The sequence below is a fragment of the Carettochelys insculpta genome, chromosome 10 (genome assembly GCF_033958435.1).
Source record: "Carettochelys insculpta isolate YL-2023 chromosome 10, ASM3395843v1, whole genome shotgun sequence".
NCBI classification, from domain to species: Eukaryota; Metazoa; Chordata; order Testudines; family Carettochelyidae; genus Carettochelys; species Carettochelys insculpta.
In genome coordinates this window covers 50,810,356-50,882,019 of record NC_134146.1, presented here as the reverse complement: position 1 = coordinate 50,882,019, position 71,664 = coordinate 50,810,356, and the positions used below count along the sequence as shown (strand labels likewise).

General features: G+C 48.2%; 1 protein-coding gene across 2 annotated transcripts; it reads left to right on the top strand.

The window, feature by feature from the left end:
* The first annotated feature begins 27,213 nt into the window (after positions 1-27,213).
* On the top strand, positions 27,214-40,214 carry GMNC (geminin coiled-coil domain containing). 2 transcript variants are annotated; one of them, XM_075004481.1, is made up of 6 exons: positions 27,214-27,892; positions 28,412-28,640; positions 29,844-29,973; positions 31,391-31,476; positions 33,758-33,874; positions 35,237-40,214. In XM_075004481.1, exons 2-6 carry the CDS (start codon positions 28,638-28,640, stop codon positions 35,882-35,884), a joined length of 984 nt encoding a protein of 327 aa, XP_074860582.1. In that variant the 5' UTR covers positions 27,214-27,892; positions 28,412-28,637; the 3' UTR covers positions 35,885-40,214. The 2 variants fall into 2 exon arrangements, with proteins under 2 accessions (XP_074860582.1, XP_074860581.1); XM_075004480.1 differs by having other exon boundaries at positions 27,214-28,640.
* Positions 40,215-71,664: the final 31,450 nt, after the last annotated feature.

Sequence of the window (71,664 nt, the reverse complement as noted above, 5' to 3'; positions counted from 1 at the left end):
ATTATACATTTCAGGGCTGGGACTGTCTTTTATGATAAATTTGCACAGCATCTGCCTTGCAGAGGTTATCTTCTAAACTGAGTCAACGGACAGGGACTATAAGGAAAAGTGGAGCTGAGATCACCCGCTGGATCAAATTCTCATCTGTGCAGAGATCTGCTTGCCTCAAGAAAGCATGTGACACAAGCAGAAATTGCCCACAGAATTGCTGACCACTCCCTGATTTTGTGGTGCAATCTGTGCCCACCCCAACATCAGAAAGAGTAACGGAGAGTGGGGATGGAGGCTGGCACAGGAGCAAGGAAAGTTCCCCTGCATCCTGAACTAGTTCAGGGAGAGAATCTGGCACTACATCCTTGTAAGAGAAAGTAAGGTATACTGCATCTTTACTGACCAAGCTATTGTAATGCCACACAAAATGTGCATGCGGCTGCAGCCCAGTGAGGACTGACGCGCCAATCTGCTCTTAAAAAGTGAAATGGGGAACTGTCAAATTAACAGTAGTGACTTTTTGCGTGTGTGCTAATTATAGAACACAAACGCCTGTTGTCTGTGCCCAAGGCTGGGTCAAACTCTGTTGTTACAAAGCTTTTGTAACTCTGCTAATGCCTTTAATATAAGCCCCTATTAATTGTACATGCAACTTAATTCCAGAGCTCAATGCCGCTGGCTTGCACTAATCAGACGGCTGACTGTAATTACAATGCGCTTAACCTGCATTTATAAAGCACATTACTTTGTAGGATTCTTTTTTAATTTAGTACAGGATTGACAGCCCTTGGTTCTATCCGGGGAAAAGGTACAGCCTGGACACCATACCACCAATGTGATTTAACGCTGGGATCCAACACTTCCCCATTGACACTGGCAGACCAGGTGCCAGCTCGTGGCAAGGCCCAGATCAACTCAGTGGTGTATTAGCATAGACGAAAAAAACTGTTAAATGTGGAAGTGTGTATTTGGTGTTTAAATGCCATGAAAGCTAATGGGACGTTCCATGTGTTGATTTTACTTCTGTAATAGCAAACATTTACAGTACCAGTTTTGTTACCCAGCATCTTGCGGGGGGTGGTGGTGCTGGTTAGACAAACATGCCAATTAACTAAGAGGGAGGGAGTTTGGGTGCAGGAGGTCTGGGGTGCGGGAAAGTGTGCAGGTCCAAATGGTGGTTACCTAAGGCAGCTCCCCAGAAGCAGTGACATGTCCCTGCTGCTTTTAGGTGGAGAAGCAATCCGGTGACTGTGTGCTGCCTCCCCCTGTAGGCACCGCCTCCACGGTGCCCACTGCCTGCAATTCCCAACTCGGTAAGAGTTTTGTTATCCAGCATGTCAGGGGCCTTTCTTTCTGCCCAGCACTTGAGGCCTCTCATTGGTACGGGCATATTTAATTTCCCAGGCATTTGTCAGGTTTTATTTATTTTTTTAAAGGGAGAAAATGATTAAAAACAGAAAATGACGGACAATGAGTGCAGGTGGCGGCAGGGGGAGGGATGCTCAGTATTCAGTGGAGATGCGGGTCTGCCTGGTACTCACAGGGGTGGAAGGATGTCTGATACTCATGGGAGGAGGACTCCATATGGAGCAGCTGAGGAAGCGTTTGGCTCCTTGCAGTGGTCGAGTAGTCTCAGCTGCTAGGGTCTGGCTCCCTGCCCCTTCTCACCTCCGCTCACCACACCCCCAGCACAGCTGGGCTGACGGCTACCACAGGCCCTGTGACAAGGTGTGAGGGGGGCAATTCTGCACCCCCAGAAGGGGTGGAGCCTTAGGCAGCAGGGGTGGGGCTGAGGGTAGTCAGCATTTAGTGCCACCAAGGGCAGGGCATGTCCCTCCCAGCCCTGAGAACCATGCAGAATGGTGCCCTGGCAGCAATGCAAAGGGGTCTGGGGCTCCAGCCATCACCACCACAGTAGCATCAGCTGTGTCCTAGAGCTCTGGCCCCTTTGAATCCCCAGGGCCTTGGGGAAATTGCCCACTTTATCCACACACCCCGCCCCCCCGTGACAGGCCTGCCCTCAGCACAGCAGAAGCTAACTGGGCTGCACTGAGGGGCTGCGGATCAGAAGTGGAGCCAAAGGCTTCACTCCATTTGTCCCGCCTCCCCGCCAGAGGGCCAATCGCCTGACCCCTCACCAGCCCTTCAGCTTGGCTCTGTCTGGTTTCTCTGCAAGAAATTCCAGCTCCCCTTTAACAAAGACCAGCTTGAATAAAAATGTATCAAACCCAAACACAGGCTGTTTCCAAACCCTGGGAATCTTGTAGGGAAAATCAAGTAAATACCAATAACAAAGGGCCTTAATAATGTTTCTTAATAATTAGATACACTCTTCTTGCAAGACCTATCACCGTGTTTAATCTTTCTTTTTATGTCTCTCTATCTCCCTCTTCGTATATGCTTACAGTATGTAGAAACATTGGATATGGCCAAGCTTTAACATCATAAAGTTTTCTGACACAAAATGACTTTTCTACCAAATGGAAATTTTCAACAAAAAGGTTTTTCAGCTTAAGCCTGAAAAATTTCAAAGAAAAATGTCAAGAAAAATGGACAAGAATGACTTTTTGTCTACATTTTCCCAGAGGGAAAAGTAGGTTTCCAACTGGCTCTGAGAAGCACAGAATAGGGTAGAGAGAGACCATGCACTGGAAATCACTGAATATTCTTTTTATTCACTTCTTGCAACTGAACTTTGCATACGTGTCTCACAGAACTGGAAGGGACTTTGGGAGGTCATCAAGTCCAGGAGCAAGCACCCTCCCTGACAGTTGTATTTTTAAATCTATTCGCCTCAAGACCCCTAAATGGTCTCCTTATGGATTGAACTCACAATCCCAGGTTTCTGTCAAGAAATAGTTTTTGGGTTTTTAAGGGTACACATTTTCCAGGAAAATGCAACGATGAGCAATATGCACTTCAACCAAAAAAGAAATATGCAACCTGGTTTATTATGAAGCCCATGCATGTGCAAACACACACACAGAGATTGTTCCTTGCCTTTATAGATTCATAACCTCAGTTTAATCTCTGTTTAACTAAATGCAAACAGGGAAACCCTCTGTCCCCAAATGCTGCACTCCCTTTCTCCTGACAGGCGGGCTCCGGGCTTTTCTATACACATGGTTATTGCTGTGCAAATCGTTGCCTTTCTCTCCAAGCCATTCTCTTTATAGGGGATGGCTCATTAGGGCTGTATTCTCAGCAGGGAGCTGACATCCAATTAACTAGCTGACAGTCTTCTTGTGGCTCCCGCTAGTCCAATAAGGCTCTGTTTACAAACACAGGCTGTTGCGCCCATAAGGGAGGGGAGGTGAAAGTGTCCCTGCTGGGCCAGTTTGTTCCAAATCATAAGAGGCCTTTAAACAATGTCTTTGTATGTTAACGAGCAGACATATTGCTTGCAGTAGGGTGCAATTCATCCTAATGGTTGGGGGTCATGGATGTGTGGCAGGAAGGGGACCAGTGAGTCTTGCACTGCTTGGTACAAACCCCAGAGAGTCAGATGCAGGGGCCGCTCTGATTTCACTGGGGATTGGAACCGGTGACTGAAAGAAAGTGAGAACAGAGGGTTGCTCACGAGAAACTCAGCTTCTCAGATGCTTTATCCCAAAGCGAGCTGAGCTTCTTTGGCCGAAAGCAATGCCCCAAGTTTTAGGAGTGTCAGATCACGGGATCAGGATCCCTGTGTTGCCTGCCTGGAACACATCATTTTCAGTGCCGGAGGCTCTGTGAGGCTTTTGGCTTTCATTTGTGTGTGTTCGCCCCATCCTTTCACTCCCATCCCCAGCCTGACTTTTGCTTTGATTTTTTTGTTCAACTGACTCCAAAAACTCGAAGTGAAGCTCAGTCCAATCAAATTATGGATGTTGCCAGAGGAGAGAGTGCCAGACTAGAGAGGTCAGAAATCAGATAAACCCAACAATTGTTTAGGATTTCAATTAAAGATGGAGCTAAACTGTAATATCAGACCCAAACCACAGCCTCAAATATTAGCAAGAACAATTGAATTAACCTTAGCAGTGGTTTGCCTCCTGTGGGGGGGCGGGGAGAAGGGGGCGGCCGAACCACACCCCTGATTTGGCCTTGACATTTCAGACTGGAACCTGAAATGCTTCAGTTCAAGCTCCTTGATGAATCACTAACCAGTATCAAAGATGAGGAAGGTGTCTTTGTAATACATAAGGTAAGTGCTGTCTCTATTAGGACCAAGCTGCAAAGTGTCAAATTTGAGAATAAACTCCAGTTTAGACGTATCCCTTTGTAATCTGGTGTTAAAATCTCTTTGTTTTAGGATGTAGATTTTTCAGGTCTTTAATACTATGGCCAGCTCTATTGGAAAAGCTCACTGATAGGGAGATGCAGTGGACATGGTATGCCTAGACTTTAGTAAGGCATTTGATATGGTCTCGCACAATCTTCTTATCAATAAACTAAGCCGATACAATATAGATAATGCTACTATAAGGTGGGTGCACAGCTGGCTGGATAACCATTCCCAGAGAGTAGTTATTAATGGTTTGCAGTCATGTTGGAAGGGCATAACAAGTAAGGTTCCATGGGGCTCTGTTTTGGGACTGGTTCTATTCAATATCTTCATCATGATTTAGATATTGGCATAGACAGAATGTTTATTAAGTTTGCAGATGATACCAAGCTGGGAGGGGTTGCAAGTGCTTGGGAGGATAGGGTCAGAATTCAAAATGATCCGGACAACCTGGAGAAATGGTCTGAGGTAAACAAGATGAAGTTTAATAAGGGCAAATGCAAAGTGCTCCACTTAGGAAGGAACAATCAGCTTCATATATACAAAATGGGAAACGACTGTCTAGGAAGGAGCTCTGCAGAAAGGGGTTTAGGGGTCATAGTGGACCACAAGCTAAATAAGAGTGAACAGTGTGATGCTGTTGCAAAAAAAGCAAACATGATTCTGGGATGCGTTAACAGGAGTGTAACAGCAATGAAGGGTCCTGTGGCACCTTATAGACTAACAGAAAAGTTTTGAGCATGAGCTTTCGTGAGCACAGACTCACTTCATCAGATGCTGGTCTTGGAAATCTGCAGGGAAACCTGGCCCTGCAGATTTCCAAGACCAGCATTTGATGAAGTGAGTCTGTGCGCACAAAAGCTCATGCTCAAAACTTTTCTGTTAGTCTATAAGGTGCCACAGGACCCTTCGTTGCTGTTACAGATCCAGACTAACACAGCTACCCCTCTGATACTTAACAGTAGTGTTGAGAGCAAGACACAGGAAGTCATTCTTCTGCTCTGCTCAGTGCTCATTAAGCCTCAGTTAGAGTATTGGGTCCAGTTCTAGAAAGATGTGGAGAAATTGGAGAAGGTCCAGAGAAGAGCAACAGAAGGATTAAAGGTCCAGAGTACATGAGCTAAAAGGGAAGACTGAAAGAACTGGGCTTGTTTAGTTTAGAAAAGACAAGACTTAGAGGGAACATGATAGCAGTTTTCAAGTACCTAAAAGATGGTTACAAGGCAGAGAGCTAAAAATTGTTCTGGGCCTCTGAGGATAGGAGAAGGAGCAATGGGCTTGAACTGCACCAAGAGAGGTTTAGGCTGAATGTTGGGAAAAAATTCCAAACTGTCAGGGTTGTTAAACACTGGAATAAATTGCCCAGGGAGGTTGCACAATTTCCATCACTGGAGATATTTAAGAGCAGGTTAGACAGACATCTATTGGGGATGGTCTAGATGGTGCGTGGTGCCCTGCCATGAGGGTGGAGGACTGGACTTGATAACCTCTCAAGGTCCCTTCCAATTCCAGTGTTCTATGGTTCTATGACAGATTTATGTGTATTCAGAGTCCTAATGTCTGATTTGTGTCCATTCGTTTTTTGGTGAAGTGATTATCCAGTCTGTCCAATATACATAACAGAGGGGCATTGCTGGCACATGATGACATACAAAGGGAGACACCTGAGCTGGAGTTTAGTCTCAGGTTTGACACTCTGTGGCTTTGTCTTAATAGGGATAGCAATTACCTTACTCATTACAAAGACAGCTTCCCCTTTGTAGATATTCTTAGTGATCTCGGGCAGGTCATTTAGCTTAATAGACACTTGCAGTAAATAATTTTCTTCCCCATCTTCCCCACTCTTTGCCCCTCTCCTTCTGTCCTATGCAGGTGATTTGTCAGTTTTCATTTCATTTTTTTTCTCTTTCTGTTATATTTTCATCATGCCAGTTTACTTTCATCAGATTTTCCAGATTTGAAGAAGTGGGTCTGTCCCACAAAAGCTCACCACCTAATAAATTATTCTGTTAGTCTTTAAGTTTTACAGGACTGCTATTTTGTTTTGTGAAGATACAGACTAACACAGCTATTCTCTGTGACTTGCAGATCAGATCAGAATGAAGCACAGAGACCCTTCCCAGGCACAGGTGACTGACTATATATACTGGTGCAAATTATAGAAAAGGGCTCAGTCCGTTCCCTCAGCAGCCTTCACATCTGCAGCACCTAGGAAGAAGGGAATTACACATTTAAATGTGCTGCACTAGGCAGGGGCTTTCCCATCCAGAATCAATCAGAGCACTCCTTCGCCTAACTGCACATCCAGCCTCTGACAACAACCAGGGCTAAATAACAGAAGTGCCACTCTAACAATTGTCCCATTCTGTAGGTGAGGAAAGAAACTTCCCTTCAGGTCTTTTCAGAAATCAGCTCACCGGCTGACATCCACATCCCAGCCAGGTGCTGGGCTGGGATTTTCCATTACAGGCAGGAGGTGCGCTGCAGAACCTCAGCGATTGGTACCATGCTGAGTGGTCCATGGTAGCAACATACAAACAACCCCTTTTTTCCCCTGGATCTCTCCACTGGAACGAATTCCTGAAGAGGCTCATGCAAAATCAAGCTCCTTGCACAAGGCTCTGGTCAGCTGCTTTGCTCTGATTTCCTGCCAGTTCCCCTGCTGAAACTGACATCATCACGCTGGGCAAAGAAGAGTCTTTCCAGACTACGACAATGGATTTATTTCCCTCTGCATGTCTCTTGCATATAACACTGGAGAGTAGCTCTTTCATAGCTAGCATTCCCTAGCTAGCATTTCATGCTAGAGTGATTAAAACAAATGGTAATGAGACCCCTACTGGGCTCTGGATAGTTCTGAAGCCACCTATAGTTAGTATCCAGATCCATTTCTTCTGCTACAAACCACAGCAGTGGAAGATAATTGAGAATTCTGGTTCCGTAGAACAGATGAACAAGAATGTGACTAAACCAGAATTTTGGATATCTTTCCCTATCTGTTCTGGTCTGGCTATGATCTGGAAGAGAAGTGGGTCTGTCCCATGAAAGCTCATCAGCTAATAAACTATTTTGTTAGTCTTTAAAGTGCTACATGACTGCTGTTTTGTTTTGATAGCATACAGACTAACATGGCCATCTGTCACTATTCTCTATCTTAATTTTTCTAAAGCTCTGTATTACCCAAGCACAGCTAGATCAACCATTTTTGAATTTTACTCTGTCCTCACACAGGGCATAGGTCCACGTCCATCCGTCCTTGGCCCATGTGATTATTATGTTAATTATAGGGCAAAGGGAACTCCCCTGAAAGATTCTGTTTATATAATTACCTACATAATGAGATTCCAGGATTGTCACTATGTACCACTCTAGAGCCCGGATTAGGCTGAGTCAATGTGAAACAATGGAAACAGCTACAGGTTGGATCTCTCTTGTCCAGCATTCTCTCCTCTGGCAACATCCGTAATCCGGCATGATTTTAATTAGCTGGACAACCATTTATCATATGTGAGGATAAGTTTCTTGTGGTCCCATAAAGTTTGTTTCCAGCCTCAGTCCTGGATCTCAGTGTTCTGTGCTGTAATTTATCCCTATTTTACCCCCTAAACATCATCTAAGAGCCCAGTAAGCAGTGGAAGTGCTGGTAATGCTGCTAGACAATATTGACCTCCCATGATTTGGAAAATTTTCTCATTTGGCGCTACTCAGGTCTCAAGGGTGCCAGACTAGAGAGGTTCAAGTTGTACAATCATGAGTAACAAGCTGCTTTTCTTTAGAATATCGCCAGATTCAGTCATCACTGGGTAAGTCTGTCACCTTCCAGTTTTTAAGTTCTCAGCCATTTTTACTTTGTAATTACCCCTGTGCAGTGTACAGCTTCAGTAAGGCAAATATGTGTGCCATACCAAGAGTCCTCCACCCTTGTGATATCACTGGTAACTCAACCAATCATCACACTTATTTAACAGCTAATTTGCAATTTCAGTGGTGGTATGAGGGAAGCAGCATGAATGGTGGATTACTCGTCCCAGTCGTTCCACCCAGGTGACAGCACAGGCTTTCGGTTACTAGTAATTTGACAATGGGTCAGCAAAGGACAGACGTATGATGACATCAGCAAATCAACAGCAAGAAATACAAATATAGAAATAAATATTCCTCTTGCCTCTGTCTGATTTTTACCCCTAAATGTTGAGAGAAATTTTATAGTCAAGCTGGCTTTGCCCATTGATAATCTGCTCCAAGGTATGTACGCAGTGCTGTTGGTCCCAGGACATCGGTGAGGCAAGATGGATGAGGTGATGTCTTTCATTGGACCAGCTTCTGCTGGTGAGAGAGAGAGAGATGAGCTTTCAAGCTACACAGAGCTCTGCTTCAGCTCACCCACTTTGTCTCTCTCATATTGCAATGTAATATGATTGGTGCAGATATGCTCATTGTGTGTGTTGAAGTTGCACCTATAGGCTCCTCTCCTGAATCAGGCCCCACTATGTGAAAGGTGCTGTACAAATGTGCGATAAAGCTATGGTTATTATTTTGTCTCCCCTGCTCCTTCAGCTCCAACTGCAGTTCAGCGGCACCCAATAATCTAGCCCCTATTCTAAACAGCAGGTCAGGCCTGGGTCAGGATGTGCACTTATGAATACACCCGGGCGTAGACCACAGCAACCCCAACTCAAGTTTGAAAAAATCCGGAGTTAGGCCTTCCAAAAGCCATGACCTTGGCTTAACCTCAGGGGATTTTTAAAATGACGCTGGTGATGGGGTTTGTGTTGGCTTTCTGGTCTTCCAGATTTTACATTTCACATTGTCAAACTTTCCCCCACACACATTCAGATGAGAAATGAGACACACATCTTTGGCACATCCAACCACTGGAACAAACTTCCCAGGGAAGCGATGCATTCTCCACCTCTTGAGGTCTGCCAGTTCAGACCGGCTATCTTTCTGAAGGAGATGCTGAGTCCAACCCCACTGAGTGGGCTTAATGCAGGAGTAACTCAGTGAAATTATGCAGCGTGTGCTACACGGGAGGTCAAACTAGATGATCCAGACGTCCCCTCTGGGTTTAAATTCTGTGAGTCTGTGACTAAAATCATGAGACACTGTCGCACAGACAAGGTTGTGGTGGGCCTAGGTGGTGTGGATATGCTCAAAACAATTAGTGTGGGGTGGGGAGAGGTTGAATGAGACAGCGTAATGCTTTCCAATTACCCTCCTCAGAGTATATAACACTGACCACCCTACCTTACAGGGGAGTGGGTGTAGGCGTGTCTATACATTTCTTTATGTCTTCAAGATACAAAGCTGCTAGCCATGGTATGGGAAGGCACCAGGCAGTAAGGTGGTCTATCGCTATTTGGACTTCTTCATCCCATCCTTCAAAGACCAGCACGAAGTGTCAGATGCTGCTTTATCTCTGCCAGGGCTCCCCAGGTGCCTTGTGCCTATGGGGCTGAGAGCGCCCCGCCACTGATACAGCCATACTATTTCTCCCTAATGTTCACTGTCTCCCATTAAAACCCAGCTGGCAGCCCTACTCCGAGAGGTAGCAGCATTACCGACATAGTGAAACCAAGGGCACGAGTTCTCAAAGTGTGTTTCAAAACTAATTACATTCCAGGCTCTGACAGACCCAGGCTTCTTCGAGATCACCGATGGTCAGACTGAAATCAGGATCGAAACAGAGCCAGTTTGCAATAACACAGCACGCCGACTACCCCAGCCATTTGTGCATGATTGCTAGACAGACAGACAGACACAGCAGACGAGCGCCCCACTAGCTGACACCCCCCACAAAAGGCGTTCCTATGTCCATTCGAGCAGGCCAGCTCCTCAGGGCAGACACAGCTGCACTCTGGCCTGACAGGTTTCCCAATAAATTCTGTGTGTATCTCTAAATTTCCCTCTAATTAATTCTACATTAAGCCGGGAAAATCCACAGATCCCCTCCAAGGTCCCCTGCCCCTTTCCCTACGGACATTTCGGCTCCCCTCGCGGAAAGCATGACATCTGTGCTACAGCTTGCAGGGTGCAATTTCAGGTAGGCCATGTGTTGCACCTTGAACTACCGTCTCCTTTCAGTTGAGACCAATTAAGCACGGAGCAGGCGAGGCGCTGGCAGAGTGTCGCGTGCTGGCCGTAACCACAAGGACTTACAGGCCGCAAATCTCTGTTATTACCAAGCTGTTCCTGCCAGCAGCATGCTGCCTCCTAACAAAAAGGATAGATTAGGATCAATCCAGTCTCCCTTAGGCTTGTCGGTGGGACTTCAAACCACACCTTCTACCCAAAATTTTCCCCTTTGCTCCTTCAGAACACCTAGTCGGCTCCTAGCTAGACTTGAGTGCTGCAGAACCATATGGTCGTAATTAGTTAACTTCTTGCTTTGTCGTTAGAGGCACCGCCAGTGAATCAGCAGCAGCCCTTAAGGGTGTTAGGGGATCCAATAAGCATCCCCAGTCAGGTCCGGCCCCTCCCCTCCACACAGGCGACCGGCCATATTTAATTCCAGCTGTGGCATTGTTAGGTGAATTAACTTTATCCTCAATTTAAAAAGCCAGCGTGAAATCAAAAGAGACCCGAGGGGGAAAATAAATAAAGAAAATAAAGAGGAAGGAGAGGGGGAGGGGGAAATGCTAGCAGCTCAACTCAGGAAGTCTAGTGAATGAAAGTGCTGGGATGGCCCTCCTTAACCAATTGCAGCAAGACCAGCTGGGGGCAGAGCGCTCACGTCTAACATAATTCTGCCTTTGATTCTCCGGTTCTGTGCCTTCAGGTCTCTGATTACACCCTAACGGGGACCTGATTATTTCACTCATTACGAGACTATCAAACACAAAGTAATAGTACAGTTACTCAGCAATGAGAAACAGGCACTTAAAGCAACAGCGTGTTACACAGAGCGGAGAGCATCTGTGCAAGGTAAACGCACCGAAAATAATACTGATCTGTTTTACGTTGACACTGCAGATTATGTCCTCGCAGGCATGGGGCAAGTGAGTTAAACCACGCAAAGAGCCCAACTTCTAGGAGGTCATAGACGGAGAAAAGCAAAGCTCCCTTCTTCAGCTTCAAAACATAGGCCCTTCTGTCAGCATATTTCTGCCTGTTCAGGAACCCAAGAAGCAGTTTTACCCAATGTTTTCTCTCAGGCTGTGTCTACACGTGCCACTTCTTCTGGAAGCAGGGTGGTAATGAGCTATCCAGAAGCTGCTAATGAGGCACGGGATGCAAATTTTCTGCACGTTATTAGCATATTGGCACGTGATTCAGAGTCCAGAAGAAGCCATTCCAGACTCCAAAGTACACATGCAGACGTGTGGCCCACAAGGATCTTCCGGAAGGAAACCCCTTCTTCCTGAAAATGTTGGGGAAGAAGAGGCCTCTGGAAGGAAGGTTTCCTTCCGGAAGATCCCTGCGGGCCACTCGTCTGCACGTATACTTGGGAGTCCAGAAGAGCATCTCCTGGGCTCTGAACCACGTGACAATATGCTAATGAGGCACGGAAAATTTGCATCCACGCCTCATTAGCATCTTCTGGATAGCTCAGTACAAAGCAGCACGTGCAGACACAGCCTATAGGAAAAATATCTCTTCATCTCTTTTAACTAAATCCCATCTGATTTACACCAAGGTAATGAAGATCAGACTCTGGCCCATTGCGGCCATAAACTCTTGTTCAACCGGCAACACTTTTTGTTTGTTTGGGGATTTTTGTTTTATTCGGGGTCATTTTTGAGTGTTTTTCAACTTTTTATTTACTTTGTTTCAACTTTTCATTCAAAAATATTTTTTCAAAATTTAACAAACTGTTCTAACTTTTTTCAAAAAAATAGCTTCCAGCCAGAACTATTCACTAAACTCAGCCTGAATCTGCAAATACAGAAGTTTTGATGCCTCCCCAAAATGCAATTTCTGGGGGCAAATTTGTGAGTGACTGAAAAACTCATGCACAGACCTAGCTGAATTCCCTTCCTGCTGTGAATGGTAAAGAGAAAATGGTGTAATACGTATAATCAATAACGACCAGTGTAGTTACTGCTGGCTTGTCAACAAGGCTGCATTTTTAAAACTCCCAATGTCTGCTACTTACTTTCGGTGAAAGCTAAATAGAATTTTCCAAATTTAGATTATCTGATCAATATTTTCATTGAAACATCAAATTTCAACAACAACAAAATATGGGAGGAAACTGTCAACAAAATACAATGTTTTTTTGTCCTGTTTTTCTTTCTTCTCACTAGTCTTAACCACGTGAATAGTCTCACTGACTTTAGGGGAACTGCTCAGATATTAAAAGTTATAAAAAGTTCTGGGCATTGGGATTTAAACCAGAACAATACGATGTTGGATTTTGCCCAGGCCACATCTAATATTTTTTTATTTGTGCTCAAAATGGATATTTTTTGGGCAAAACATTTCAATTTTTCAAAAAAGTATCAGCGGAGATTTTTAACAACAGCAAAATTGTTTTAGTTATTCTTTGAGTTCCTTCCTTATTTATTTATTGCTTTGCCTATTTTGATTGGGCACATGAGTCACAGAGCTAATCCTCTCCTTAAAAGAGTGAATGATTTAATTTCCAAACACTTTCAAATTCAAAAAATTAAAAAATCCATTCTTGGAAATGTCCAGTTTCAAAAATATTTTTACATTAAAACACATGGAAAATTCAGAAAATGAATAATCAGACAGTTAAAACCACAGAAGCGTGGAACATTATTTAGATTTTGCTGAAGTTCCTTTGATTTCTTTCTACACTGTGACTCACAGGAGCAGATGTAACAGCAATGAAGGGTCCTGTGGCACCTTATAGACTAACAGAAGAGTTTTGAGCATGAGCTTTCATGAGTACTGGATCTGTACAGGAGCACATAGTAACTTTCCATCAGTTGCCCTTCTTTCTCATACAAAAGCAAAGTTCTGATCACGTTATCACTGTGACAAAGCAAGGTGCTAGCACTGGAGTCACAGCCAAATTCTGCAGCTCAAGTAATTACATTCTGCCTCCTCGAATTCCCCTTCGGAGAGTCAGTAGAATATTATATTCTGCTGCACTTCTTGTCCCACACTGTTGTATTGTGCTATTATGCACTGTAGAATGACTGCTTTGTCACTCTCCAGAGGCAGCTGCATTTCTAGTGGCAGGTGTAATGATGCACGTTCTCTAGAGATTGGAAAACTCTCTGGCATGAAAAGATGATATGCAAATGGTATATTGGTATCTTAACAAATATATGCCAAAGTATAATATCAGACAAATACTTACTAATTTATGTCCTTATAGAACTGATGCCTTAACATCCTCCCCCTGACAGACCTGGAGCAAAGCTCAGTGTGTATCTGCAAGCACAACTAAGGGAAACTATAATATAAGAAATGTTTGAGTGGGAACTGAGATCCTGCAATGAAACCACAGAAGTCTAACAGGGAAGTTTTTCTGCTCACGCTTTTAAATACAATGTCAGACTGATACCTCTCCTAGCAACTGTTGGGAATTAAGGAAAGAGAGTCAAAGGAAATGCAAAATCACACTAAGGTCACAATTTTCCAGAATGGGTGCTTAAAATGAGGAGCCAATTTCATTAATTTGCTGTTTAAATAAGGATTAGGAGCCTAACTTTGGGCATTCATTTTGGAAAATCTGTTGGGAAAACTGCTACAGCAGCGTTATACTGGAGAGATTTGTTGGGAGTAAATGTATATTAATAAGTGTGAATTGCCAGAGTTGCTGATTCTTGCAACTGAATCACAACCCTTGCGATACCAGGTGCTTTTCTTGAAGCTTTAACTCCTGTAGTTATGAGAGTACATAAGAAGCACAGCTTTCATTTTTTAATTAAAGTAAGTTTCTAGGATGTACAGTTGCAGAGAAAAGCTTGAACACACGATCCCTTAAAGGCTCAGTATTAAAAGGCAGATAAATAAAGCTCTTTTTTTTTAAAAAAATCATTGTTTAACTCACGGAGCTCAGCTGGCAATACTGGTTTTCACACCAGCAATCAGACTCTAGAATTACATTGTTCCAGTTGGGGAATGGGTCTATAGCATGTGATCATGTGATTTCTCCCCTATCACCACTTCCCACCTTCTGGCAAACAGAGGCCAGGGACATCATCCCTGCCCATCCTGGCTAATATCCAGTGATGGGCTTACAGATCAAGAGTTATTCACAGACATGATTGGATCAGTCGTTCTGAATAAATTGAAGACAATGGTCCACTGCTCCCAGGCAATCCTCAAATAGAGAAAGAGGCAGAAATCATCACAGAAGTTCTTCTCCCAGCTCTAACACTCAGTGATGTTCAGGCCCCCTCTCCCTGCTGAACTGAAGCTTAACCTTGTCATAAGCTGTCTTGGTATGATTGGCTGTCCTGCTCTCTGTCTCTAGTCACCTCTCCCATCCAATTTAATGCTGATTTAAAAACCTGAGGGCGAAAGCTCGCTGATATATCGGACTAGCTGCTTTCTCCACTTGTGTGTTTGAGGCAGTTGGGAGTTCTTTCAGAAAGCCCTCTAGTGTTCAAACATTTCACGAGCCTAGTACACATGCTGACATCTAGAAAAGTCCTGGAAGCCGCCACAAAATTTCAATATCTAGTTGCTCCTCCAGTACACATCACCAGCCATACAAAAGGAATATTCATACTCAGTGTTATTTAGTAGAGGTAAGTTGATCTGAAAAAGACATCAGAAGAGAAAGAACACTGGCTTTTTTCATATAATAAATAAATCTGCAACAATCTCTGCTTTAAAATTTGCTTCTTTAAGCACACACATTTCCACTGAATATAAAATCTAACGAGTTTACCATCATTCCTCTACACACACACTGTACACAATCACCCTTGAACTCTGAGAATATTTGGATTAAAATCTGGATCCAGTTTTTGCAGACCAGGTTTATCTAAGATCCAGGCCAGAATTTCAAACACAGACATCCTCACACCACTGGGATCCAAATCCAATCTATGCAATATATCTCCTACTCCCATTGTGATCCCCTGCAGATGCGAAGGCTCTGAAAGGACCCAACAAAACAGAGATTAGACAGGCTGCAGGTGAACAGGCTGCTGCTGGTGAAAGTGCTTTGAGAACCGGAATATAGCTAAGCGACTAAACAGCTAGTGACCTTCACAAACCACTCTGGAGTCGGCTCAGTATGTGGGTGTTAACTATCGCTGGGGCTGGGGTTTACGTGCATCTGATTTTTCTAAAAAGGGGAAGATGAAACAGAGGTCACTGGAGAATGTGCCTCAGTTGCTTGAACCAGGGATATGTATATACCGAGGGGTGAGATGGTGGGGTGCAGAGACTTTCCAGGGGGTACATCAATGCATCTAGATATTTGTCTAGTTCAACAACAAGGTACATAAAAAAACAGGACAAAACAAAAATTTCATTCAAACAATGACTGGTTTGTGCAGCTCTATGTGTCATACACTGACATGTGAGTGCAATATTTAATTCCAGTTGATTTATTTTGTAATTATATGGTAAAAATGAGAAGAAGCCATTTTTCAGTAATGGTGTGCTGTGACACTTTTCATTTTCATTTTTGTAAACAAGTAGGCCGTGGCTACACTAGGAAGCTCCTTCAAAAACCCTTTCCAAAGCAGGGCCTATTTCGAAATATCCCAGGAGCGGCTACACACAAACAGCGCTTCTTCAAAAGCACTTTCAAAAGAACGCGGTTGGCCTTTCAAAATCGCTGTTCCCTTCCCGTGTTAAGACGAGCGCCTTCTTCTGAAAATACTTTCAAAAGAAAATGTGGGTGGCTGCTCCGCAGGACCCTCTTTCAAAAGAGAGGGTCCTCCATGGCGCCAGCCCAACCAGAGTGCAGAGACGCCCTGACCAGCCTCAGAGGAGCTCTGTGCTCCCTGCGTCCGGCTGTATTTAAAGTCCCAGGAACCCAGAAAGCCCAGGGCAGGAAGCTGAGAGCGTGCCGTCAGCAAGGACAGCACAAGCCTGCAGCTGCACGCCCTGCAGTGCAGCATCGAGGGGCCAAACACAGCCAAGCCAGCCATGGCCAGCAGCCAGGAGCCCCTTGTCCCCCAGGGAGCCAATATTACCCCGGGGATGGGCTCCCAGGGCTCCAGCCAAGGCGGTAGGAAAAGGGCCCCATCCTGGTTAGAGTTGGAGCTGTGGGACCTCCTCAGCTGGTGGGGAGACAAGGATGTCCTGCTGCAGAGCACAGGGCACTGACGGAACGCTGCCGCCTTCATCTGCCAGTCTGCCAGGCTCACCTCCCGAGGAAACCGCCCTGTAATCTGGAGCAAGTGTGGCTGAAGATAAGGGAGATGCATCAGGACTACTGCAAGGCCAGGGATGCAGCAGGCCGTGCGGGGACAGTGCCTGCAAGCTGCCCCTATTATGATGAGCTCAACCATCTCGTTGGGGCGAAGGAGGCAGCTGCCCCGGAAAAGCCCCTCGCCACCATGGCACCGGGGAAGGAACCCCAAGAGGCCGAGAAGGAAGATCCAGGATGCTGCAGAGTGCCCCCGCCATGACCTGGAGCACGAGCTGGAGCCGGACAGTGATGTAGAGAGGTCAAGCAATGGGACCCTGGTGATCACCATTCTGTGCAGGTCCTCCAGCCAGGCTATCTCCACCTGGGCCTCTCCTGAGCTCCTCAAGGCACCCGCAGGGGGATTCTGGGAGTTTCAGGGGTGGAGGGTTCCCCAGCCCAGGGGAGGTCCACATGCAGCCATCAGCATGCGATCCTATGGACAGAACCATGGGGCACATGGCGTGAGTGGGAAAGGGGGAGGGGTGGACCACGGCCATCATATGCCTTGTCCATGCTGGGATCCCTCTTCATGGGGATGCCCCAGGACCCCTAGGCCAATGGATGGAGGGCCGGGTACTGGGGATGGGGGGGCACATCCCCCCAGGGCCGAGTCACAGGAATGACAGGTTGCTTCTCTCTTCCCTTCTGTCTCCACAGCTTCAGCACCTGGCAGCCAGCCCAGCCCCGCTGATGCTCCGGGGAGCCCTGCAGCAGTCAGTGAGAGGGCCGGGGCACCCCGCATGCCTAGGCATGTGTGCCATAATGGGAGGACACACCACTGCCCCCAGGAGGAGGCAGCTGCCACAGCCCAGACAGCTGCCTGGTGGGAACAAAACCAGATCCTGCACGAGTGGCTGACAATGGAGCAGGCAGCCTGGGATTGGGTTGTAGGCTCCCTTGAAGCCCTCATCCAGGCCACCCAGGCCATCCAGGCCACCTCATCCAGCCCTCACCACCCACTTGGCCCAGGCACCCACTCTAGTGACAGACCCCCCTGCACTCCCCCTGCAGCACCCCACCCCACCAAGCCCCTGCCCTTTCCCCACCTCTCCCCAGCCACCCAGCTGGAACTTGGGCAGTGGCTGATGGCCAGTGCAGCGCTCCCTGAGACAACCCTTCCTGACCCCCTTCCCCCCCACCCACAGCCTACTGAGGCCGAGGTCAACGCACCCACACCATGCTGCTATCTTCCCAGGGTCCTGGCCCCATCCCAGCCCCACAGGGGACCCCACACCCAGGGCGGTAGGGGCACCCAAGGCTGCTGCAGCTCATGGCCCCTCACCCCAGCAGAAGAATGAGGCCCCCAACCTCATCCCCGGGCCCCACTGCATATAGTTCAAACCCTGTCCCCAGTCTAGTTACTTACTTTGGAAAATTATGTTGTCAGCTCTTTATTGTTTCAGTAAAGTTTATTGTTCACCAGCCCAGTGTCCCTTGAGAATGGTGGAAGAGCAGTGAGGGTTGGGTGTGCGGCAGCGGGTGGCGGTGGGAGGTTGGAGACGGGTGGGTGTGCAGGAGAGGGTAGCAGTGGAGGATGCCTGGGGAAGGGTCGCTGGGGCCCCAGGCAAAGGCCTCCCTGAGGGCCTTCCTCACGTGCACCCCGTCCTGGTCCATCTGGTGGCATGGGGCAGTGGCCAGCTTTTCAAAGAGGGGTATGGCCTCAGCCACCCACTGCTGGACAAATACCTGCTGCTTACTCTCCAAAATATTGTGGAGAGTGCAACATGCCGTTATGACAGTGAGTGTGTTCTGGAGGCTGACCTCCAGTCATGTCAGGAGGCACTGGAAGTGCCAATTCAGGCAGCCAAACACCTGCTCAATGGTGTTGCGGGCCAGGTTAAGGCAGTCATCGAACAGGTCCTGACTGGGGTTCATGTGGCCTGTGTATGACTGCATGAGCCATGGGTGCAGGAGGCAGGCAGTATCAGCCACTATGCATGGGGGCATGGTTATATCCCTGACCAGGAGCTCTCATGGGAGGATGTAGGTCCCCACCTCCATTCTGTGCCCCAGCCACAAGTGTCTGAAGATCCAAGCATCATGGGCCTGACCTGACCAACCCATGAATACATCCATGAACTACCTGTTAGCACTGATGAGGGCCTGGAGCACCATCAAGTGGTACCCCTTGCAGTTAATGCAGCTGCCTGCACTGTGTTGCGGGGACTGGATCGCTCTGTGTCCCCCATCCAGCATGCCAAAGCAGTTGGCGAACCCCAGCTCAGCAAATCCCATGATGGCAGCATCAAGGTCCCTGACACAGTCGACTTAGCACAGGAGGAGGTGGTTTATTGCCCTGACTACCTGCATGGGATGGAGGGCAAACACATCCCTGAGCATGTGGCAGGGTGCTCTGGGACCCCCTGTCCAGTCCCAAGGTCCCCTCCCCTGTTCCTTCCCTGTGGCGGGTGAGTGACCCAGGCTGGCTTACTTCCATGAGGATGACCCTGACAGTGGCCTTGCCCAACCTAAACTGGTGCCAGACTGACTGATTGCTGTCTGGAGTGGCCGGTTGCTCAGTACAATCACAGCCCCTTTCTCCAGGGGGAGAGTGGGCCACCTCCGAGTGTTCTGGTGCTGGAGGGCAGGGGCCAGGCAGTGACATAGCTCCAGGAATGTGCCCTTCGTCATCCAGAAATTCTGGAGCCAGCAGCTGTAGCCCCAGTCCCCCATGACAAGCCAGTCCCACCACTTGGCGCTGGTGGGGTAACTCCACAGGCGCTGTCTGACCTGGGGAGGGGGCTTGCAGGAAGGCGGCTAGGCAACTGGTCATGTGGCGCTGCTGCAGGACGCCATGAGCAGTGCAGCCAGCAGGCTGGCCATGGCACCTAGGAGTTCCCCAGCTGGGAGTTGGTGCGGATTCATGCTGGTCTCCGCAGGGGCTCTGCTGCGCTCCACTCCCTGCACATGGTGGGCTGTGCTGCAGACAGCCTGGCAGCCCTCAGCGTGTGTCCAGTGAGGGTGCTGGGGAGGGGCCGCTTAAGGGAGTGGCTGGCTGTGGCTCCCAGCAGGGCTTGTCAGCCATGCGACCTTGTACATGGGATTTCCTGCTTTGTTCTTTCATAAGACAGCCCAGGGCTGTGTAGCCACTTTCCTTTGAAAGGATGGTGGGCGCTTTCAAAAGGGCGGATCGATGTCTTGCTCTGCTTTTTGTGTGTAGACAATCTCTTTCGAAAGGCGAGCTTCTGGGTGGCGGCTTTCGAAAGTTTGCCTTTCAAAATTGAGTTGGAGTGTGGCCACAGCTGTAGTTTTTAAGTGTGGGGAAACTTGGGCTATGCAGGATGAATCAGAAATGTGAAAGGGGTACAGTAATCTGGAAAGGTTGACAGCCACTGGCCTGAATAACATATCCCTGGCAATACCAGAATATTATTTTTTTGTCACATTGACTGGTGTCAAGAAGTCAAGTCAAGTCTCTTCCCATCACTCATCAAAATGCAATTCCAGCGAAATCGAAATATTTTGTGAAATCAAGACAATTTTGCTAAAATTTCACTTTGGAATGAAAAGCATCTAACAATGTCAAAACATCCCAATTCAATATTTTTGGAACAAAACTTCAGAAAAAAATCTTTTCTTTTTGACTTTCTAAATTCTGTAGAATAGAATAGAATAGAATAGAATAGAATAGAATGGCAAAATTCAAATGAAACATTTCAATGACTCCAAAATGATTATTTTTTCAAAATTTTGCTTTGTGGAGAATTTCTAAGATTTCAGGTTTCACTACAATTAAGAGCAAAACCAGACTTTGAAATCTCAAAATCATTTGCAATCGGAACAGCCATTTGCTATCTGGCTTTACTCTGAAGGCTGAAATCAGTTGCCATGCTTTCATTTGAATGACTGGCAAGTTGTTCTTTCTCATCCCAAGTCCCTCCAGTGCTAGCTCCAGGAACCAAAAGAATATGGTCAGAGTTGTTTTCCAGCATGCTTCCTGAGGGACATTTGAATGGCATATATAAAACCCCTCATACATTTCTCTGCTCCAGACAACACTGTCTTTCACTTACTACCCTCGACACACTCTTAACCCATCTTGGGACTCATCCATTCTTCAGTGATTAGTGAAGGCAACTGCCACGTCGTTTTGCAAAAAAGCGCTGCCCTCAAAAGTATTTACTCAGCGCTGCAAAGTCTGCCAAGTATCCGGACTGCTGGCTAAGAATGGAAGTACTCAGCTCCTAGGCCCAAGGCAAGGTGGAGAAGTGCCAGTCAAACTGCCAGCTCCTGAGAGCCAGCCGAAAGGGAGAGCAGTATTAAGAAGACGCAGCCAGGATTGCAAAGCTCCCAGGCAGGCTCTATGTTCAGAATGGCTTGGATTTAGTGGGAAACAATGTAGGGGAAAATATGGATTTCAGGGCAATCTTCTCATTCCACTGATGTGCAGAAGAGGCTGCTATGATCATTTCATCTGACCTCCTCCAAAACATGGGCCAGAGAATTTTGCCTTTGATCAACACACACTATCCAAATCCTAGACCACTTTAAACAGCTAGCACAAAGGCTGCTTATATCACACTGCCCAGGCTGCAGAGCCAGTGTACTGTATGGGCGGTTGCAACCTCTCTGCTGCAGCACAGTCACTCATTTAAGCAGCTTTAAGAGCACAGACTTAGGACTGGAAGAGACATCAGGAGTTCATCTAGACAAACTCCCTGCTCAAAACAGCACCAACTCCAACTAAATCATCCGAGCCAGAGCTTTGTCAATCTTCACCTTTAAAACCTGTAAGGATGGAGGTTCCACCACCTCCCTAGGTAACGCATTCCAGTGCTTCACCTCCCTCCTAGTGAAAGAGTTCTTCCCAATACCTAGACCTCCCCCACCACAACTTGAGACGATCGCTCCTTATTCTGTCCTCTGCCATCACTGAGGACAGCTTGGCTCCATCCTTTTTGGAACCCACCCATCAGGTAGTTGAAGGCTGATATCAAATCACCGTTCAATCTTCTCCTCTGTAGACTAAATAAGCCCAGTTTCCTCAGCCTCCCCTCACAAGTCATGTGTTCCAGACCCTTTATTATTTTTGTGGCCTCCACTGGACTGTCTCCAATTTGTGCACATCTTTTCTGTAGTGAAGCAGGAGATGGTCCCAAAGCTGGATGCAGTGCTCTGGATATGGCCTCACCCATGGAATACTCCTACTCAAGGGGAGAATGTCTTTAAAATGGGCTGAGGCATTGCTGGGTCTTGCTCTGGATTAGGACTAGGGTTGTGGTTTTAAAGCTGAACCAAGGTTAGAGCTCAACCTCAGACTCAACAGTGCCAACATCATGCCAAGGGAGATTTCTGCCCACATTTAGTATTGTAGAGACCAGAGGCCACCACCAGGATTGGGGCCCAGCTTTGCTAGGTGCTGTACATGCACATAATAAGCAAAAATGTCTGCCCCCAAAGAAGACAACATCCGCACAGACAAGATAGACTGAAGATGGGACACGTGAAGCATTATTCCGAATTACAGAATGGGAACTGATAAACAGGGCCGTGCCCACAGTCACACTACGAGTCAGTGACAGAGCTGCTAAATGATGACAGATCTCCTGGATGCCAGTCCAGCACCCTAACTGCAAAGCCACAGTCAAAACATTGGGAGGCCAGCTGCTCTCTTGAGCACTCCAGCAGTTTGGGTGGCAATCTCACCACAACCATTCTCACAAATATGCCTGCCAGTCCCCAGTCAAACCTGGAACCAGAGAGGCAGTGTGATGGGGTGCACCAACCACACAGTGACTAGGGTGGGGGCCAGGCTTATTAGGTGGAGAAGGTCCCACCCCTGATCCCTGCTGGGCACGCTGCAGCTGCAGCCCAGCTATAAAGGCCAGGGAAGCCGGCCAGTTGGGGCTGGCCACTCTGCGAGCAGGAGCTCTTGCCATAGTGTGGGGGCAACACTCACCGGAGGGGGAGCCACGACTGCCTGAGCAGCAGCAGCCTGGGGAGACATGGACAGAGGCAGGATGGCCTGGTGAATCCAGAGCAGGGTAGGAAGCAGCCCAGGGGAGGGAACCGGGAGGGCCCAGGCTGTGAGCTCAGCATGTTGTGGTGGGGATCCCGGCTGAGCTGGTGCCTGGGGTCCCATGCCCACCACCAACAGGGCCCTGGGCTGCAGCATGGTGGAGCGAGAGGGCCTGAGCTCCCCTACCACCACCTCCCCGCAGCCCTCAGGCAGGGAGAACTGGGACTCGGCTGTTAAGTGGGCAAAGCGGGATGAGGCTGTAGAGGCGTCGTCTAGGCGGCTGGGGCCTAAGAACTGCGACTCGGCTGTTCAGCCAGTGAACTGGGGAAAGGGATTAGGCCACGGGGCCTGTGAAGAGTGACTAGGCTGCTGAGGCCTGATGTCGGCTGTTCGGTCGCACTGCCCCGACTGCAGGGGCGACTCGTGCTGATGTCGGCTGTTCGGTCGCACTGCCCCGACTGCAGGGGCGACTCGTGCTGATGTCGGCTGTTTGGTCGCACTGCCCGACTGCAGGGACGGCTTGTACTGACGTCGGCTGTTCGGTCGCACTGCCCCGACTGCAGGGGCGACTCATGCTGATGTCGGCTGTTTGGTCGCACTGCCCGACTGCAGGGACAACTTGTACTGACGTCGGCTGTTAGGTCCCACTGCCCCGACTGCAGGGACAACTTGTACTGACGTCAGCTGTTAGGTCCCACTGCCCCGACTGCAGGGACGACTCGTGCTGATGTCGGCTGTTTGGTCGCACTGCCCCAACTGCAGGGGCGACTCGTGCTGATCTCGGCTGTTCGGTCGCACTGCCCCAACTGCAGGGGCGACTCATGCTGATGTCGGCTGTTAGGTCGCACTACCCCTACCACAGGGACGACTTGTACTGACGTCAGCTGTTAGGTCGCACTGCCCCAACTGCAGGGATGACTCGTGCTGATGCTGGCTGTGCAGTCGCACTGCCCCGACTGCAGGGACGACTTGTGCTGACATCGGCTGTTTGGTTGCACTGCCCCAACTGCAGGGGTGACTCGTTCTGATGCTGGCTGTTAAGCCTGTCAACCTTGACTAAGCCACTGAGGCTTGACTAGGCTATTAGCAGCTCATAAGGGTAACAGTCCAGAATTTTCAAAGGAGTAGCTGTGTTAGTCTGTAACTTCACAAATAACAAGCAGTCCTGTTGCACCTTAGAGGCTAACCTATTTGTTAGGCCATAAGTTTTCATGGTTAAGACTCACTGAAATCTTCCAAGCCTGGTTTCAGACTTTAGCCATCTCTGTATTTCTCCTACGGTCACACAAAGGACACCAATCATCTGAAGAAAGTGGATCTCACCCATGAAAGTTAATCACCTAGTAAATAAAAGTGTTAGTTCTTGAGGTGCTACAGGACTGTCCCCCCCTTTTTTGTGAAACTGCAGACTAACACAGCCACCATATCTGGGGCACAATACCTTGTGGGGAACCAGTGTAAAAGTACCCATTCAATCACCACAGGAATACAAGCACAGCAGAGGAGGAACTTGGCTGATTAACAGCAGTACTAAAGCGCAGTTTAGGAGGGATTGTGAAGAGGAGAATTTTAGGAATGTCAGGATGCAGTAACCTACACCCAAATATGTCCCGGAAAGTAATTAATTTATATCGGTGTCAAAGCAGCTGATGAATTTGGCCCCTTCTGTTTATCTCCATTTTGTGCACAGTTGTGTCCTTTCAATGTGATCTGCATTGTGCTGCTATGTCAGTGTTTTCTCCCTGGGATATCATCACCATTGATATTCCTTCTAGAAGTCAGCTCACAACAGAGTGCAGCTCTGGGGTGGCTTACACACAAATATGAAGTAAATCAAAAAGACTCAAGCAGAATTACATCTACAGCGATCATATGACAATAATGCATAGCTCTTATCTAGTGCTTTTCATCAGTAGATCGCAAAGAACTTTACAAACATGTCACTTTTGCTATCCCCATTTTACAGAGAGGAAAACTGAGGCACAGCCATTAAGTCATTTGCTCAAAGCCACACAGCAGGTCATCAACAGACTAGAGCTAAGCTCTAAGGAATCTTAGTCCACTGACCTTGCCACCCATTTACTGGAGAATAATAGAACAGTAGGAACAATGCATAGGAATTTTGCAAATAAGCATGTGCAAGAATTGTTCTTAACATCCTGGAGTTCAGCACATATGAAATTTCAAGTGAAATCCTGGTCCCAGTGAAGTTAGTGGGAGTTTGGTTGTTGAATTCATTGGGGTCAGAATTTCACCTTTGAGCTTTAATTCTAATAAGAAAAGGACTTAGTATTGACTTTACTGGTTAACAAAAGTTCTGCCAATCAAGCATTTTGGTATTTTTATTTCCTTACATCATCAATAAAATAATTTGTTACAAGGGATGATTTTTCTTTTCTTTCATTTTTGCCCTCCCACCCCATACAATTTTGCCAAGGAGCTGCTAATGGAACCTGAAGCTTTTCAGACAACTTTATTCATAAACTCAGTGCATCACTTTGTGAGATTAACTTTCCTCTCTGAGGCTCAAATCAAGAACCAAACAACACTTGTTTTTAGGTGATCTAAAACCCCTTGGCTGACATCTCAGAAAACAATGTGCAACTTGTAATACTACTGAGTTCTTATGTAGGGCTTTTCACCCTTGGAACTCAAAACCCTTTATAATGAACATTATTCTCAATGTATAAGTGTGGAAATGGTGACCCGGAGAGGTTAAGTGAATTGGCTCCAGACATTCTGTGACAAGATTGCAGGAGCCCTGTCACCCAGATCTGTGCTCTACCGACCAGGCCACACCATGAGACTGTTGTGGAATTTGTCTTTACTTTGTTACATGAGGATAAAACCCCAAAAGCAAAAGGGAAAAAAGCTGCCTACAGCCTGAAGTCAGAAACATAAATATTTTCACTAATTATTATTACTATTGCCCACTGTTCTGAATCCTGTGCTGCTCCTTTTTCCAGATATTTGCACAAAGAATTAAATTCTAACACACACACACACACACCTGCCTTTGCTTGCATTGCATAGGATGTGGAAGCACTTTCCCAGTCTCACTCTTCAGTGTCAAGATGTAAGGCGGAGCATGAAGCTCAGATAGGGCAGTATAAGTTAGGTCCTTCATCTCCTTCTTTGTAGTCTCTGTTTTCCTACTTCAACCTGCTCCTTGAACAGCATCCTCATAGCCCTTGCTCTTTGGAAGGGATGGGCCAGGGATTGAAAAATCCACCACCATGAGGATGGTGCTTTTGACTATATGGAGATACACATCTCATAGAGCTGGAAGGGACCTCAGGAGGTGATCAAGTCCAGTCCCCTGTCCTCTTGGCAGGACCAAGCACCTTTTTTTTTTTTTAAATTAATCTACTGGCTCCAGATCCCTAAATGGCCTCTCAAGGATTGAGCTCAGTGCTGGATTTAGCAGGCCAATGCACAAACCACTGAGCTATCTCTCCCACCTGAAAAAGGGCCCCAGGAGCGTCTACATATGCTTCTTTTCAAAAGACGCTTTCAAAAGCAGGTGCTCTTCCTGTTCCGGGAATGGAAGGCAGCTTTCAGAAGAGCCAAGTTCTTTCAATTTCAGATTGAAAGAGCGCATTTTGTGTGGACGCTGTGTGCTCTTTTGAGAAAGAGGTTGATGTTCTGAAAGAACTTGCTCATGGAGATGTGGCCAGTGTGAATAGAAACATGGAGCAGTTCTCATATCATAATACGTAATTTCCCATTCAGGTACTCTCACGTTCTCCTCGCTAATAATAGGAAGTCACTGTGCATCATAAAAACTAACACATTTATTAGGTCATGAGATGTCCTGGTCAAGACCCATTTCTTCAGCTCATTAGCTGTCTTCTGTTCACTGTACACCTATTCTGCTTTAAATAGCGCTGATCTCCCGCTCCCATCTTTGCAAATTCCAGCAGCTGAGGAAGTGAGTTGTAGCTCACAAAAAAGCTTATGTCCTAACACCCTAATGCATTTGCTAATCTTTAAAGCGCCACTGGACTTGTTCGTATCAATAACCAACTCTCAAAACGGGTTCCCAGGGGATATTTCTGACCCAGCTGCCCAGCAGGTACACCCTGCGGGCTGTTCTTCCAGCCCACCTTTGCCGCAGGTATGAATGGATAGGAGCGCTGCATAGGCTGCGCACTGTGCACAGCAGGGATCAATGAGCGGTGCTCCCACGAAGCTGAGCGCTTGGACGGCCACCCAGGAGAGATTCAGGTGCCCCCCCGCAGTGATTACCAGAGCGCCCCCAGCCATCCCCAGCTGGCAGCGTGTTTCCATCGGCAACGCCCATTGCTACACGCACACGAAATTTATTCCACCCAGGGACGGGAAAAAATTACAGGGAACCCTGCCGGGGAGCCAACAGCGCCATCCAGGGCGCTCCTCTGGGGCAGGTGCTGCAGCCTAAGCGCCACCTGCCTGGTGCCGGGGCTGACCAGAGCCCTGCAGTCCCCAGACCGGCCCCACACAAGGGCTTTGGCTTCTCCACGCAAGTGCCCCGCGTGCTGCACCACCCCGCGCAGGGCAGGGGGCGGGGCCTATAACCGCGGCCGCCGGCGGGGGGAGGGGCGGCTCCGGAACTCCTCCCTCCCCTCCCCCGCCCCCGCCCCCTCCCGCCGGGCGCGCGGTGATGACGACGCGCTGACCTTTCAACTCCCCGTGTGTCTGCTCTGCGGGCCGAACATGGCGGTGGTGTGGAGCCGCTCGGCGCCTGCCTCGGCTCTGCTGGGCGCCGGCGCCGCGCAGCTGCAGGGCCCCGGCTGTGAGCAGCGCCGAGCACACGCCGGCGCTGGGCCCGGGCCCCGCGTGCAGCCCCGGGGCAGCTGCGTGGGGCGCCTGGGATTAGCCCGGGACAGTTTAGTTCTGCCCCTCCCCCCGGGCCGTGCTCCGCTCTCCCCCTCCCCTCAGTGAGCCCCGGAGCGGAACCGGGGGGGCTCGAACGGGTCATTCCGCCGGTGACTTCCTAGCGGCGCCCGGGGGCAGCCGGGCCGGGCTCTCCTGAGGAGCCGCCTGCGGAGCGGTTGTTTAACGCACGGGCCGCTCAGCTGCTGCCGCGGTCCGGGGACCCGCCGGGGTCACACGCGGTCCCCCTGGTTTTCAGTGCCGCCGAGCCCCCTCGGGGGGAGGAGAGCCCGGTCCATATGCCAGCCTGCGCCTGCCTTCCCTTCGCTGGTGCGGCGTGTGCGCCGGCGGGTCAGGTTACCTGCTGCAGGCGCCTGGCCGTGGCAGGAGGCAAGGTCTTGATCGAGCAACTGCTCTGCCGTTCGCCTCCTTTCGCGCCAGCCCCTGAGCCTGTGCAGAGGCAGACCCCGCGTGCAGGTTCTGTGTTCCAGAAGACACGCCTGGTTAGGGACTGGGATCGCCATGCAAAGTGGGTGTCACTAATGTTTGCTCATGCACACACCTGTGGCTTCCCCCGGGATCCCTGTCTATGGTGCAAACCTTCCTTATGCGCTGCTAGCCCTGCAAGCCCCCCTTTCTATAAGAGCGCTATTTGTGAAAGCGGGGAATCCCGTAGCGGACCAATTCCCAGACATCCAGCCTCCTCTGTTCTGCAAGCCACGCTTTGCCCCTTGGAGATGAGGCTAAAACTGCCTCCAGTCGCTTTTGCTTTCCCCTCATCCCACATCAATGATTAAATCCAGTGGACGTTCCCAACCCTGACAGGTTGCCTGAGTTGCCATTGGGTCTTTCTGCTGGGCTTTAGGGTTGCTTAATAAGGGTTAAGGAATGAGACACCCCACCAGCAGCCTCACCTCTGCTCGGTGTGGTGCCTTGAGAAATCTGTAGTTTTCTTGGAATGAGCCTCAGACCCAGCAGCTCTGTGCAGCCTGTAAATATATTTTCTCCTTTCTCTTTCCTTCTCCCTGGTGATGATTTGTGAGGCCAGAATGACTTTGATTTCAGCAAGTTTGCTGTTGATTCACGTCACAAGTTTGACAGCTTTACACCAAATCAGATTGCTGGGATTCAAGAAAGCTCTGAGGCGTCACTGGAAGCTCCTTTAGATTAGAACTCGCCTCCCCTGTCTTTTCCCCCTTCAGAGCCAATTAAAGCTCGCTGGGGCTTTAAGAGGAAACGTGCTCCCAAGCCCTGCATCTCTTTCTGCCACTAAAATGGTAAGTACTCCTTGGCTCTCTCTCGACCTGGAGCCAGGAAAAAAGTGGGTGTTTTCTCCTGAGGGGCTGCACTGTATTTTGTGCCCTGCTTGCTTAAGATTGGGGGCGAGGAAGCTTGTTCTGCACCTGGAAACCCAAACTGTGCTTCTTTGCTTTGGCATTGCTGGGGGCGGGGGGGACGACTCATCCCTAAGGATCTCCGCTTTGCCATTGCCTTGCAAAGACTTTGGGCTTGGTGGAGGTGTTGCTTATTGGGGGGCCGGGGAGAAAGCCACACACTTCCAGCAAGGAGCCCCGGCTTCTCCTATTCAGGGGGCACTCAGGCACCACTGCAGGTGCGCTGAGATCGGATGTGACTCTCCGCAGCGAGCAGGCGGCTGGGTGGTTTGAACAGCCAATGGCTCGCAGGTCAGGTCTGGCTCGCTTGTTCTTCTTCACTGAAGATTTGCAAGCCAAAGGCAAGGAATGCAGGCGGCTCCCCCGCGTGCCTTTGCTAGTGCCTGGCTGCTGAGCTGAGGTGCGTGCTGGAACGGCAGGGAGTGGCTCACAGCGAAGGGCTTGGAGGTGGCTGGTCAAGCCCAGGAGGAGGTGTGCTCGCTCTGCCGCTGGCTCGTTCAGCTCTGCCACCCTGCGTGTGCCGATGCCGGAGGAAGGGGGCGAGGGCTGCCCCGGCCAGGCTCTGAGCGCAGCATCTAGCAAAGGTGGCTTAGGCAACAGGGCTGGGTCGCGTCCCCCTGCGTGTGCGACCGACTGCCTGGTGGCTGTGGGCAGCTGCCTGGCGCTTCCCAAGTCTCCGTGGCCGGGCCCTGGAGCCTCGGGCATTTGCGGGAAAGGCTTCCTGGAGGACGAGCAGCTTGGGTGGGAGGAGAGAGCAGAGGGCTCCGCTGCAGCGTGCGGGCGGCGGGCTGTGAGCGAGCCCCGGCGCGCAGCACGAGCTGGGGGAAGCGGGGGAAGGATGCTGGCAGCCCGAGGCTTTGCCGCCTCCCAGCACCTCTCTCCCATCCGGCCCCGGCGCCTGCCGGGCTCTTTGACCCGATCCCCTGCCCCGTCACACCGCGGGAAGACCCGGCCGGGGCGCTGCCCCCTCTGCCCGGCCGCACTGCGGGCCGCAGCCCCTGGCCGGAGGGAGCTGCTCGGCCCGGCTTGTACCCGCCTCTCCCGCCTCTGCCTCTCCCCGCCCCGCGCCCTTTGTCAATTTCACAGAGCAGCAGCCTGGCTTGCCAGGAGCCGGCCGCGGCAGCCAGCGGGGACGTTTCCAGGGAGACCTGGGTTTCTTGCTGGGCTTCTGGTCTCCCGGACGACAGCCGCGAGAGCCGCCGAGGACAGGCCCCGGGTAAGTGCTGCTGCTCGCCGGGGGCTGCACCGAAACCCGGGCGCGGCGGGGCGGGACTGGCCGCGCCCTCCTCCGTCTGCACCTGCACCGGGCGGCGGAGGGAGGGCCAGCTCCGCAGGCTGGCTCTGGAAGGAGCGGGCCGGTCCTGCCCGGTAGCACCCTGGAGAGAGGCGCCTGGGCCCCGCTCTCGGCGCTCGCTCGGGTGAGCGATCCCCCTGCACAGGGTCCGGGGCGCGCACTGGCGCGGAGCTGCCGCGGGCTGCGCTGGAACCCGCCCGCGCGCCCCAGCCGCTTCTGCGCTGTGTCTGCACCGCAGCTTCCCCCGGGGATCGGCGCCGGCGGGGCAGCAGCCCCGGAGCTGGCTCTGGGCTGAGCTGGAAGGGACACGGCAGCCCCGGGAGAGGTTCCAAGGTCTCCCCGCAGGGTCTCCTGAGGGTAAGGCACAGGACGGGGACTCGGAGGTTGCAGTTCCTTCCCCAGGTTAGACATAGACTCTATGACTTGGGACAATTCACTTAGTGCCCCTGGCCCACATCCTCCTAGGTCCTTCAGTGCCTAACTCCCATGGGAATGCAAGGAGGTGGGCATCTGTGCCTCAGTTTATGCATCTGTAAAATGGGTGTTGCAATCCTTCCTTTCTCCCACCCTCTGTTTGCAAACTCTTTGAGACAGACTGTCTCTCAGTCTGTTTTTTGGTACAGCACCTAACAATAATTACACACTGTGGGCCACAGTTTTGCTTTAGCATTGGTCTATAACAAAGGCATGACCCTGCTTCCTGCAGGCCGGCTTGGCTCCTGTGCTGCACACACCATTTCCCCAGGGGAGGAGGTGAGACACAGAACAAACCGCAGGCGACATTCTGATAGTGGTGTGGCTTACTGCATCACTGGAAAGTTCTCAGATTCTGTGGTGTTTGGGCAGTATCTGAACCCCTAGAGCACCTGCATTTCCTATATTGGTGGGAAAGTTAGTTTGTTTCATCTCTAGCTTCCATAATTGTCCATGATTTGAAATGCTGATGGAACCTCACCTCTTGCACCAGCACTTTCTAGCCATAGGTATCAAAACATTTACAAAGGAAGGTCAGTTAGCCTCTTTTGAAGATTGAGGAAACTGAGGTGGAGAGTGTAGTGACTCACCAGTGACTGCGGTAAAGAAGAACAATTTTAAACATAAAGAGTAAAGAGCATAAGGAAATATCTTCCAGACATGAAAGGTGTCTTATAACAAGCTCAGAGGTTTTACTACTTTATTAGCCTTTTTAAAAGGCCCAGTCTTGGCTGCTGGTCAAGCAGCTCAAATTTGCCTTGATTCAAATGACACACACAAGAGGGATTAAAATAAACATGATTGTACACTTGGTTTGGAAAATGTGGTTTTTGGTTTAATCACTTTGGTGTCTGTTCTTGTCCAGACCAGTTCTGGGATTTGGACTTTACTATTCCAGACGATGTGTGGCAAGAAGATCAGCTGTCCTCCCAGCTCTATAGAAACAAGCAGGTAACATTGCAAACAACAGAACCTTTAATCACTGTTTGTGCTAATCTTGTGCATCCACATGCAAATCTTATCCATCCATGTCCAGACTAAATTTTTTTCTCTGCACTCATGAATGTGTCAATGTGCCCACCAGTAGAAACAAAAAACTAGTTGCTGGCACTCTGCTAATCAGCTGGGCAGGTGGCATTTGAATCTCTCCCAAGTGGCCACACAAGCACAGAGCTTAGAGGAACCACTGCCTTTAGTTACAGTTTTAAAATGTTCTTCCACCCCCCACTCTATGCTGACCTAAAACTTCATGATACAGTTGCCTAAAGCAGGCTCTGTTTCAGTAGAAAGTTTTTGTAGTTCTGTGCTTCTCTGAGCCATGAGCATGCAAAACATTGACTGCCTGAAATTGTTTATTTTCTCTCCTTTCTTATAGTAATCTGTGAAAATAGAGTGACTTCCATTAGCAGCAGCATTGGTGTCTGTCCATGTCACAAGTCTGGCAGCTTCCCACCTGAGTAGATTGCTGGCTTCCACAAAAAAGAGGAGGTGGCCCTGGGAATGGCTTTAGGGTCTGAGGCTGCAAAGACTTACACACTTGCAGCATAAGGTTGCTCACATGGTTAGTTGTGCTGACTGCAGTGGGGTACCCCCTTAAGCAAAGTTAATCACATGCATGAATCTTCAAAAGATCAACCACCAAGGTTAGAATTCACCTCTGTAACTCTATTTTTCCAAGAGTGCTAATAAGCAGCAAGAGAACAAGTGAGCACCCCAAACTGTTAGTCTTTAAGGTGCTACGGGACTGCTTACTTTATTCTGTGAAGCTACAGACTAACATGGCTACCTCTCTGAGACTACCCCCAGTTAAGTCATTCTCATTGTATCTGACTTTTATCCAGCTTTAAGTGTCCCAGAACCAAAACAGTTAGGGTGAAATCTTGCCCCACTGAAGTCAATGGGACCAGGACTTCAAAATATCTTCAAACTTCCTTTCTCTTGCCCATTAACTACCATGTCTGTTTAGATGATGATGTCTTTGGGGGGATGTCTATCACTCTATGCACATACTGTACTTGGCACAGTAGAGCTCCAGCTTCATTCGAGAGTTGTAGGGTGTGTTTGCCTTGCAGCAGGAGGGAGCCTTCAGCCTGAGGGGAGACACTCATGCTAGCTGTCCCTGGCCTCACACACTAAAATTGACAGTGCTACTCTCTGGGGATTCAGAGGGAAAGAACAGAACAGGTGATCACCAAGTGGTCCATCTATTATTGTCCATTCCCAGCTTCTGACAAACAAAGGCTAGGGACGCCATCCCTGCCCATCGTGGCTCATAGCCATCAATGGTCCTATCCTTCATGCATTTATATAGTTCTGTCTTGAGGCTTAGTATTGTCTTGGTCTTCACAACATCCTCTGGCAGGGAGTTCTGCAGGCTGACTGTGCATGGGGTGAAGAAGTACTTCCTTTTGTTTGTTTGAAACCTGCTACCTATTAATTTCATTTGGTGACCTCTAGTTCTTGTGTTATGAGAAGGAGTAAATAACACTTCCTTATTTACTTTCTCTGCACTTACCATGATTTTATAGACCTCTATTATATCCCACCTCAGTCATCTCTTGTCCAAGCTGACAAGTCCCAGGCTAATTAATTCCTCTGCATGCAGGAGCTATTCCATACCCCTAATCATTTGTATTTCCCTTTTCTGAACTTTTTCTGATTCCAATATGTCCCTTTTGAAATAGAGCAACCAAATCTGCACATGGTGTTCAAGATGTGGATGTACCATGGATTTACTTAGCACTCAAGCCCGTAATATAAATAATGACACCTACATTTGAATTTTGCAGCACCCGTGTCTGCTTTATAATCTATTCTCTCACCCCCTCTTTTTCTCTCTAGCCAGGAAGCGCTTAGTGAGCAAAAGACTCAGAGTGAAGCTTAAATACTCTTTGAAATCGTGAAGGAAGAAAACTGGCAGCTTTATAATCTCTGTGTATTTAAAGAGCTGTTTGCAGTTCATTTCCCTGCACACCTCTATTATTCCTCTGCGGTTACAGTTTTTGAAAATAATCTCTTCAAACATTTGCTAAAGAATAGGAGAAGTCAAAAGTGAGACGTGAACAGTCATGCCACTTAGCTTGACAGGGACAAGGGGTTCTTGGGAATTGCCTTCACAAAGCAAACACCAAAGCATCGAACCCAAGCAGGCCACGTAGCAGACAATTCATTATTAGGTTACAGAGTCAAGAGAGCTAGGAGATGTCTATTCATTGGTATCTGTATTTCACAGCTTCAAGACACCTTGCTACAGAAGGAAGAGGAACTTGCTAGGTTACATGAAGAAAACAACAACCTCCGACAATACCTGAATTCTGCTGTGGTGAAGTGTTTGGAAGAGAAAGCCAAGGTACTGTGTTCAAACCTGCTGCAGAAGAGTGTGTCCATAAGAGAGCAAGAAAGAAATCGTTTAGGTGAAATGCCTAATATTCAAATGTAAATAAACATAGGTGTAAAAGGCCAGATTGTAGGCAGATAGCATCCACGTGGAAAGGCCTCTGTAATGCTCACCATGCACTGAAGGGTATTGTGCGTCATCCTGGCCAGCCTTACAGTGTTGAGCAGGTTAAGCCATGTGACAGCCCTGAACTTAGCAATTATCACTGAGTTGGGTTTATGATGCACTGGGAGACTTATAAGTGAGGGACTAACCCTAATCCCCTGAAACCTCTCACCAATTATCAGAACTCATTGCACTGAAAGGACACCAGAGAGCAAGGCATTTGCCATTTATCAGCTTCAGAGGCAATGGAGCAAGAATAGAAGCACAAACCTGGGAATGGGCAAAAGGAAGCATTTTGTTCCAAGCTCTGCCACTAGCTTGTCCTTGGGCAACTCACTTAGCCCGTGGCGCAGCAGCCCCACCAGTTGTAGACTGCAAATGCTAATAGCTTTGTTGGCCCCCCGTGGCCATTCCAGGGCTGAGTTAATAAGCAGATCAAGCACTTTGAGATGCTGGGATTGACGTGCTATTGAGGGGCTGAGAACTGTCACTAGTGATGGGGGACATCCTGAGGCCCATACTCATGCCTTACTTGGGCAGAATAAATGGGTACATGGCAGGAGTGAAAACTGAGATCCTGGATGTGCTGTGGGGTACAAGGGGTGAGGGCAGAGGAAGTCTCTGAAATGCTCTTCTTGCTTGAATTGTCCTAAGGGTGGAAGAGTTTGCCCCTTCAACCACTCCCCTCCCCACTGAGACATCCCACACACCCTGTGGCTTCTGGGGCTGCCTGGGCCCAAGCTCTGTGTTCCTTCTTGCTCTTTCCCTTCCCAATCACCAGGGACATGGGGAGCCAGATGCACGTGCCCCTCTCATCCAACTCAGGATCAAGGAAGTGAGTGCATCAGGGCAGGTGACTGAACCCTCCACCCTTCTGTGCCAGATCAGATCCCCTAACAGGGTTGGCAGTGAGGACTGCTGAAAAGTGCAGTGTTTTTATTTCATGGCTTACTGAGTGACAAAGCTCACAGTGCTCAGGCTGTGTTGACACTGTTGCATTCTTACCTCACAGGGGTTTGGACTCTTTCCAGACACTGTATGGCACAAAATAATTAGTGGCATCCTTGTTTGAACTGCGGGTAAAGTGTGTGCTTTATGAGAACAACGTGAGGCACCTGTTCAGCTAAAGCCTGTGGCCAGAAACATTGCGTCTCGGGCTTTGGACGATCCACTTTTAATCTGCTCTGTCTTCCCTGTTCTCTTGTGTAGAAACTGCTGCTGCACAGTGGCCAGAGGAAATGTGCCATTCTGAAAACCAGCAAAAGGAAATGTAAAGAGGTCGGTTCTCTGCCCCCTCAAGAGACTCCTCACCCCTCAAAAGCCAGGAGGAACCTGCTCAGTGATTTCACTGCCTGTGAAGAACAAGTGGCTCCAGCTGTGGATACCTGGGTGCTGCAAACCCTAGGACTGAAAGATATCAACACGATCGATGAGTCTTTATCAGCTAACTACAGTGCCCTGTCCTCTGAGCTTGGAATTAACTCATACTGCCAGAGCCATGAGGAGGTAATGGACTACTGCATCAATGAGGACCCAAGAGCTGTTTATGGATGTACTCAGCTGACTCCTATAAACAGCGCTGTCAGTCCCGAGGAGCAGCATTTACCTTATATCCAGCCACTTTCTCCAGCTCCCTGCACTTCCTCAGCCCCGCCCAGGGGGGCCCCTTTCGTACCTTGTGGATTGCCTTACTTCGCCTGCAACGTGTCACCCAACAAAACCGACGTGGCCTTCACGACCTCCCTGAGCCCCCACTGCAATGTCAAAACCCACACCTTCCACCAGGGGCAGGCCTTCGTGTGCCGAGAGGAGGACGGAGGCTGGAAATTCACCTGGGTCCCCAAGCAGTCTGAGTGACTTCCCCACCCCCACCCCCACTTCTGAGCACTGCCATAAGTGACATGTTTACAAGCACAACTGCAGAAGCCTTTATTGCCCCAGAGATTTATGTTGAGACCAGAAGCAACCTGGCTTAATGGTTGTTCTCTCATGGTGTCTGCACTGCTACATGCTGCCACCCACCCACACATTCCTTGTTCTTGCGGGAGCGACTCCAGAGTGCATTTGGAAAAGGATCCCTGCACACCCAGATATACGCACTAGCCTTCTGTTTGGTTCAGTTCTCGCCACATTGTTGAGACCATCCACCAGCAGGTATTCACAACCCTTCTGCCATCAGCCAGCTCCTGCCAGCTGATCTGTTCCTGGCTGAAATGTGCTTAACCATTCCTGTTTCTGATGTGCTCGTGACCACCCCACCTGGGCTGGGAAGGCAGGAGCTGGAACAGCATTTTGAGGAGTACTCATATGGAACAGACTGTCTGCCATGGCTTTTTTGTGCCAGCCTCCAAGGGGACCACAGACAGAGAATGGAGCCTGGTAGATCAGTAATAAGTTCTGGTGGGAAGGCCCTTCTGTTGCTCACCAGGACAGCAGAACCCCCAGTGGTTGCATTCATTGCCTAGGAATGAAGCAATCCTTTAATGTCATGCCTGGTTGGTTTACACTTTAGTCACATATGCTTGCCATTTTTGAGGTATCTTCTTAATTAGCAGGATTTGCTCCTCTTGTCTTCAGATTGCCTTGCAGGTTACATGCAGCAGGGCAAATCTAGTGGGCTTTCTGTGCTAACCAAGCAGCTAACACATTTACTTCAGGAGGTTTTTCAAAGCTATTTCCCTGGTGAGACAGCTGGAGCTGAACAAGCATTGGTACTCTCTGGAAAATATAGATAATGGGCCAAGTTTTCAGTGATTGTCAGTTGGTGTAACTCCACTAATGTCACCAGGGGAGGTTCCAGCCCCATATATCTGCAACAAAGTTTTATATTTTGTGGAAAAAATATATTTGAGGCCTTGCTAGCAACCTCAAAAGATACCTTCTTTCCTGCTCACAGTAGTCTCTTGGCCATGCTGTCTGGTATTGAACACTTCCAGAGCACTCCTTGGGTTGTTTTTTACATTGTACTATGGGCTCATGGAAACTCTAGATCATGAGAGCAGACATTATCACACATGCCATTTCTGTTGCTCTGACTGGGTTAATCTGGACAGTAAAAGCCACACTTGTGAAGCTTGGCAGTTGCTTGCCATTCCAGAAGGTGACACATAGACCTTTCTGTTCTGGTTCACTTTGATGGGGTCCTTGGATTCAGCTTTACACAAGAGCAACATTAGCTTGGACATCTGCTTTCCAGAAATTGCTGTTAGTAAAAGCAGAATGGGGCTTTTCTAGAACACTCTCTGTGGGAAACCTTTCCCTCAAGTAAAGGGCAATCTCATCGACCGAATAAAGCAGTTGACCGCAAATGACAATTTCATGTCCTGCTCGAGGTTCTGCCACTAAGTATCTCCCAGGATTATGAGGCTAAATACGTCTGTCTGGAAAGTGCTTTAAAATTCATGGATTCAAGGTGCTATTCAACTGCACAGCACCTTTTAACACTAATAACAAAATCAAGTCAACCTGCATGATGTAAACATACCGACCATATAAACAACCATACCTTTGATGTACCCCTCATTTGCTAATTTATCCCCCTTTGTCTTTTTGATGCCTAAATATTGGTAGGATTGAAAACTAAGGGCCCAGCCTGGCACTCTTTGGTCTCATGCATTGTCCTATTGACTCAATATGACTGTTGTCCCTGTTTGAGTGAAGGTCCTTCAGTTATTTAGTTTCATATAAAATTAAGATACAGTTTCATTCTGTATCTATGAGGATTAAAATCCAATTTCTATTCAAAATGTTCTCTTGTGCCTTAGAACCCCAGTATTTAAGCTTCCGATTCCAGGGCCTACACTGACTCCTGCCATGGTGTTTAAATCAGCAAACAAATCTCTATTTGTATGTAAGTTTGAAAGAGTAGGGCAAACTTTTGGGGCATAGAATAAACAGTTTAAATGTGTGTATTATAGGGAACATTAATTTTTTAACCCAGTGAATAATGCACTTGAGTTTGTTGCTATTTCCAGTGAAGTCGAAGGAAATTTTGCCGACTTCAGCAAGAGCAGGATCCAGGGGACACTTGTTCTGTAGCATTGTAATTTGCTGCTTTAGTATATTTTAAACGAAAGCAGAAAAGTTGCTCCTGCTATAAATAACTCCTCTTTTATTTTGTTCTTAGCAAGATGTTAACTAGCTCCAGCCCATACTGTAGAGGATGAGGTTCAAGAAAAGCACAGATAGGGTGATATTCTCTACAGTTATTAAGGTTCCTGTTGTACAGTGATTTGCTTAAATGCCTTTCAGAACATGAAATGTGTGGGGTTTTTTCGTGTAGGCTGAATACCATGCTCAATATAATTAGCCAGTGTGACCATAGGATTAATACCCAAACTAGCAGAACATTTTTTGTACATTTCAAAGAAACTACACAAAGTGAGAATAGAGTGCAGTTCTATGCATGAGTTTTAGTGCTGTCAAATTGAGTGACTTTTATAACACTTTTTAAATCCTTTAATTGAATTTTTAACCCAATTAATTAAAAACGAAGGATTAAGTCATTCTCCTTGTTTAAAGTCTTTTGTTGCTATTTATAGATCACATGCTTCTTGGAGTAGGGTCCTTACCTTCTTCTGTGCTATTTACTATAAATCATGATGGTGAAATTCACCACCTGCAGAGTTGCAACACAAAGTCTGTATATTACTTAAGTCCCAGCTGAACCCTCAAAATAGAGTTCAAATGAAACTTAAGCAGTGCCTAGACCCCCACCAGCCCTCTGCATGTGGGTGTATTACAGCCATAGCAATTAACAATGAAATTATAGAACTGAGTTTGTAATTTAATTGATCCAATTTTTCCTGCAGTTTCCTCAGTTTTATTCCACACAATATTTTAACTCCCTGGATTTCCACAGTTTGTTCTCTGAGCAATTTACTTGCGATAGCTGGAACTCACCTGGTAAAGTCACAAGGCATTCTTTCTGTTCCATGATTGGTGAAAACGTTTTTCCATGCAAATTTAAAAGTGGGGTTTAGGCCAATAATGCAGCATGTGACTCAGAAATTTGCTCTTTGCAACTGGTTATGCTAAGTCAATTTAATGCTGTGAATATTCACAGACACTGAATACAAAAGATAATAAGGATTTGACATACAATTCTAGAACATTTTTATTTGAGATATCCATGTAGTTCTTATTCAAAAAGAGGTGTCACATTTCCTCTAAAAAGGCATCAGTGGTTGAGCTTGGATTTACCATGACGCCAAGAGCACCAATAATAACAAAAAATAAGTCTTTCTTCCTTATTTGACTTCCTACTTTTCCACTGTAAGAAAATTAAGCATAACACCAGATTTAAGAAACATGTAACTTTATCTGTTCCCCTAAAAATTACTTATTTTCCAAGGGCCCAGGCCTAGTCTTATTGGCTTCATCAAGAACAGGTTCAAAATTAAAGTGTAATTTAGGGTTTCACATTGTTCCTATTATGATAAAATTCATGATGGTGTAGTAAATTGAGGACTGAATTGTGATTGCTCAGAGATTTGGATTCAGTTCCGAGCTAGCCCATATTCTTCCTGTGTGACCTGGGACAAGTAATTTAATCTACGCAGTTTCTCTGTTCCCCATCTGTAAAATGGGTCTAGTCCTTCCCTACCACATAAGGTTATGAGTTTCAAATGCAAATCAGGCAGTTAGTGCCAGAGTGTAGGACTTAGGAGTTCTAGATTCTGCAATTGACTCATACACCCTTGTGCCTCTGTTTTTACTCGTCCCTGGTATAAAGGGCCAGTTCTTATCAAATAGGAGTAGAAATTGTGACACTAGCTGCTGTACGCTACAGGGAAAATTTCCTGTAATGCTAACTGCCAAGGACCAGCAGGCGTAGACTTTGCTTAAATTCTGTTTGAGTCGTTGAAATGGGATTTGATTAAGTAAGCAGAAACGCTGGCTGCTGGCTGTTTGTATACAAGTGAATTTCACTCACTGTAAATATCCATCTTGTATTAACATATTTGTTTTATTTTTTTAATCTGAAGGTGGGTTTTTTATTATGTGAATGTAACACATGCCTGCTGCACACTTTAAAAGCAATCTGTGTCTTTAGAAACGTGATAATATAAGCAGCTATTAATTTAACACTTAAGTGGGTGTTTATGATTCATGTGTGTAAGTGAAAAGAGTTTTAATTATATGTAAATTTTATTTGCATCAGTAAGTTATGTCTAATAAAACTTGAAATAACTGTTTGCTGCTGGGCTGTAAATCTCTCTCTGCCAAGCTCCCCAGGACAGATCCAACCCCGTGGGACCTGGCTAGCGGTGCACCCTAAGGTAGCATGCTGACAGCAGGGCCCATCTGGTGGCTGGTGGATGTTATAGCGAATTGTAACATGGGGACCCTGAAGGTGCGGGCCCTAAGGCAGCCACCTTATTCACTGTGCCCTTAGGCCAGGCCTGTCCCATGAAGCACCATTTATATACTGTAAGTTAAAATTCACCCCGGTGACAGAAGAGTGACAGCACACATAAGGCATTTAAGTGGTACAGCAGCCTCATGCTGGCCAACAACACTCTGACTCACAACACAGTGAGCTTTGTGTTCCCACACACTAGGTACACACAAATTGTGCTCACCCGCAAGAAAAGAAAATTGTGCTCTACCCTCCTTTAAGGCCTCATTCTGCAAGTGCTCAGTAACATTTCAATAACAATATTATAATAAAAATATTAATATCTGTCAAGGCTGTTCCCCACTCTGGCACTTTAAGTGTAGAAGGTGGGGGCCCATAAGAGACCTTAAAAACACTTTGCCTCTATAGGCTTCTGCTTAGAAGGTTCCCAAGGTCACAGACTTCCTGACCTTGGGAAGTAGCTGCCACCACCCAGGTAAGACATACCCCCCCTGAAAACCCAGGAAGACATACTTGGGATGTCTGCCTGGGTTACACCTCCCTTAGGAGAGAGCTTGAAAACAAAGAGGAAGAAATCAAACTGTGATCTCTAATCGCTGAGCTTTCAGTCTTAAGCATGCATACAGACAGACTCTTCTCTAGGACACGGGAATCAAATCATTGCCTTAAAAAAAAAGGTGATTTATTAACAAAACAAAAGACATATGTGATAAAGCATTCGTGGTTGCTAGATGCTACAGAGCAACTATCTACCAAAAAGAGGTAGGTTAAAAACACAGAGAATTACTTCTTTGGAAACCAGTTTAAAAGTTACAGTATACATCAGCCAGCCTGAGAAGTCCCACATCAAACCCAAAATAAAAAATAATCTGATAATGTCTAATTAAACATTTCCTTTCTACTTACATATTGGTATGCTGTAGTGGATCAGTATGGCCTCCTGCAGACCCGGAGGCCGGGGAAGCTATGCAGAGGCCCTGGTGGGCGGGGCCGGAGTCAGGAGGCCAGAGGCCCGCCCCTCAGAGGGCGGGGCCAAGGGCTAGAAGAGCCAAAGGTGGGACTCAGGAACCATTCAGGGCTGGGCCTCCGGGCAGGGAGGACGTGCCTGCACGAGCTCCCTGGGGCCAAAGGGAGAGGGCCTGCGGCCGCCCGGCCAGGCCAGAGGAGCAGGCCCCCAGAGGCTCCACGCAACCCCGGGTCCGTATGCCCCAAGGAGACTTCCCAGACCTACCAGGACCTTCCCACCGGTGGAGACCCCCTGCCGTGGAAGAGGCCCCGGGAGCGGGCTGCCCCAGAGCCCTGGCGGATCCCTACAACACTCAGACCCAGGACCGCCCTGCATCTCCTGTATTGCCACCGCCTGACTACCCTAACGACGTGGTCATGGACGATTGGCCGGAGCCCCCACAGGTGGATGACCCAGGGGAGACCGACCTAGGAGGACCCCCCGACCAGATGGACTGGGACCTGCCGCCAACGGAGGGTGAGGTAGGAAGTGGCCCGGGGAACGTCGCTCACGAACCAATGGCAGTGTGTTGCGGTCTGGATCCCCACTGCCGGGGTTGCACGTGAGCAACCCCCAGGGCCCCGGGCCGGGTCGCAGTGGAGTGGGAGGGCCTGCGACCCCCTACCCCCCTCCCTGACAGGGCCAGCCCCCGCTGAGCCTGTCTGTAGACCCCTGTGTTGCTGCCCTGCCCCAAACTGAGGGCTGGGCTGGTGTTTTCCCTTGTGTTGCTGCCCCGCCCCAAACTGAGGGCGGGGCCGGTGGTTACCCTTGTGTTACTGCCCTGCCCCAAACTGAGGGCTGGGCCGGTGTTTATCCTTGTGAACTGCTACCCCGCCCTGGACTGAGGGCTGGGCCCAGAACTATATAACTCTTGTGAACTGCTGCCCCGCCCTGGACGGAGGGCTGGGGCCTGTACGGGGGTAGCGGTGACTGCCCGAACTGAGTGCGGGCTGGTGCCCTAACCCCCTCTCTTGTTGCCGCCCGCCCTAGACCAAGGGGCTGGGCGTCACGGGACTTGCTACATATGCCCAGATTTCCTTGAAGCCTGGATATTTACTGAATCCTCCAAGCTTGGTTCAGATTGAACCATCTTTGTGGCTCTTTCCTCCTACCACACAAAAGAAAAACCCTTTCAGCAGGTAACTGCTTCAATTCAAAAATCCCCCCCTCTCTTCCCATTGGCTCACCTGGCTCTTTGCCAACATTGAACCCACCATCTCTGGGTTTAACCCTTTACAAGCATTCATTCATGGCAATATCAGTGTAAGAAAATCACCAGACCAAAGGATTACTGACACGTTCTACTGAGCTACTTCAACTACATAAGGACCTGGCATTTGTTTATGCATCATGTATGGTCCACACCTACTGCACTCAGTCTCCTAATCCTGCTCCCACTGAAGTAAATGGGACTTCTGCTATCACCTTGGATGAAAATAGGATCAGGCCTTTTAACATGAAGTTTGGGTGTTTTGGGTATGCAAGATTTGGCCACAGAGCTAGGCTGGAAAAAGACTTCACATTTCTTCAGCTGTCCCTGTCCAGTTCCCACTGGGCAACAATCCACTCCATGAAGCTACTGCTACGCCCACAGGTACCTTTGCTGGCAGTCTGATAAGACATACCAGTGATTGAGTGACAAAGCTAGTCTTGGCATCCTTAGAAAGCTGTGCTCAGGTGCATCTTTGGAACAATGTACTGCCTGCCTTTTGCTGCACCAGTCTTAAGAGAGACCATCTGCCTCTAGGAATTTCCAGCCCTGCTGCATTTTTCAGTACTTTCTTGAAAATAATCTCACTTTGTTCTGGTCCAGAGAGACAAAATTCTTCATCAGACCCAAAATCTAATCATTTACAATCTTAACAGTGATCGCAAAATGATGGCTCATGAAAGGAGTTATCATTTATGAGACTGGAGCTGAGAGAGAAAAAGTCTGAGTCAAAAATACAAATCTTATGTAAGTCAATTACACTTGACACCAGGCATACAGCTGTGTCACTTATTAACTCCTTCATTGGGTACTGCATGGGTTTATCAGTAACCATGCACCTGCTGGGACCAGACAGACGTGCATTTTTCACTGGAATGTGAACTCCTTCATTGTCATCACAAAGACACCTATTGAGTCCTTGGCTTTAACCCTCTTTGCCCTCTAGAAGTCACATTTGAATCTTAAACAGACATCTCTGTCAAATCTTGGACTGCAGCCAGATACATGTAATCCAGCCATGGCAACATAGGAGTCATGTACACAATGAGCTGTGATTCCCTTCAGACGCCATCCCCTGGCTTGTTTACTGTGCATCATTCATGGTTTCAGTTATAAACATATCACTGTAGTGTTTGCAACCCCAACCTTGTTAGCATTGTGCTGAGGCTTGCAAACCAGGGACTAAAATTAAATAGGTAAGGAATTTCCATGAGATTTAGGCTTCTTGGAAAATCCCACAAACAGACAATAAAACTGCTGGTTGGTCAGTGCCAAAGAGATTCCAACAGCTGCTTTTGAACTGAGCATTAGGTGAAGAACACACTGCCTAGCAATATTCACTGGGTAAGAATGATGCTTTCTATATGTACAGCACCTTCCCTGTGGTGATTGCTAAGTGTTCTCTGAACTCTAATGAATTTAGACTCACAAAACCCATGTGGGATAGGTCTATGTCAACAGCTCCATCTTAAGGATAGGGAAACTGAGGCACAGAAGGCTCATGAGCAGAAATAGGAATCCAACATGGGCCTCTCAACTTCCAGTCCTGTGGCTTAAAGAAAAGTCCATCCTTTCACCCAACTTCCTGGGGAACCCTCCTACCCCTCATTTAAAACTGCAGTGATGTGAAGCAGGCAGCTGGTTGCTCTGGCCAAGGTGCTGAAAGCAGAGGCTGGCTGGATCATTAAAAGCTGGTGCCCATTGCAAACTTTGCCATCAGGCATCTCACTACTGGTATGGAAAATTACAGTTTCAAATACACTTTAAAAACCACAGCACTTCCTCATTTTCCTGGTTAACATATTGCAGGGAAGCAGATGGGGAAGCAACAAGACAAGCAAATAGGCACCCGTCAATCCCAAAGAGCAGAGATCTTTTCTCTAATTTTTTCTACTGCTGTCACTAGAAATGCAGCACAATCAGTGGGAGCCCAAGGATAGATCAGGGCTTTAACCATCATGTGGTCTTGACCTTCTCTGAGCAGCATCACACAGGCAGTGGCTGAAATGCCAGGGATGGTGCTACCTGTCTACACCAATACACCAAGAGATGCAGTAGTGTTGGCTTCATTGTGTCTTTGTAGGAGGAAACTAACATCTAGCATTGGTACAATCAATGTGACTGAGCTTGGCCATGCTCCATTCCCATGGGAGGACCTGTGTCCTGACAATGGCACATCATTTGTGATGCAGCCCGTATGCCCCAATGGAGAGCATTTGGTGTCCTCTCTTGGACCCAAAATGCACTGCTGTTGGTGGGTAGACTCCCACCAGCTCCAGCACTCTTTGGCTCAGACCCTTCTAACCAGCCCTGGAAGCACATGGCCAAACCTCTGTGACTGAGGTGGCAGTGGTCATTATAGTCTCTAGATTCTGTTTCCAGATAGTCCTGCTGTAGCCTGAGGGTCACTGGGCAGGCACTGGAAACATTTACTGGAATGCTACCCTACTCCAAGCCAGCACCCCAGGGTTAGCCTCTGAGCAAAGGACTAGTCTCCATTTATTGCCTGACGGGAGAGGCCTGCCTGAGAAATCCCTATGATCCATGCAGCATTTTACATCTTTGATTTCACAGCCCCAATGTATTGAGTCAGGCCTGGGCTCCAAGGAGGCAACCAGGTCACTGCTACAGTATCTTACTGTCATTGTTATTCATTATTTGTCAGAGGGCAGCATCTGGAATCTCCAGCCAGGGACAATTATGCTAGGCTTGGTACACACATAATGAAATAAGGCCCCTGGCCCCATAGACCTTACAATCTACTAAGGACCGGCAAAGCTTCAAAAGGTTTGACCTGTTCCTGGCAAGATTCTGTTCACAGTTGCACCCTTAATCCAAAGGAACCCCAGTGGCTGCACCAGCAACCCTCCAGAGTGAAACAAGGTCAGAACCTTGAGCTCTCTCTGAGTGATGCTTTGCTTTGCTTCACTGCATCCAATTCCTTGGGCCTGGAATCACAGGAGAACCACCCAACTCTTGGTGCTTCCAGTAGTACTAACAGAACGGAAGTCCTGTAAGAATAGCCTTTCTGCTGCTATTGCAGCTTTCTTCCTCTATTCCCTCTTGATACCCAGCAGTGCAAGGAAGCTTGGAAATCAAGCTCTACTTGTATGAACCATCTGAAAGTTCCTCCCATGTCCCTTCTGAGTATCAAGCAAAAGCTCCCGATTTTGCCCCCCCCATGCTAACCCACTTTGCCATGGGATGCTCATAATTCCCGTGGAGGTCTAACTCAGCACTCAGGTTTGTGCACACACATGGCCAACTAGCCCTGGGTCACATTCTGATTTAATTGACTGTGGTGCAAATCCAGAGCTGCTCCCCTCAGCTGTCACCAACGAAGTGACTTTGGACTAGCACCACTGGTAATCCGACTGCAATTTGGCCCACAGGTATGTGTACATATGGACTTGTCTATCAGGTTACAACTCACTGTGAGATGCCCCCCCCCACAGCTCTGAAAGTGTAAAGGGGATCTGATGAGCTTACATGCATGTGGTTGCATGTGGGGGATGAGCCTGACCCAACTGAAGATGAGCACCTGTGGTGTGCTTATTATATAGAGAGAAACCCCAGAGTAGAGTGAAGGCTGCAGGGAGGGAGTGAAAGAACTCTCAACATGCTCTCTGGACAGTAGCAAGGCCTGTAGGCAGACTCCAGTATGGCCAAGGGAGGGCTTCAGGGTCCTGGAGGAGCAGGAAATCCAGGGAAGAGTTGGCCTTGAGATCATCCCTTGAGAAATCAAGTCAGATACCAGGAGGGACAAGGAGAACCACTGGAACGGAACAGGATCTGGATTTACAGGGAGGTGTTGAGCTAAGGAACAGAGCAGGACAGAACAAAGGCTTAAGCTGAGTCACTTTAAGTTTATATTTCGTTGGGGAACACCTGGTCTGAAAGCAAGGTGAAATCTGGGGACAAGGCAGAGCCAAGCGGGGTCAGGAAGGGGCTGTGGAGGAGATCTGCCGTTGGGCTGAGGTAGGCGAGAGCAGGTACATCTCAATAGACAGACCCTGCCTGCTTGCTCCATGCTCCTACGCCAGGTTTCAGAGACGAGGGGAGCACTTGAATCTCTCCACTGTCCTCCAGAAGAGCTAGTGCACAGCGCAGGGTTGGAAGACCAGTGAGGCAAGAGGACTTGAGCTAAAGTCTCAGCATGCGGATTATTGTTTGTGGACCTTCTCTTTCCCATGGCATGGCTGGCAGGAGCGCTATGGATCCTGGCCAGAAGGATCCGTCCTGAGAAAAGGCAGACCCAGTGTCCTGCCATGGGGAGGCTTCAGATGTGGAGAGCCACCTATGCCCTGCCCTGCCATGATGGGGCCCCAGTGGTGAGCTCACCCTTCTACACTCTGGTAGAGCAAGTCAGAGAGAGATGATCCCTCCCTGAGTCAAAAAGGATCATGAATCTTGCTTTCCCCTGAGGCCATTAAATATCCCAGTTAATCCCCGGGTGGGTCCTGGACTAATTCTAGAATGAGGTGTTCCATTCAGCCGCCCTAAATTCCCCTGGAAGTTTCAGGTTGATATTCTGCTTCTCTTTCTGCCTGGGAACATCGAGTAATGCTTTGCCATCTGGTTGCCATGTCCAGCTGCAGGTATGGTTGTTTCAGTGGCAGTGAATTAGCTGCATTTAAAAGGATGGGTTTTGCCCTCAGTTCCTCTGGCATAAGCCCACTGAGTTCAATGGGAGTTAGCTCTGCTGCTGACAGCAAGGGCTTTGGGATCCTTTTGAGGGATATAAAAGGCTTTCATTGCCTTTTTGGCCCTTTACTGTCACTTCAAAGGAGCGTGAACATTTGCTCCTATCTGTTAGTCATTTAATTGCAAGGCTCTGGCTATTATGTCAATATTTAACTCCAATGGAGGAGAGTAAATCAGCATAAAGTAACCCTGTTCCATTCCATTGGGAACAATAAATCACCTGCTGTGCAGCCAGCTGTGCTACATTGGTGGAAGTAGACCCACTGGTTGCCAACATCTAAGGCCAACATGCTGCTGTCACCCTCAGTGCATTGCCTGGTGGCTACCATCAGGCAAGAAATTTAACTGCAAAGCTATTGCCAAGGTACCGCTGACATCTACAGAGGATGGGTAGTAGTGATGGGACCTACCACCAGGCTACGAGCCCTCCCAGACAGCTCAGCTGGTTTGACGAGGCAGACAAAAGCTATTTGTGCTGGAGCCACAGGGTACCTGAGCAGAGCAGGTACAAGGCCCAGAGACCAAATGCAGATGGATCTGAGTAAATTACAGGACCCTGCTTTCATCTATGCACAGGAAGAAGGGGAAAGAAGTGGGGGATTCTGGTTTCATTCATTTACTGGTCTGGGCAAGTCTTTATGAATAATAACACCTGTTGCTTTCACAGCACATCTCTGCAGTATATCTCAATGTGTTCCACATTCTTTGTTTAACCCCGTGAGGTAGGGAAGCAGCATGATTCCCTTTCTATAGATGGGGAACTGAGGCACAGAGAGGCTGAGTGAGTTCCAAAGGGCACACAGACTATCCCTGGTGTCCCCACTTCCTAAGCCAGTTCCCTAACTGTGGGCCACCCTTCCCTTCTGTGATGACATACACCAGTAGATTGTGAGGCAGTAACACCATGCAGCCCTGGCTATGGTTATATGGAGGCTGGACAGCAGGGATGGGGTCTACTACAAATCCAGAAGTTCTCCTGGGCAGCTCAGCATACATGGCTATGTAAGGGTCATGGGTCTGTGCAGTGCACCTTTCCTTTGCTAGGGCTCTTGAAAGAGAGCTGCCATTTTGTGCTGCATGTTAGAGTGACACACATGCTCTCTTTCTCATAGAAACTTGACTTTGTTCTGTCTTTGTTTGACTTGTCCCTTAATCTATCTGACTGATGGCAAATGGCTGCTTTTTGAGCATGGAAAGTAACAATAAGAATTTGTGGTTCATGTGAACCCTGAAACCAGAGCCACACGCAGCAGGTGAATAGACATCAGGACCTTCAGCTCCAAAAAGCTCAGGTCTTTAAGATTTGAGTGAAGGGGATCCTCCATCTGGTGACCTCGTCAGTAGCATTAGGGCTTCCAATGCCTCCTCTTTTGAGGCCTCCAGACAATAGATGGTGAGATAATGAAAAACAATTCAGCAGATGTGGCTCCATCCCTTAGGGGGTACGGTGCACCAGATGGTGTGGTTCACGAGTCACTCCCATTTTCCAGGAGCTCTCAAATGACTTGCTAGAGCTGCCTCGACAGGTGTGTTCCGCTTCTCAGCCATTCTCTGAGCTCCATCAAATGCACTCCAGAACCCCTTGCATTAGAATCCCTGGCACTACCAGATCTCAAAGCACTTCAGAATGAGAGCCATTGAAAACCATGGCAATGGCTTTTAGGGCTCTGCTGGCACCAGAGGAGTGTGTTTCAGCAGAACTCCAGAGCCTGGGAATAAAGACAGACTTGCAACTCCTTTGTTCCAGACAATAGCAATGCCACCAACCTCTGTACTGGTCACTATTTCCAGGTCTTGAGGGGCTCAGACAAAGCCACCTGGCCTGGAACCTCCTCTTTGTTCCCCACAGGCTCAGGGTTCCATCCTTGGGAGTAGAAGTAAAAGCAGCAGCAGCTCTGAACAATGAGATGGACCCATTTAGCATGTTGTTCTAATTATTTGCAGGACAAATTACCTTGGCAGAGTTCCCTGGAGAGGCCACGAGCTTGCTTACCTTTTAGGACAACTGCCATTGGACAGCAGGTTGCATGGTGAATTCTAGAGAGTTTACAAACATAGGTACACTGCAAGGAAATACAAATGCAGAATGGGTCTATTAATAGAAAGGAGTAATACTCCTTTTCTTTGATTGATCTGTTCCTTGTAATTAACGTCAGCCTGTACAGCCTCACCTGGCACTGCCCACAGCTGATATTAATCTTGCCTTTGCCAGGGTTGATTGCTCCACCCCTCCATTCATTTTCCACTTGGCCCATGTGCTGGTGCTAGCTGAGTGAGTGACTGCAAGCCCCAGTGGATACAAACAAGCCCAGGTAGCATTAAGTTTCAATCTCCTTTGCCTCCCACATGGCCTCCCCTGGCTGAAGTAAAAGAAATGTTGAAGAATCCAAGTAAATGAACCTATCAATGTTTCTTATCAACTTTAAAATACAATCACTGGTGGCCAAAATAAAAGAGAGAGAGAGAGAGAAAAAGATACATCTCTGTAAAATCTTCCCTGTAGGATTATTTTAATTGAAAGCGGTTTCTTTTTTAACTGTTTGGTCCTTGAGAGCCTTGTTGTTAGGGTCACACTGATCCAGAATTTCCAAAAATTGCTGCCTGTGTTGTGCACACAAAATATGTCTGTATGTCAATGGGCAAGTGTTTGCTCAGGGTGTGTAACAATGTGTGCAAATAGGTGAATGTGCAAGCCTGCCTCCATCTGTGTACAAAGTGTTCTGTGTAGAAGCTTATTTTTCACTGTAATGAACATTTGCACATGCAGTAATAATTAGCAACAATGCTGTGCTTCAACCTGAGGTTCTCAAAGAGCGTTTGAAAGAGAGGGATCATTTCCCCTCTTGTGCAGGTGGTGGAAACTGACACACAAAGTTTCATGTTTGCATGGAGCTAGCAGCAATCTAATGCAATGCTTCATACACCTGCCAGAATCCTGACTCCCTAGTCTCAGAAGTGACACCAGCCTCTGGGGATCCCAACACACGTTGTCCTGTAAGCTCATTTACAATCACCGATTACATTTGTCATGGAATTTTGACAGCTGAGTGTGCCATTAATGGAGCTGTGGTGAAATCAGGTATGTTTTTCCCATGATATTTTTGTCATCCAGAATCTGAAACGGTGTGATCAGATGACTCAAGGCATTTAAAAATCATGCACACAAACACAAATCAATTCAAACACCTGAAAGCCAAGCCCTTAACATAACCAACTGCTAGGTACTGATGCACTTTTTGGAAACTGATATAGAATTGTGCACCATGTCTCTCCTCTCATATATCTCATCCAAGGTATTCTGCTCTCCCTGCATGCTTAAATCACCCTCTGCAAGAGAACAGAAATGAGGGTTAAAAGCTCAAAATTTTATTAAAACTTTACAATATGAAAACCTATCCAGGCTGCCTTGGGAAGGGGGAAGGCAGCAGCTACTCAAGACTCTCCTCAGCCTTTGGGATGTTCAAATCATATGTATCCAAACATTCCCCAGTCCTATGGTGCCTGACCATGGCTGCAGCCTGGTAGTGCACTACAGCAAAAGGCAACCACCATCGCCCGGTCTGCTGTGTAGATACAATCCTCTTCTCCAGTGAATTTAGGCTCCAGTTTTCAGGAAGAGTATTATCCAATTTCACGGAATTGGGAGCACCAACCTCCTTATTTTTCCTTGTTGAGAGGAATCAAAGCCGTGTGGCCCAGGATTCACAGCCTAACTGTGATCCCATGATCCACAGACAAGTGAGTTGTGCCACAATTGTTCTGACTAGTGGTGCCCTGGCAATTGATTCAAGGATAAAATTTGCTTGTGTGATGGCCAGCTCCAGAGCTTGAACTGGGACCTCTAGAGCTGAAAGTGGTAGCTTAACCTACAGAGACATCATCCTCCACCCAGCTAGTTCTGGCACAGCAGGGGCTGGAGCACACACAGGTACCAGTGCAATGGAAAACCAGGCAGCTGTTTCCAAGCTGGGTTTCCAAATGGCTTGGACTGCAGTATAGCTCCTCGTATGACAAATAACAACACCCCTGCAGAACAGGCAGCTAATACACCCTGGCCCCAGGAGAGCAGGGAGGGAGGGGAGAGTGGTATTTTGTAGTGATGTGGATGACAAGAATGGGGAAAGAACATTAAATGTTGTTTGCAGAAATGATTGTACCAGGCCTGTTCTCCCCGGTGATGACCCTGGGAGCTGAGGGAGCCCATCCTGCCAGAGGAAGGGCTCAGCACCCTGCTTAGTACTGCACCAACGTTATCAGACCAAAGCCCTGAGTGTGCCTTCTGAACATGGCAAAACCAGCCTTGTTTTGGCCAGTGCTTGAGTCCACCTGCAAAGGCCGATATGTTTGCAAAGGGGTGGGGCAGAGGGCCAGTGCCCAGGGAGTGATATTTATTCACTCACATCTAATTTATTACCTCTCCAAGCTGCCCCAGATCCCTGTCAGCATGGCCGCACTCAGTAGTGTGCGGCACGCTGTGCTGTTTTGCTCCGCCGGCTGCGGTGTGCTTGCCAGCTCTCATTGAGCAATCACAGGAGGTCACCCATGGTGTCAGAACATAAATAAATAAATACATGCCCCTGGCATGGTGTAGAGAAAAAAGCATTGTCTTCACGGCAATGAATTCAGACCAACTGATGGTAGGATTAATGAAATCCGTGGCTGGCACGCTCTGCAGCCCAGAGGAGGCTACAATGGACAAAGCAAATGTACTGGCCGCCGGCCCGCGGGATCGGCAAACCATGCTTGGCAAGGCAGCTGGAAGCCTGTTGTCTTGCCCTGCAGGCTGCTGTGTAGAGAAGGGAATCACAGTGCCTGCTTGAGATCTTTCCTTAGAGGGACATCAGGGAAAGAACAACTGAGGCAGGAAATCCCTCTCAGGGGAGGTAGCAATGGAAGGGCAAGGAGCAGTGAGGGGAGTTTCCTAATCATTTCCTGGTTGCTCTGTTGATTGTCTGGACCCCCTCCTGATCCACCTCCACTGCAACAGTTCCCTCTGACTCCTACAGCCCTCGATGAAGCCGACTCATCTCCTGAGCAACAATGTCCTCTCAGCCCCTCATGGGCTCCTGCCATCCTCTGTCATCTCCAGTCTCCCAGCTTTCAAAGCCTGAAGAGCTAAGGAAACCACAGTGCAGAGCTAAGGAATCCAGCTCTTGACCCACATTGTAGGCTTCCTGGTCTAGTGCTCACCATCTTTTTTCCTTCCCAAGGTCCTGAACAAACTAGCCCTCTTACCTATCTATCCAGGGTCCTCAGCTGAGGTTTCTTAGGCATCGTTTGACTTTGGGGCGCCCTGCAGTAGGGAATGACCATCTCCAGGTGTTTGCTGACCTACTCTTCACATCTGACAATGTTAGATCTGGGCAAAAATGGTTTTCTTTGCAATGGAAAATGTTGGCTTTCTGTTGACAAACCCTGTCTGCTCTTGGGAAATGAAAGCTGCTGAAAACAAACTTTTTTTTTTGCATTTTCTGATACAAAATCAATTTTTTTCAAGGAAACTAGGCCCTGTTCACAAATATGCATTTAATTAAAATACAATTTTATGTCAAAAATAGTTTCAACAGAACATTGGTGACTAACCCTGTCTTGTCTCATCCTGTAGGTTCTCAGAGCAGCTTTCAACACTGTTGATTCCTCACATTCTGAGGACCCCAGTCAGAAGTTAGTCCCCTCCTTGCATGAGCCTATATCTCTAATCCCTCTTTTATGTTCCCTGGAGGCTTCTAATACTTCCTTTAATCCTTCCTGAGATGCAGTGCATCCAGGCACTAGTTTTAATCCTTTATTAGCTTTTGTGTTCCTCTCTGAGACATCACACTGCTTCGGCGTTGGACACCTTTTCTATATTGAATGCAATCAAGCCATATCTACCCAACCTTCTCTCTAGTTCCTCTAGGTACTATCTAGTCATCTCTGAAAGCACCCACTCAATGTTTAGTAGCAGCCAATAAAGCAATCAGTAGGTTAGGAATAATTAGGAAAGAGATAGCTAATAAGATAGACAATATCATATTGCTTCTGTATAAATCCATGATACACCCACATCTTGAAAACTGCACACAGGTGTGGTCACCCCATATCAAAAAATAGATACTGGAATTGGAAAGGTTCAGAAAAGGGCAACAAAAATGAGTAGGGGTATGGAACAGCTTTCCTTTGAGGTGACAGTAATAAGCCTAAAAAAGAGACAGCTAAGCCTGGAGATGTTAGAGGTCTATAGACTCATGACTGGCGTGGAGAAAGAAATTTACGTGTGTTCTTTATTCCTCATAACACAAGAACCAGGAGTCGCTAAATGAAATTAATAGGCAGTGGGTTAAAACAAACAAAAGAAGTATTTCTTCATACAACACATAGTCAACCTGTGGAGCTCCTTGCCAGAAGATGTTGTGACGGCCAAGACCATCAGGGGGTTCAAAAAAGAACTAGATAAGTTTACGGAGGACAGGTCCATCACCAGCTATGAGCCAGGATGAGATGGAGCAGAGTGCCCTGTAAGCTGAGCTTTTGGGTGCCTCCCTAGGAGAGATTTAAATGCCACACAGCTGATCAGCAGAGCGCCCACAGCCAGCAGCCTGTGTTTCTATTGGTGGTGCAGATCCGCACATACCTTAGTGCACAAAATTCATTTTGCACTTGGATGGGAACAAATTAGAGGGCGAATTGGACAGGGAGGGTGTCCCTGGCCTCTGCTCGTCACAAGCTGGGAATGAGCAACAGGGGGTGGAGCACTTGGTGGTTACCTGTTCCGTTCACTCCCTGTGAAGCACCTGCCATTGGCCACTGTGGAAGATGTCAAGTGTCGGAGGAGTAGCTGTGTTAGTCTGGATCTGTAACAGCAATGAAGGGTCCTGTGGCACCTTATAGACTAAGTCTCTGCTCACGAAAGCTCATGCTCAAAACTTTTCTGTTAGTCTACAAGGTGCCACAGGACCCTTCGTTGCTGTGGGAGATGGGATACTGGGCTAGATGGACTTTTGGTCCGACCCACAGTGGCTGTTCTTATGTTTTACCATGACTTGCCCACTTCCAGTCTGTGCCAAATTTCTTGTTGTGTGATAGGGTAAAGCCCAACTTCATGGAAAAATCCTTCCTGTCTCCTGTGGGTAGCTTTACATCGTCCTTTCTAACTCCACCTAGATCCGACAGTAGAACCCAGAAATTCCAGCTCTCCAGTTTCCTGCTCCAACCATTGCAACACACGCCATCAAGTGCCATTTATTTCTGGTTGTTTCTGTATTAACCATGGCTGTGTGCTCCTTCCCTTTCAAAGGAATGATTTGATCCCTACCATTTTTTAAAATGTAACTGGGTGCACCAAGCCAGTCACAAGCTGGCGAGCTGGGCGTTTACTCCTGCAAAATAAACACACTGAGATCAAAAAAACCCTAATGAATTCCTCTCCTCTAAGATGTTTAAATGGGGATTCTTTCATGTTTAATGTTTAATAGGACTGGATAGAATCGGTTATCTCCTGCTGCAGTGTATTAACACAGAGGATAGAAGCTAACTGCTCAGATGTGTCCTAATTGGCTCCATGATGGTAAGTGTTCCCAGCCAGCAGTCACATTGCTGGAAAGAAGTCACCCTTCCTGAACGGGTTTGATGAGGTCCATTAGCTAAGCATTAAGTTAAAATTTGAAAGGCATCTTTAGCCAAGTGTTGATTGCTTGCTGAAATTGTACCCTTGGTTGACGGGCACCCCACAGTTTGTGTCTGATCCTTATATGTCTATGTGCAGAGAGACTGACAGCCACCGCAGGCCCCGGGGCTGGCGGGCTGGTTCTGTGGCCCAGAAGGGGTGGGGCCAAAGGTGGTCGGGGAAGGGCTTGAGGCAGTCAGACCTTAGCACTGCCCAGACCCTGGTGCCACCCCACCACACACAGCAGCACCTCAAAGGCACTCGGAGTTTTGGCACTGCTGCTTCCAAAGCACAAGTTGTGGTGCCCAGAGCTCCAAGCCCCTTTGAAAGGTGGGATCTGGGGGGCTACTGCCCCCTTTGCCATCCCTGCCCCATCAGCGGGCCTGTCTGTGGGCATCGGAGAAAGGTTGCAGGATCAGATGCTGAGTGACAGGATCAAAAACATGTCGTCATAACACACATGGCATTACAGAAATGTAGGGTTAGATGGGGCCTCAGAAGGACATCTAGTCCAGCCCCTGTCCTGAGGCAGGGCCACGTGTGCCTGCACCATGCGTGAGAGGTGTTTGTCTAACATGTTCTTAGAAACCTCCAGGGACAAGGATCCCACAACTTCCTTTGAAGCCCTGATCTGGACTTTACCTACCATAGAGTTAGAAAGGTTTCCCTAATATCTAACCTGATTCTCTCTTGCTAGAGATTAAATCTGTTACTTCTTGTACAACCTTTAGTAGCCAGAGAACAGTTAATCACAGTTCTCTTTATAACAGCCCTTAACATAGCTGAAGGCTCTTATCGGGCCCCCTCCTCAGTCTTCCCTTCTCAAGAGTAAACATGCCCAGGCTTTTTAGCCTCTTCTCATAGGTCAGGTTTTCTAAACCTTTTACCATTTGTGTTGCCCACCTCTGCACTCTCTCCAAGCTGTCCCAGAACTGGACATGCTACTCCAGGTCCACGATGAGCATACAGAGCAGCTACTGCTCATGTCTCACATGAGACACTCTTCTCACAGCACCCCCAAATGACAGTCCCTTTTCTTTTCCGACTGCATCGCATTGTTGGCTCACAGTCAGTCCGTGATCTGCTCTACGCCTGACACCATTTCCTGCAATACTACTGCCTCACTAGTTAGTCCACCTTTCGGATTTATGTGTTTGATTTTTCCTCTGTAGGCACAGTGTTTTGCACTTGTATTTAATTAATTTCATGTTGTTGAATTTAGGCCAATTTTCCAATTTGCCAAGGTCATTTTGAAGTCTAATCCTGTCCTCCAAGGTGCTTGCAAACCCTCCCACTTCAGCATGCCATGGAAATTGGTTCTGTCAGAAATGTTACATACAACTGTACTCAGCCTCTGATGGCTAGAGATGGGTAATGTCTTCCCAAGGGAGATATATCCTGCCCCGAGAATGTCCTGTTCTTTTCCCCAAAGAGACAACATCCACCTGTCTATATGTGACACAGATGTCTTAGTGAAACTTTTCACTCAGGCTGGGACTCAGAGAAGGGCAATGTCTGTTAAACCGCCAGTTTTCAAGCTATGTGGGGCTTTTGCTTAGACTCCACTGAAGGATACAGGTGTTGATGCTGACTCATTTATTGGTGTTCAGCTGTTCCTTCGCAACCATCACCATGAAAAACACAGATTGTTGGCTCCAGAGGATCCATCCATCTTGTGCAAATAATCTATAAACTAGCTAGAACTAATTATCTGGCCATGGGGTCACCACACCCTTTTGAAGAAGGAGGAGGAAGCCATGAGTAGTAGAGACAAGGCCAGCAAGCTCAGGGCCAGGGGCTTTTGTTTTCTTCGCTGTGATCCTGAAGAGAGGAATACACTGGAGCCTGCACAGAATGTTCCCACTGAACAATGTCGGGCACACGCTAAACTGGAGAAGGGCCAGCTTACAGCCATCTCACTGCACTTAGACTTGTAAGGCAGCAGGAGCACACAAAGACCAGCCTCACGTTATCGCAGTCTTCCCAACGAAGGCCAAAGCAGCTATTTGTCATTATTAGGTTAAGGCACTTTTCTTATTTCTGTGCTCCCTTGCAAGCCGAGAAACTCATACTGGGAAATTAAAACGAGGGAAAGATCAACCTGAATCCCTGAGACCAACATACTTGATGGAGAAGATGATGGACAGCCATCATCCCTAGCCTGTCTCCAGTGTCTTCCTGAACATAGCACTGCCTACTGCCTACTGCCTGAAATACATTAAAACCTCTGTCTGCAAAGTACTTGGGAGACAAATGGTTTGATTCCCAGAGTTTGTCAATTGCTTTCTGCTCAAAAGCAAACCCGTGGAAGTTCATAACATGTAGAGGTGATGGACCAGAACACAAGTGCTTCCCTCCTTCCGAAGGCTGCACCCAGCTTTGTAACATGCACAGGCCCTGGCCTGGTAAAGCACACCAGCAGATGCTTCATTTTACCACTGCCCCCTGGTGCTGTCCCAGTGAGTGCTTTGCTGGATTGGGGCCATTTGCCAGACTATCCTGTGGGTTGTTCCGTTCTCCACTTTCCACTGAAGCTCCACAGTGTCTGCTGTTTAATATGAGGCAGCAGCAAGGGGCAAAGGAGGATGAGGAAAGAGGAGCAGACTGGAGTAGAGGGGAGAAAATGGGAGGCAGGCGGGAAGGAAAGAAGGCAGCAGTAATAGTACTGGGGCCATTTTTTATCCCTCTGTGCTTTACAAGTGCTGGGTCATATTCTGCAGCTCTGTGTCAGTTTTCACTCCATTCTTCATGCTCAGGCAAGCTCCCATGGCCGGCTTAGCATTTAGTCTGTGACACCCACTGAACTACGGGGTGGAAAAGTAGCAACCAAATGGCGCACGCCCCTCAGCGGAAAGGTGCCGGGGTCAGGAAAGTTGACACAAAATACAGAGCAGTCCCCTGTCTTGTCCAGCGCCATGGCATTGTGCATGTACACAGAAAATAACTGGGCTTAGAATTCTCCTGCAGAAGGTCCTGCCACAAAGCAGGATTCCTGGAAGGGTTGCCAGCCTGAGGTTTGAAGCTCACACCCTCCCGGGCTGATACGATGCCCACTGACACAGTAGCTGAGCACAGGTTGGATTCATTGGAGCTGCTCATTATTTCTTTCTGAAGGGGTTGATCTTTCAGGCCCCTCTCCTATATTCTTACCACCCTGTACTTTCCCCTCAGAGTCCCTGCAGGGAATCCCCAGGAATGGCAGAACTGACTCTAGAGGGAAGCTTTCTTCACACAGCTTTCCCCAAGTGTTTCTACAAAAGCTTTAACTTCTGCAACCTTTTCCCTACAGGAAACTGACTGCCAGCTCCAAGGCTTACTAAGATCAAGTGCTGGGGATAAGGATGTGCAAGGGCCTCTCCACTCAGGCAGCCCCTAAAACAGCACAGACAGGACCATGAGCCTGAGAGTACTGAAGCTGTGCCACTGCACGGGGGGATGAGAAATGAAAATACCAGGGTTAATAGGAAACCAGAGAAAGACAAACAGAGTGAGTGAGGGGCACTAGCAGAGACTCGCTCGTTAACTCTGCCAGCTCAGATTTGATCATTTACAGTAATGGGCTTTGATTAGCTGCTTCCATGTTGACATTAGGCCTGGCTGAATGGGCCAGAGCACACCAGAGGCTGTTGGAATTGTCTTCATTTACATTGTCTGTGCTGAACTCAAACAGGGCAGCTAGGGATGGCTGAGCTGATTCGGAAAAGGAATGAGCCACTCTCTGCCACGGACTGGGGCGTGGGTACCCAGGACCAGGGGAGTCAGGGCCAGGGCTTAGGGTCAGCGATGGAGTAAAGAGCCAAGAATCAGAGCCAAGAGTCATGGCTGGAGTCAGGAACCAAGCCAGGGAGCAGGGCTGGAGCAGTCCAGAAAAAGATAGACACAGCCGTGATCACAGCTGTACACATTGAGTAGCTGCTGTCCTGGTGTTGCTGCTGGGCTTCAGAGCAGGCTAGAGGGTAGGGTGGCATCAGATGATTAGGAAGTCTCGTCCATCTGGGTGTTCATCTGTAGGTTACCTAGCTGATCCCAAACTCAGTAACAAGCCGTGATTCCTCACACACACTCATCGCCACAGCCTGCACTTTCGGTGCTCTATTACCATCCCTGTTTCATGCATCTCACTGTCATGCTCAGTGGCACTTCCTTGTGGAAACCAAGCAAGTCCCTTCAGAACTCATCCCCTGTTCTTGAATGGTTTCTAGAGTCCTCTGTGGGTTTTGTTTGATGAGCCTGCAGCCTCCAACATCAGCCCAGCCAGGGAGAAAGTGACCAGTAAATCCACTACTGCACCCCAAATCTGGAAGGCCAACTTGGATGAGTCAGAAACAATGAACATTAGCAACAGAAAGGTGTAGGAGGACTCCTAGGTTCCGCCTAGATCCATGAGCTGTGGAACCCAAATATCTGCCTTTATGGAGTCTCTGGCTTGACCAGAGGCTGAAAGAACAAGAGGTCTTACAAACAACCCTGTCTCAGGTTGTCTCACCAGCGAACTTCCTGGCTCCAAGATATCTGGATAAATCAGAGGCAAATTCAGACCTTTGCAGGCTGATCTGGTCTGCATAGGAGCTAGGGCTAGGTCTGAGCCTCAACTTTGAGATCTAGGGAGTTGACTTATGGGTGGATTCCAACATAAGATGGGGCATGGAAGAAGGTTCAGGAGGCATGTCTGCATGATGGCGGTGGCCCACCAAAGACTTTCTCCTTGGGAGTCTGTCCCCAGCAGGGCCACCCCTTTCCTCCTGGGGTCATCTTCCAAGCTCAACTCACCCCATGATCACAGTGCAACACCAACACCCTCATGTTTGCATTGGATTCACCTGCCTTTGAGGAGGGAAGCTGGACCCCTCATCAATGAGATGTCACGTGATGCCTCTCCCCCCCGGCCCCGTTTCCAGTCTGTCCCAGTGCAACAGCATGAAACAAAGTACAGGAAAGGCAGGAACCCAATGTCAAGAAGGAGGATAAGGGAGCTATTCAGGTTGGCCAATATAAAAGAAGAGACTTTGGTCAGCAGCTAACCTGTGGAGCTCATAACCAGAGGGAATCATCAGCAATTTAGTGGAGACAGTGTGGTTAGGACGTCAGGCATTGGCTCAAAGCTAAGAGAGGTGTGTTCCATTCCAGTTTCTGCCACTAAATTTCCATGTGCTGTTGGGCAAAAGTCATTTCTCCTCTGCTGTCCCTTCCACAGTGTGTTAAGCTCTGTGGGGCTGTCTCCTACTATGGGTTTGTATATCACCTGCCCCTGTGCCACTGAGTCTTAGTTGGGGTTTATATACAGTGCTGAAAATACTCACAATAAAATGACGGGTTTTTTTGAGATTTGAAAAGCAGACTTAACTCCTCCCCTCCCATCTTTCAGTATCTCTTTCAATCCCAGTGGAATTGGGAGGTGAAGAGTCGAAAAGAACCCTGGGAAAGTGTTGAAATTTCAGGATCAAGTTTGCAGATCAAAGAAATTCAGACAATTTGGTTAGAAGTTAGCTAAAAAGATCCAGGGCCTATTTTTCACCTGGTTTCCATCCTTGCAATCTGAGATGTGTCCAGAGACTTCGTTTCCACTGCAGCTTGCAAAGGACAAGTAGGATGAAAGGCTTTTCTCTTATCCCAGTTTTATACGAGTGTAGCTGTACTGAATTCAGGGGAGGAAAGTGGTATGTGAGCCCTACAAAAGGAGGTGCTGGATGTGAGAGCACTGAAGTTACCAGAATGGTGTCCTGGCTCCCCCAAACATGCCAGAACGGCATTCTGGTGTGACTTGAGCCAGAGTGGAAGGTCAGACTGAGAGAGGCTTGGGGTGCCCAGATAAGGATAACTGCAGGGTACTAATGGCAGCTGGGGGGAAGTTTGGCTCCCAAATTTTGGGGGGAGCTTATTCAAACCAAATCACCAAAACTTGGGGAAGGGTGCTTGCCACTAAATTGCTGACCTACTCATTGAAACTGGGCCAAAGTGGATTATGTTGCATCTCCTTGGAGAAAAAGTTCAACCCAGCTGTGAAAAGATCTTCCCCAGAAAACTGCATTTAAACCATCTCTTGGCTTTCTTGCTGCAGGTTTCACTCATATGCCATCAGCATGCCTCGTGATCTATGGTTCTGCTGTTTCACGGTTGATAACAGCTGCCCTAGATAAGCTCTAGGAATTAAAGCTGTGACAAAACCAAAGCACCACAAGGTAAATGCTTCCAACATACACTGAGCTGGGAGCTTGGCTTTGAAAACCTCATTTCTGATCGCCATCTTCCGGCCAAATAGAGGAACTCAATGTCCTGGACAGTGTACAGCAGAGGGGTGGAGAGAGGAGACAGGAGAGCAGAAGCCTGACATCTGACTGGCTGCAGTACTCCTCTGGGTTCTCTTGTCTGTCAGCTGGAGTCAGTCAAAAGTTCCAAAAGTTGTCATTTAAAAAACCTGAAATTTCAAATTTGTTTTTCTTCCAGAGCGCTTGAAATGGAACTGGGGTTTGCTTAGTCAACATTTTCCACTACGTTCTCCTGTTCCTCCCCCGACCAAAAAAATTGTGTCAAAACATTATTAAAATAGTTATTATTTTTGTCTTACTTTACCAAAAACGGCCCCTAAACCACATAAGGCCCTCCCACCCCACTAAGAAAACACCTCTTGGTGCCTCATGCTACAGAAGTGACTTCATGCAACCTTCCCAACTAGATAAAAGGACAAAGCTACGCTAACCATATTCCATGCCCAATGCGTGCATCCAGGCATCATAAACCTGGGAGTCTTATGCAAAGCAGGCAGTTCAGGATTCATCATCATCATCAATATCCATGGGCTCAGCGCCCGTTGGTGTTTGATGCCTCTCTCACTGTTTCTTCCATCTGTCCCTATCCAGTGCAGAGTGGCTTAGTTTCTGTAGACTAGCTCCGCACCAATCTACTACATCATCCATCCATTCTCTGTGGGGTCTGCCTCTTCTATTCGAACCATCCATTTCATGGAGTGAATTTGCTGAGGGACTTGATAAGTAGCTGCCGTTCCTGGTTTTTGAACACCTGTTTGTGATTGTTGCACTGTATGCAGGTGTGTCATGGACAAGCAGGGAGTGGACAGTGCACAGAGGGCTTTTCTAACTGCTGGGCCAACCTGCCTCCATTTGCACCTCTCGGGATGAGAAGGTAACTCGATTACTGCAGCCCATTCTGTCTATGGCCTCACCTGGGCAAAGTTTAGTCACTTCTGGCCTTGGTGAAAGAGGCTGGAATGTGGCTTGCTCCACTGCAGGGCATCCCTGGCCAGGCACAGGAAGAACATCAGCAGAGTCTGCTTTCTTGATGTTGCAGGATGTTTTTTTTTTTGCACCCCATTACAACCACTGAGTCACAGAAGCCTTTCCACTGACTTGGATCAGGCCCTGAAGTGTTCGCCTGGGTCTCCCTCCGGGCTCAATGAAGTCTTTACAGTATAACATTCTGCTGGAGGAAGGGACTTGTGCAATGTTTGCCTAGGTCTTACTCAGGTGCACCTGCTCTGACGCTGTGATTCACATGTACAACAGCCAAACCTGTTTAGTATTTACCAATTTCACACCTACTTCAGTCCTTCTAAATTTGGGAATCGTTTGGGCAATTCCCCAGATCTGCTTCCTTTATCCTTTAGTTAAACAAGCCGGTGGGTATAGCTTGGCCAGCTGAAGAGGGTATGGCATGCTCCGAGAGGGCTAAGCAAAGAGAAATAAAAGGGAATCGAATTAAAGGAGGGAAGTAGGTTTCTTCTTGATAGCAAAGGCTGTTGTGGTGCCCAGTTTTGCCCAGAAGGTTTGCTATCCTGGAGACAGTGGACAGGGTGGCCCCCATGCTGCAGACCAATACAAAGCCTGGGGACAGCTCCAGTATTGGAGTCCAAGGAGTGCAACAGCTGTTCTCTGCAGCAGTGGATGTGGGGGAGGAAGGAGCATAGGTGCTGACTTCCAGATTTCCCAGAGGGATGCTGGACCCTCCACTCCAGCCAGCGCTCCCTGCAAGCTGAGTGCTTGGGTGGCTGCCCAGGAGAGATTCAGGTGCTGCTCAGATGATTAGCAGAGTGGCCCACAGCATTCACAGCCACAGCATGTGTTTCTATTGGTGGTGCATATCCACACATGCTGTGATGAACATAAAATTTATTCCACCCATGGGTGGAAAAAAATAGAGGGGACATTGGCTCCAACCTAGGCCCCTTCCCCCAGTACCTTTCCCCCACCCTACCTTTTCCCACCCTGTTCTGCCCCCTCCCACGAGGGTGCCCCATACACAACTGGTGCCTCTCCATACTGGGGAGCATAAGCTAAAGGACAGGTCATGTATCTTCCCAAGGTCATGCCCAGCCCAAGGTCATGGTACTCAGCCCACCCCATGGTACCTACAGGAGAGGATGCTTTGTCCTCCAGGTGTGCCTGCCCCCTCCTGCCCATTCTGCCCCTCTTCTTGGTGGGCAGAATCCCAGGGGAGAGCAGGAAGTAGCCACTTTCAATGCCAGCCCCACCCAGTCAATGCTCTGCAGCCCTGTCCAGCAGCTGCCTCAGAGAGTCTGGCTAGGGAGGGAGCAACTGCCGAGCACCACAGGACCCAAGCCGAGGCAGGGCACAGAACCCACGTCTCCAGCCAAGTGCTCTCAGTCAGCTGCCACACAGGGCTCCAGAGTAGTGTGTCTCAGTGGGTGGAAGGGGCCCCTTCCACTCCCAGCATCTGTCCCGCCATGTTCCAAACCCATTCAGAACTGCAGCCTCTGCATTTAGCAGCACACAGCTCCAAATCAGTAAGGTTCCCATTTCTACTGATGACACACACAGTATGATCTGGGTCAGTGATGTGGGGCAAGCCTGGCTTTGGTGCAGAAATCTGTACTGTTTGCATAGCTCAGCCTTCTTCTTTGGTAAGACGGTGGGTCAGGAAAAATGGACTTTCCCTTGAAAAAGTTATCTAAATTATGAAACAGAATATGTTCTGATACTAAGTCAACTTTACAAACCCCAGCGCTTATCCAGTAAGGCCCAGAAGTCTTGACAAATGTCACAGGCCCTCCCTGGAACCCTCTCCTGGCTGCTTACTAGGCCTGCTGGGACAGGAACCCTAACTTCTGTGCTTCAGAGCCCAAGAGTGTCTTAAGTCCCTTGAATCTGACTGGAGTCGAGCCATGTCCCTGTCCTCACAAACCTGCTACCTGGCATCTCCTCTCAATTATTGGAACAATGGTCCAGCAGCCTAATTGCTTTTCACCCCACTCCCTGCTCTGCCCCAGTAACAGTCCCCCTCATCTGCACCCCATGCAGAATGTCTCTCCCATCTGCAAGTCCCTTATCTGATACCTACTAGGGCCACCTGCATCTTTTGTTCTGCTTGCTGGTGATTTTCTACTGCTCTCAACCCCCACTCTCTTCAGACAAGATGAGGAAGGGTATTCGCCCAGTTAGAGCAAATTCATTGTTCCTACTTGTTCACTTTGATCCTTGAGTCCTGATCATCCGTCATTGTTTTTTATCCTGGAAGGTACTTTCCAGGACACCATAATTTCATAAAAACATCCACAATTTAGGAGTATTACAGAAAGAATCCCCCCAGTTTGTCACTCCAAACCCCATTCCTCTTTGGGCTCTCCCAGACCTGCCCTAAGGACCTGTTTTCTCACTGGAACTGGTCCAAATGAGGACCACAGAACCACAGATCTCTGGACACCTCAGGAATGGAGGTTGTTTGTAATGGAGAAAAGTTTGTCATTCTGAACACATTCTACAACTATACAAATGTTTCAAAAGTTTACAGCTGAACACTGACTTATTATTGCTTTGGAACTTTACTATGCAGAAGAAAAATGCTATTTTATCCACTCTAATGTAAATTAAACAAGCACAAAAACAGTGTCCTATATCAAATGTTTGCAGTAATTTTCTTACACATGTATCACTCCAGTCCATTTGATAAAGTGTTTTTTACCCACAAAAGCTTATGCCATAATACATCTGTTAGTTTCCAATGTGGTACAAGACTCCTCATTGTTTTTACAGATACAGACTAATACAGGTACCCCTCTGAGACTTGTCAAATCTGGTTGTTAAACTTACCCTTCATTTTTTAGGAGTTTACATTTAACACTGTACTGTACTTTATTAGCTTTGTGTGCGTGTTGTCCCTGTTGCTGCCTGGATGTGTACTTCTGGCACCAAATGAGCTGACCCGTTAGTCCTGTTAGTTTGTAACTTTAAGGTTCTACTCCACATACAAGGCAGGGAAATAACTTGGAGAGATTACAAAGGGAGTTTGCTACTCCAGGAATGGCATAGAGCCAGCCTCCCTTCGTGTACCCCACTGGGGAATGTGCATGAGAGGACCCATCCCTGTGTCAATCTACAAGGAATAGGAGCTGTTTTAACTTGCAGCTGCAGAGTCCTGGTGGAGCTAAAAAGCCTTTCTCAAGCTGTAGCACCTCCACTTTTAGCTCTAGAGGTATATCTCACAGAGTTGGAAGGGACCTTGAGAGGTCATTGAGTCCTGTCTCCTGCACTCACAGCAGAACTTATCACTGTCCCTGATAGATTTTCTTTTAGTCTAACCTGCCCCAGGCCCTTGAAAGGCCCCTCAAGGATTGACATCACAACCCTGGGTTTACAAGACCAAGGCTCTAACCTCTGAGCTATCCCTCCCACAAATGACTCCAGTCTCCAGGTGACTGCAGAAGTTGGTCATCACACTGGGCTTTCCTGAGCACAGCTGGCTTGTGGGTTGGAGGTGGAGCCGACAAGGCTATGCAGCAGAGATACTTGTGCTGCATGAATCCTCTGAACCCAGCTCCCATGGTGGTAAGGAATAAAGAACCCATCCAGCCAGCTGGAATAAATCACCTAGGGACACTTCGCCTTTACTCCCCATGTGTCCTACATTACCTGATCCCTCTGTTGCGGCACCTGGGTTATTTGGAGTGTGTGCTGGTAATAGCATTTTGTATTTTACATACTGCCTGATTCTGCAAATGCTTTCACAGTGCCACTGGCTGCAATAGCACAACTCTGGGCAATGAAAGTTTGCAGGGTAACCTATGGTGGTTTTATAAACAATTTCTATTCTATTGCAAAGTCAAACAGATCTGATGGCACCTATGTAAATATACCAGTGGAGTCTCTTTCATGTCCTGCTAGGTAGATCACTGTGTAAATATCACAGGCTGCAGACCAGTACTGTATCACTCCAAAAGCCAACCATTAACACTCCTCTCCACCTGGGTTTAACTCAGATGTGGTCAGGGCACTTTTCATGTAGTGGGACTTATGGTCCAACTGAACCTCCTGAGCCCACAAGGTCACAGTGAGGTTGGTACTTTTTCACTGAGCCCCGTCAGGTTCTCAGAGCTAAAGAAGCCCCCCAAAAGCCCACCTGCCAATTTGAAAATTGAGGAACAAATTGTGTGAAACACAGGTGGGAAGTGAAAACAGCCATGCCTTCTTCTGCAGGCAACAAGCAGGTGTTGTCAGGTCAGGTCCGAGTGGAAAAAAAAAGCAAGCCAGAAACAGGCAGAATACCTTGGGTAGGAATTCATTTCCAGCCCTAAAGGGTAGTGAGATCGTCAACAACTTCTGAGTTCCAGCTCTGAGGTATATGTACTTTAGTGCAGGGCAAAGCAATCTATCTCATGTGTGTAACCATAATGAATAATGAGAGTAGAATATTCAGTGCATTGTGGGCTTCACAAACATGGCTTTTGCTCCAAGAACTTACAGGGTGGCTCTGAAACTATTTTTAGGGTGGGGATGCTGAGCTGCTTCCCCCTTAAACCTTTCCACACCTCTCACCTCTCCAGTCTAGGCCACAGCTGAGGGTGGCTGCAGAGGCTGGCTAATGTCCAGGAGTCATGGCGACCAGCACTTTGGGTAGCAGCAATGGGTGGGTGGCTCAGACCCTGGGGCTGGCAGCTGGGACCCCGGGTAGCACTGGGTATAAGCTAGGTATAGGCTAGCAGACAGGCCTCTGGTGCTGAGCCAGGCTGGGCGCAAAGCCTGGGGTTGCTGTGGCACCCCTGGACTCCTATTTCCTGTGCAACACTGCATTTGTTTGTAAAGCATTATGGGCTCCTTTCTGGACGACAGCTGCTGACTTAGGCTGGCTGCTGTTTTGTGGTGTGGGAAACACATTTTCCCTCAGAAAAAGCCCCAGCACAGAACAGTGGCCATCTTGAGAGCCCCTAACTTAGCCCAGGCTGCGGGTGATGCCTCAGTCTAGTGCCACCTTCTGCCTACCTCCAACAGGGCTCCTCTTGTTCTAGTTTCTCAAGACCTTCACAGGCATAAGGTGCTCTGCCCATCCCAGGCACCATCATCAACATAAATTCTTTTCCCTCACTCCCAACCCCCCCTGACCCCGATTGTTCTGCTGAGGATTTCTTCCGTCTCACAAACACGCTTCCATAGCACCAGAACGAAACACGCCGATTCCAAAAAACTGTCAAGCAGTGTGACCAGTAACCATTATTAACGATTCCTGCCCATCCAGAGACAAAGAGCTAGATTTAAAAATAATAATAAAAGGTGGGGGGGGGGGGAACAGGTTCCTCCTGCTTTCTGAACAGATCTAAATATTTTCTGTAAGCAGGCTCCGCACTTACTGTGTGTTAAAAAACTTTCATGGCATTCAGGGAAGCAATTAAAGTTATTGATTCCCAAGGCCAGCCGTGCCTTTTAGGTGCCAAAGTACCTCACCCACCTTTACACATCACAAGTGTACAAGTTCTCTTGCTCTCTCTCTCTGTTTCAGACACCGAAGTTAGCACTGTTTTCAGACTACTAGGGGCTGTTAATGCCGCTTCCCTGATTGCAAAATGTATTGCGCTGACTAATCTGGGGCCGGACTATTATCTTTAGCTGTGTCTACGCTGCAGATTTCTGTCGATAGAAGTCACTGTCAATAGATATTTCCAGACAGAACCTCTGTCCACAGAACACGTCCATACCCAATACAGGCTCCCGCTGTGAATGCCCTCTGTCGAAAGAGAGCGGCCAGAGTACCCTCCTGTCGACAGAACAGCCAACCAGAAGCTCTGCAAACAGGGCAGCCAGTGAACCGGAAGCCCCCTCTGTCGACAAAGGGCACCTGGAGCATCCACACTATTTTTGTCGACAATCTGTGGACAGAGGCGCTGTGCCTCGTTTGGTCATGACAGAACTCTGCTGGGAAACCTGCTGTGTTCCACTGACAGATTCTCAACAGAATGCGTTTGTAGTATGGACGCTCCCTAGTTTTGTCGACAGAAGGCCTCATGCTGCTGGCTCTGGGTGCCTGGGGTGCTCTGCTAATCAGTTGGGTGGCTTTTGAATCTCTCCTGGGAGGCTGCCCAGGCACTCAGCTTACAGAGAACACTGCTCCCTGCCCCTAACAGCTTGCAGGAGCAGGGTAACTGCCATCAACCAACTGGAGGACTTCTTCAGGGCATACAGTCAGACCACTTTCCCTGTCATAAGGGAAGGGGAGTTCACCTCCCTTTCGAGGTGATGTGCAATGATGTCCTGGGGATGGTGTGTCGTTGAAGAATTCCATGAGTGCTATTGTAGAGGAAAGGCCCCCACTGAGTGCTCTGAAGTCATCTTCTGCCTTTAACCATTGTTGCACACATCCGGTTTGTGAAGAATGGGGCTCCTGTGGGGCGAAAGGCACTATGACTTTATTAAAGATTAATGATTGCTATTACTAATTCCTATTCTTGCATGGCTAGAGAGTCTACGGGCATGGAGCACTGATCCCTCTATTAGTAAGTGATCGGTTTTGTGTCCATGTTATTGACCATCATTCCAGCGGCCATGTTAGTTGGTTTTGGTCGGGTTTTGTTCATGTTCCAAGAGTGGAATGCAATAATAAACAATTATCCAGTCTGCCCTCAAGAAAGGGCATTGAATTTGTGTCCAGTGTTGTCAGGATAAGAGGTCACCCTGACTGACCAAGAGCTAGACTTTGGTTGTGTAGTGAAGCCGAGGCACAGAGAAGGAAGAGAACGGGGAACTGGCTTCTTCTGGTAGGGGATGCTTGATTCCAAACAAGAAGGACTATTCAATGGTCCTTGATGGTGGCTGGCTTTCAAATTGAAGATTCTGCAGCTTTGAGGAAGGAGTGTATCTGAAAGGACCAGTGACACGTGGAAGACTTATGCTGAGAGCCAGTCAGTAGAGGACAATGATACCATAATGCCCTTGGCTATCACTAACTATCTCCACTGGTGAGTGGGGTTCGTGGTGAGGCAGAGTCTGGGTCTCCCGTAACTAGACACTTACTGAGCTGTGTGTGTATGTGTGTGTGGAAGTGGATGACCAAAATCCTGGAAAGTGTCCCCTGTAAGGTGGACATGTGGTGGACCTCACAGGAGAGATTCAGGTACCACCCAGCGGATCAGCGGAGGGCCAATGGCACCCTCAGCCAGCAGCATGTGTTTCTGATGGTGTTACACATCCACACATGCCTTGGGACACATAACAAAATGTATTTTGCTCAGGAATGGAAAATATTAGAGGGGACACGGATCCTGGTATGTTAAAAAAACATCTGGGTGGATGAGCCAGGGAGATTTTAGTTTACTTCCCAGAGCCTGACTTAGAAGCATGGGGGAATGAGCCAGTGCTTTATTTATTTCAAGGACTCATAGGCTTTTTGAACCTGCCCTAGGTGCTGTTGGTGCTATGTGGCAAGAGAATTATTATTGTATGTTTATGTGACTGTGATGATTTGTGAGCTTTTGAAAGTGACAAGAGGCCGTTATGATCGGCTAGCCTGCCCTCCTGTAATCACATCAGGGCCTGTTGTGCTAGCTGCTATACAGACATTTTTTCCATCCCTGGGTGGAAAAAAGGTTGTTATGTGCACCAAGGCACGTGTGGATGCACATCACCAATAGAAACTTAGGCTGTCGGTGCTCTGCTGCAGTGGGATGGCGCCTGAATCTCTCCTGGGTAGCCACCAATGCGCTCGGCTTACAGGGAACACTGGACCCTGCTCCCTGAGCTTACAGTCTAGTTTGAGACAAGATACAGTTTATGATGGCGGGGCTGGGGAAGAGGAGCCCCGTGGACATCCGTCAGACATCACTCTTGTTTGAGCCATTGCCTCACAGTTCGGTGAGGCTATTTTTATCCCCAGCTCCGCAGGTGTCTGTTTCAGTGCGCGCAGCCCACTTGGTAATTTTTAACTCCTGGCTCTAATGGAGCTGCTATCGAAGCTGATAAACGAGGCCTGGAATCAGTCCATGACAATGCAATCGCAGTGTGCTCTCCAGCCACTTACAAAATTGGCAGCAGGATGGGCTGCCCCACTCCTTGGCAGTTCCCAGGGCCATCGCCATGTCTCATCCCTCCCACGGTGATGTCAGTGTACCCTAAAGCCCAGTTCGCCTTGCTCTTGGGAAAGCAGTGCAACCTCAGCCTGCTGGGCGAGGCTCATGACGTGCACAGCCTCTTTTCACCACCCGCAGAAGCCAGGCAGCAAAATCCAGGACAAATATACGCCCCCTCCTTTGAGCTGAAGCACTGACGTGGGGAACACTGAGCAGGTTTTGTACACATACCCCATCTCCTATTATTGGAACTGCCAGATAGGATCAGAGGTCTGTCTGGCCATGGAGTCCTGCCTCTGACAGCAGCCAGCACTAGATTCTTCAAGCAAAGGTGAAAAAAAGCCCACAGGGCCAGTTGTGGAGCAATCTGACCCCCACCTTAGGTCTGCCCTCTGCTCTCTACTATTCAGAGATGGGCTTACGCTCTAAAGCATGAGGTTTAATATCCCTACCAAGATTTTTGGCTACAGTGAATGTTGGGCTGATGAGCTTCCTGTGGCAGTGAGTTCCACCGTCCAATCACTCATTTTGTGGAGGTGTTTCGTTGGATTGCTTTTGAATTTGCTGCCTTTTGACATCATTGAAAGCCCTTTGTTCCTGAGCTGTTATCCCCAGCTTCCTCCTCCTGAGGGAGTGGCCAATATGAAAGGGAAAGCAAAAACCCCTTGCTCAGAGACTCATCAGCCACTCAGCTAATGCCAGTGAGTGCCATCTAACATGTTAGTGAAGCGGTTTGATGCCACTCTTCTCTTTGCACAGGGGTGTGACTCATGGAGGTTATGGATCCCAACATCCAAGTCTACAGATCTGCTTTGCCTGAGACTAACTGACACCAGTTTGCGGTCAGGTCTACTCTAGGGCAGAAAATCCCATTGTCTTCCCTTATTCCTTGTGACTGAAACTGCAGCCTCAACATTCCATTTAGCAGGGCCTTAATAGACCTTGGGACTGTCAACCTTCCAGGAAGTAGAGAAAAGCCCTGGCTGCCCAGCTGTTTAAAACAATACAGCAGCTTCAGTCATACACTCTCCAAAGCTTAGAGTTTGCTAATCACCAGCTCTCTCATTCAATAAGTGCCTTCCATTGACCCAGAGAAGGTCACAGAGAGGACAGCACAGATGTACTGGACAAGAAGGAATACTGTCTCTTAGGACCTTCAGCCTCTGCAGGTCATGCTGCAGTGCTGGAAGACGAGAGGGGCTGCTTGCCAGGGGCCACACCTAACCACACCTGCGCATTCACACACCTTCCATAATAACCATTTCAGGGACAAAGCTGGTATTGTGGTCAAGACTAGTTTAAGACCCAGAAATATAAGGTTCTCACACACTGGTCCCTGCACACTTTGTGCTTGTGGGACTGCTCAGGCAAGATGCAAATGCTGCTCAGCTGATTAACACAGCACCCACA

Coding starts and splice junctions, on each gene's coding strand:
- GMNC (XM_075004481.1), top strand. Junction 29,974..31,390: donor CCGCCGAGGACAGGCCCCGG/GTAAGTGCTGCT, acceptor GTTCTTGTCCAG/ACCAGTTCTGGGATTTGGAC. Junction 33,875..35,236: donor GTTTGGAAGAGAAAGCCAAG/GTACTGTGTTCA, acceptor TCTCTTGTGTAG/AAACTGCTGCTGCACAGTGG.